Source organism: Plecotus auritus (genome assembly GCF_963455305.1).
Source record: "Plecotus auritus genome assembly, chromosome: 4".
Taxonomy (NCBI): domain Eukaryota; kingdom Metazoa; phylum Chordata; class Mammalia; order Chiroptera; family Vespertilionidae; genus Plecotus; species Plecotus auritus.
The window spans coordinates 55754118-55811734 of NC_137775.1; the positions used below are offsets into that span (position 1 = coordinate 55754118).

Genomic DNA, 57617 nt, shown 5'->3' on the forward strand with positions numbered 1-57617 from the left:
TGGAATCTTAATTCTTTCTTCGGGTTTCTGGAAGCATCCCCTGAGTGGATGGAAATAATGGTTAGGCTAGTTGTTTTAATAAGTTAAAGATAGTAAATAGGACCAACTGCCTATCTTAATTAGTGTAAACATAAGCCACAACACTAATAAACTAGTAGTGATGATGAAAAATACACTTAAGACTTTGCATTCTCTTTTATTCTATTTTTGTACTACTAGTTAATTTCTGAAAATACAGTAAGATTCTAGCCTACTATTTTTCCATTAAAAAATCTTTATTGTTGAAAGTATTACCCATTTTAAATTTACATGATATTGAAGAACTGAGAGTGTCATTGGTTGTTGAATTCCTGAGCTTGAGTTGACCTGAGGTGACTGCTATCACTCTACTAGTAAAACCAGGGACTGTGCTTTCCTCAGGATTTATGACCATAGTTTAAATATAATATACATCCAGTAAATATTGATTGATTACTTGATTGATACCGTGGCTTTGTTATCTCAGCCACACTCCAAGTCAGGGTCTCCCTCCACAGAGTCAATTTAATAATGCCTTTTAGGGAAAAGTAATAAGTATTTCATTGAAGATATAACTTTATTGTGAAAAACCTTTAATTCTGAAAGGTCAAAAAAATGTGTTCACTTGGTTTTTCAAATGTTTTGGGTCATAGACACCTTTGAAAATGTGGCATATACTCTGGAAACTTTTCTTAGTGAAAAACATACATTCACAAGATCTTGCCTGCGATTCCTGAGGACCAGATGCAGACTTCCTCGTGCAGTCTTTGGATCTTATGTTAAGGCCGCTTCTCTACTGCCCCCTACTGGTTAATCCTCGTCGTGGTCGACATGAAAAGATGGATATTTCTTTCTATGTGACATTTCTAAATATTTTTTGTTTTCTTCTCCAGGGCTTATTGACTATAATTTTCATTGCTTCCGGAAGGCCATCCATGAAGTTTTTGAGGTGAGAATGAAAGTGGTGAAATCGAGAAAGGTTCAGAATCAACTGCAGAAGAAAAAAGGAACCACCCCCAATGGGACCCCTAGAGTGCTGCTGTAGGTGAGGTTTCAGGAACATCTTTTGAAATCAGACCTTTCATTGAGGCTGCTGCACTGTGTTGCACTAAAGAAAGAGGAAGAAGGAGATTGGGACACGTAACATAAATTTGCTGTAAAAAAAAAAAATCCCGTGACCCTTTTGATCTTTTCTTTTTTAAATAAAGCAAGCACTTTGAAGCAAAAACTTGTATACTAATAATGAAGTTAAATCCACTGTAATTTCATGACATAAATGTACACTTTTATGGTCTGTAGTCAGAAAAATCCTGTGTGAGAACTGCCAGGAACTGTATATATTTTGCACTTTTTCATTGAACTAAACTTTGATAAAACAACTTTTCTAAGCTTTTTCTGTACTTGGTGTGAAGGACATGCATACTGTAGTTCTTAGCTATGGCAATCAGAAATTAATCAAAAAGTAATGCATTAGCAATGACTTTTTATAAACTTGGGAATCTTTGCTACCAGTTGTTGAGGAAAAAAATCATTTTTCAGTGGAGATGGTACAGATTGGGGCAGCAAGCTGTGGAGCAATAAGAACTGTCCCTTGTTTATAACTAATATAAACAGGAATTTTGATGAATAATATTAGCACCAAATTTATCTAAAACTTTCTATAGCTGTGGCAGTGCTTCCCTACTCAACAGTTTTTACAAAGCTCTTTACCTCAACACACATATCTATAATCATTTTATACAGAGAGGTGGGTTTTTGTTTTTGTTTTTATTTTTTGCTGTATTACTGTTCTTTAGTACCTTTGGGACCAGATTTCCAAAATGGTGCCGATCACTGGAGACAAATAGGAATGTCATTGAATTGCAGGGACTCTGGAGGCTTTTTGTACCTGCCACCCAGGCTAGAGTAACATCAGAGGACACGTGGTTTCCCAAATGTAGGTGATTGACAACTGCAGATATAAAAATAGATATACAATTCTGTATGTTTGGCCCCTGTGAAATGGGCCTGTTATTGTGCAACGTTTTAAATGTTTATTTAGGACCAGCTATTTTTATTGCTCCATGGTCACAGAGAATGTCTCAGATCTCTACCATAGAGTTGACTCCTGTTGGGCACATTGGTCACCTCTGAGTAATGTTCTCATTTGTGACTATACCTTATAGACTCTGCCTTTTCCTATCTTATGGCTGAACTAGAGCTCAGCTTGCCAGCAGTATGCCTGCACTGCTGAAAAGCCCTCAAGATCAGTGGGAAGGGGCTGGCCAGAGGAGACATTACAGTTAGCTATATATTTGTTTCTGTGAAATTCTCTCACTTATGTTTACTTTAGACTAATAGCAAGTTAAGAGGTTCCTAAACCTCCCCCCGCCCCACCCCAAACCATTCCAAGTAGATAATTCTAGGTCCATCCCAAGGGTTGGTGCCTAAGGCATGCTTGTGGGTATTAGAAGATAATATTCTTTTCTTTTAGCAGAGGCTCGTAGGGATATCAAAGCTGCTCCTAACAAAATGTATCAAGTTCCTAGAGCAACTTGTCCTTGAAATTATCCTACTTCTACCTGTGACTTCTTTCTATCCTCTCTCCTTCCTCTCCTCAAGTCCCGTTCCTTTGAGGCTGGTAGCTGCCATTTAAAATGGTAGCTGTTTGGGTTTAAGGTTTGAGCCCTCCCAAGAGGCTGTGCATTTTGGAAGAAAACTTCTAAAAATCATGAAGGAGCGCCAACTCCCTTCCTCATAATTTTTGCTCAGAAACCTGGGTGAATAATATCCCGGGGTTCTAAGGAAGTGTTTTCTCTAATTTCCAGACCTATATCCTGTTGGACCTTTGCCAACAGGCCTGGTATAATGTAGGTGGGTTATTCTTTTTTTTTTTAATATATTTTATTGTGATTTTTTACAGAGAGGAAGGGAGAGGGATAGAGAGTTAGAAACATTGATGAGAGAGAAACATCAATCAGCTGCCTCCTGCACGCCCCCTACTGGGGGTGTGCCCGCAACCAAGGTACATGCCCTTGATCGGAATCGAACCTGGGACCCTTGAGTCCGCAGGCCGACGCTCTATCCACTGAGCCAAACCGGTCAGGGCGGTGGGTTATTCTTATAAATCTAATTCTCTCATATTTTTATAATGTTTCTTTTTTTAGTAAACAACAAAGAAATTTTTTGTGACTTTTCTAATGTGACTTTATCCTCAAGATAGAGACATTTGCCTATCTAATAAACCACACATTACTTAGGTATATATGTATATTATTGTATCCAAGAGGAGCTTCCATTTTTGAGCTGGTTATATGATGGTTTTTAAAAAATAGGTTTTTATTGATTTTTAGGGAGAGAGGAAGGGGAAGGGATAGAGAGATGGAAACATCGATGAGAGAGAAACATCATCCATCAGCTGCCTCCTGCATGCCCCTTACTGTGGATCGAGCCAGCAACCGGACATGTGCCCTGTCTGGGAATTGAACCGGTGACCTCTTGGTTCATGGATTGACATTCAACCACTGAGCCACACTGGTCAAGCTATGATGTTTTTTTTGTTGTTGAAATGTGCCTTAAGAGCCTATTACTTCAAGAGCAAATGATTCTTTGGGGGAAAGGCAAAATTAATGCTATGGCATAAGGACCCAAGTTCATGGTACTAAGTGCACTCTTTGATTCATAACATACTAATATATAGATGACTGCCTCAAACCTGTAAGCATGGCAATGACCTCTTATTTAAAGAGAGATGTAGGAGTTATGTCTAAGCATTCAATTTTTGAAGTCTGTGCTATTGAAATTACAAAATCTCTCAATTCCTTTTGCATTTTTATTGATTTTAGTGAGGAAGGGAGAGGGAAAGAGAGAGAGAAACATCAATGATGAAAGAATTGTTGACCGGCTGCCTCCTGCACGCCCCCTACTGGGGATCAAGCCCGCAATCCATGCATGTGCCCTTGGCCAGAATTGAACCTGGGGCTCTTCAGTCCGCAGGCCGATGCTCTATCCACTGAGCCAAACCGGCTAGGGCTTGCATTTTATTTTTGATATGGGACTTAGCTTACTGTGATGTCTGTGGCCACATTTAGGTCACAAATCCAATGCTATAAATACAAAGCCCAAACACATGGTTTCAGTGACTGCTCTGGAACATTTTTGCTCATTTTCAAAGGTTGACAACTTGACCTATAGGTTTCTAGGGCAGTTAGAACTTCTATGTGGAGGTGAGACTCTGAATTACCTAGCATCTTTGCTTATTTCCAGTTATGCAGATTAGTGTGAATGACCAGGGTAGAGTGTTTTTGAAGGAATATAAATAAAAAACTGTTGACATTCATGGACAGTGTTATTTTGTGAACATAATATATTTTGGACCCTTAAATATAAGATGACTAAAAACACAGCAATATTGTTATATACGGGTTATATGCTGTTTGAAATGTACTCCAGAAAAACAGCCAACTGTCTTGATTATTAAAGTATGGTATGCATTCAACTTATATGGACTGAGTGTAATTTATAATCAAATATAGTATTAAGTTTTACTTTTTTTTTATTTTAATAAATCTTTATTCAGATTATTACAATTGTTTCTCCTTTTTCCCCCCGTAGCTCCCCTCCACCCAGTTCCCACCCCACCTTCTGCCCTTACCTCCCCTCCACTGTCCTCATCCATAGGTGTATGATTTTTGTCCAGTCTCTTCATGAACCCCCCATACCCCTTTCCCCCTGAGAATTATCAGTCCACTCCCTTTCTATGCCCCTGATTCTATTATATTCACCAGATTATTCTGTTCCTCAGGTTTTTAATTCACTTGATTTTTAGGTTCACTTGTTGATAGATATGTATTTGTTGTTCATAATTTTTATCTTTACTTTTTTCTTCTTCCTCTTCTTTAAGAATACCTTTCAGCATTTCATATAATACTGGTTTGGTGGTGATGAACTCCTTTAGCTTTTTCTTATCTGTGAAGCTCTTTATCTGCCCTTCAATTCTGAATGATAGCTTTGCTGGGTAGAGTAATCTTGGTTGTAGGTTCTTGCTATTCATCACATTGAAAATTTCTTGCCACTCCCGTCTGGCCTGCATAGTTTCTGTTGAGAAATCAGCTGACAGTCTTATGGGTGCTCCCTTGTAGGTAACTAACTGTTTTTCTCTTGCTGCTTTTAATATTCTCTCTTTGTCTTTTGCTCTTGGCATTTTAATTATGATATGTCTTGGTGTGGTCCTCTTTGGATTCCTTTTGTTTGGGGTTCTGTGCGCTTCCTGGACTTGTAAGTCTATTTCTTTCACCAGGTGGGGGAAGTTTTCGGTCATTATTTCTTCCAATAGGTTTTCAGTATCTTGCTCTCTCTCTTCTTCTGGCACCCCCATAATTCTGATGTTGGTACGCTTGAAATTGTCCCAGAGTCTTCCTACACTATCTTCAACTTTTTGGATTTTTTTTTTTGCTTTTTGCTTTTTCAGTTGAGTGTTTTTTGCTTCTTCGTATTTCAATTCTTTGACTTGATTCTTGTGTTCCTCTAGTCTGTTTTTGGGTCTCTGTATAATATTTTTTATTTCAGTCAGTGTATGTTTAATTTCTAGTTGGTCCTTTTTCATATCTTCGAGGGTCTCGTTATATTTATCGAGACCTTTTCTAGGATATTCTTAAAAAGTCTTATAACCGTGGTTTTGAATTCTATATCCAGTCGTTTGTTTTCCTCCATTTCTTTCGTTTGTGATCTGATTCTTTGACCCCGCATTTTCACTGATTCCCTGAGTTGGTAAGGTAGATATTTGTGCTAGGTTTCCAATATGGCCCAGTGGGTCTGCTTCCCCAGTTAACCTGAGGTGGACACTCTTGGTGCACCCCTTTGTGGACTGTGTGTACAGCCTTGTTGTAATTAAGTCTTTATTGTTGTTGGTATCACTGGGAAGAATTGACCTCCAGGCCAGTTGGCTGTAAGGATCAGCTGTGTCTATGCTGGGAGAAGTTCGGTGCTGGAGACAGCCTTATAGGATTAGACTTGCCAAATTGCAATAGCCTCTGTGCTCAGCTTGGATGGGATGGAGTCTCAGGGCGGAGCAGACAGTCTTGGCTTCCCGGCAGCCTTGCCCTTGCGCGCACACGCAGACCTCTGCCTTCCCGGCTCCCGAGTCTCCGCCCGAGAGTCCAGACTCCCCCCACAAGAGCGTGGGTCCCCAGGGGCTCGCCTGGAACTGGGGTCCAGTGCAGTCAGAACTGGGGCTCAGTGCAGTCAGGAGCCTCCGACTCCCTTCCACTAGGGAAAGCCTGTGGCAACCTCTGCAGCCTTTGTGCGCACTGGCACGCCGCGCCTTCAGACTTCTGCCTTTCCCAGCTCCCGAGTCTCTGCCCGAGAGTCCAGACTCCCCCCGTAAGAGCGTGGGTCCCCAGGGGCTCGCCCGGAACTGGGGTTCAGTACAGTCAGAACTGGGGTTCAGTGTGGTTGGGGGCTTCCTTCCCCCTTCCACCAGAGAAAGTCAGCCAGGCTCTCAGCCGCCCTTCCTCTCTGCGCGCACAAAGATCCTTTGCCGTACCTCCAATTCTCTGTGAGCTTTTCTCTTTCCTTCTAGTTGTAGAATTTTCACTCAGCCAGCTTTCCTGTGTTTCTGGATGGTGTCCGTTCTGTCTTTTAGTTGTAGTTTTGAAATTGTTGTGCGAGGCAGCAGTTTAGGTGTTTACCTATGCCGCCATCTTGGTTTCTCCCTCTTAAGTTTTACTTTTTTTTTTTTTTTTTTTTAAATACATTTTATTGATATTTTACAGAGAGGAAGGGAGAGGGATAGAGAGCTAGAAACATCGATGAGAGAGAAACATCGATCAGCCGCCTCCTGCACACCTTCCACTGGGGATGTGCCCGCAACCAAGGCACACGCCCTTGACCGGAATCGAACCCAGGATCCTTGAGTCTGCAGGCCGACGCTCTATCCACTGAGCCAAACCGGTTTTGGCTTAAGTTTTACTTTTAAGTGGTAATCATTTATAACCATTGTTAAATCATTGCCTTCACAAACGTTAACTACCAATTTAAAAGTTTGTCATATACTCATGATATGCTAAACTCTCATTTTATTTTAAGCATATTCATAACTAATCTTTCAGGGAGCAGAATGGTCTCTTTGGTAAAAAGGAAGTATGGTCTTTCATATTTATGAAGTTGTTTACCATACATGTATATTACTGCTATATTGGCCTTCTTTGTGGAAATGAGGATAAATCACTCTATGTATATAAAGAGATAAGAGGGTTTAAAATAATAAAAACAAAAGTGCATTGGATTTGCACTTTTGTTTTTATTTTTTTAAACCCTCTTATCTCTTTATATTTTTTTATGGCAATTTGCCTGTTCGGATGATAGAACTATTATTTCAGTAAACTTCAGATATTCATTCTGCTACTCTGGCTTTGATCCCTAGATCTCCGGAAATTCTCTTCCTAACAGTGCACCTTATTGCTCCTTACTTGCTTAGTAAGATTCCACTTTTTATTTTTTTAATTTATTATTTTATTTTATTTTATTATTTTTTAAATAAATCTTTATTGTTCAGATTATTACAGGTGTTCCTCTTTTTTTTTTCCCCCATAGCTCCCCTCCACCTGATTCCCCACCCCACCCCATGCCCTTACCCCCCCGCCACTGTCTTCATCCATAGGTGTAAGATTTTTGTCCAATCTCTTCCCGCACCCCTCACACCCCCTTCCCCCTGAGAACTGTCAGTCCACTCCCTTGCTATGTCCCTGATTCTATTATATTCACCAGTCCATTCTGTTCTTCAGATTTTTTATTCACTTGATTTTTAGATTCACTTGTTGGTAGGTATGTATTTGATGTCATTTTGTTGTACATAATTTTTATCTTTACCTTTTTCTTCTTCTTCCTCTTCTTAAAGAATACCCTTCAGCATTTCATGTAATCCTGGTTTGGTGGTGATGAACTCCTTTAGCTTTTTCTTGTCTGTGAAGCTCTTTATCTGACCTTCAATTCTGAATGATAGCTTTGCTGGGTAGAGTAATCTTACTTGTAGGTTCTTGCTGTTCATCACTTTGAATATTTCTTGCCACTCCCTTCTGGCCTGCATAGTTTCTGCCGAGAAATCAGCTGACAGTCGTATGGGTACTCCCTTGTAGGTAACTAACCGTTTTTCTCTTGCTGCTTTCAAGATTCTCTCTTTGTATTTTGCCCTTGGCATTTTAATTATGATGTGTCTTGGTGTGGTCCTCTTTGGATTCCTCTTGTATGGGGTTCTGTGCGCTTCCTGAACTTGTAAGTCTCTTTCACCAGGTAGGGAAAGTTTTCTGTCATTATTTCTTCTAATAGGTTTTCAATATTTTGCTCTCTCTCTTCTTCTGGCACCCCAAAAATTCGGATGTTGGTATGCTTAAAGTTGTCCCAGAGGCTCCTTACACTATCTTCATATTTTTGGATTCTTTTTTCTTTTTGTTTTTCTGGTTGGGTGCTTTTTGTTTCCTCATATTTCAGATCTTTGGTTTGATTCTTGGGGTACGTTGATCTACAGTTGAGTTTCTGTATATTCTTTATTTCAGACAGTGTATGCTTAATTTCTGACTGGTCCTTTTCCATTTTTTTGGCATTCTCATTAAGATCCTTAAAGGTCTCACTAAGTTCCTCAGCGGTTTTTAGAAGATTCTTGAGTAACCTTATAAATGTGGTTCTGAACTCTATGTCATCCAGTAGTTTGCTTTCCTCCATTTCTTTCATTCGTGACATGTTTCTTTGTCTCTGCATTTTGGCTGCTTCCCTGTGTTGATGGAGTGGCTTTGTGTGATAGGTGACCTATAGGGGCCAGTAGCTCAGCCTCCCCAATCACCTGAGGTGGACACTCTTGGTACACCCCTTTGTGGGCTGAGTGCAAAGTCTTGGTGTAGTTAAGCCTTGATTGCTGTTGGTACACTGGGAGGAATTGACCTCCAGGCCAATTGGCTGTGAGGACCCGCTGTGTCTATAATGGAAGAACTGCTGCGCTGGAGACAGGCTTATGGTGCAGGACTTGTCTCAGTGGGGCTTTGGTGCTCACTGAGTCTGCCTCTTGAATGTGTTACTTATGGATGTGAGGAGTTGAAATCTGGTGTCTCACACTGACCACTAGGTACACTGGCTTCTGGATCTCCAATGGGGTGTAGGTCAGCTACTGTCTGAGTCCACCCAGCAGGAGCTACAGCGAGAACTACAGTTTTCTCCTCTTTGCTTGGGGTTTGGAGGTTTTGGAGCTGTCTGACCCGGGCTGCAAGTTTGCTAGGTTAAGCTGCGATAAGGCAGGTCATTCATATGCTAAAGCCACTGCTTGGAGCTTGGGTGGGTTCGTAGATTGTGCAGGGCGTGGTCTCAGGGTGTCATTAGGCTAGGGCGTGGCAAACAGCGATAGCTGCCAGTAAGCCAGCTGTACATCTCCAACCGTGTCCCCTTGTCCGGTGCCCCAGCGCAGTAAACAATTATTCCTGCGCGCAGCTCTGCAAGCAAGCCACCCTCACTTTCCGACCCGATGGCAGACAGTCCAGCTTCTCCCCATAGGAGTTTGGGTCCCCCGCATCTCCCCAGAAACTGGATTTCAGAATAATCGGGGGCTTGTCTCCCTTCGGGTTGAAAAAAGCAACGCCTGTCGCCAGCCCAGATCACGCGCCTCCATACCTCAGCTTTTCAGCGCTTGTGCACATCTCAATGCTCTTTTCTCTTTCCTTCTAGTTGTAGAACTTCCACTCAGCCAGCTTTCCTGTGGTTCTGGGTGATAGACGTTTTGTCTTTTAGTTGTAGTTTTGAAATTGTTGTGCGAGGCAGCAGATTAGGTGTTTACCTACGCCGCCATCTTGGATCCTCTCCCGATTCCACTTTTTAATGACTTGTACAGATCCCCTAAGAGTTCTTAGAGCTAACATTAGATGTTATATCTTACATATGAAATCCAGTTTCTGATGGAAAACCTGATCTGAAATAATTATTTCCAAGATTTTTAAATCAGTAGTGATGTTGAGTTTAGGAGGAAGAAAACATTGTCCTTAACAGAATTATTTAATAATACTAGATATTGAGTACACACAGTATACCAAATGCTGCTCTTATGTGTGTTTATGTAACTTATTCTCATAAACCCAAGAGGTAGGTATTATTATCACTCCTATTTTACAGATGAGGTAACTGAGTCCAAAGAGATGAAATAATTTGGTCAACATCATATTACTAGTAAGACACAAGTCTGGAGTCAGACTCAAGAGTCCACTCTCTCAGCTATTCCTCTAAGCACCCTTATCAAATGTCCCCTTAAATGCCCTCCTTTCACAAATATGAAAAGGGGCACTTGATGTGTAGGATTTACAGTTTGGGTTTGTGAAGGCTGAGGTGCTGAGATATGTAAAATACCTTTCCTTACAGGAGAATCAATAGGACCAGTCTTCTAAATGTGCTTTACTCAGAGAAGAAAGTCAACAAATACCATGTTAGTTTCCTCCCTAATCCAGTTAGTAACTAGTGCCCAAAATAATATTAACAGAGTATTTAAATATCAGAAGAAAGTTTAAATACATTTTACAGCCATTGGTTTTCTAAGAAAATCAAGAGAGAATAAGCTGTTGATCTCAGCTGTACTCAACCTTTGCTTTGAGTTTTTAATATATGTAACAATAACATAGAAAATAAAATACTTACCTGGATTAAAATTAAAAAAGATACATTTTGATCCTAATCCTTCAGACCTATATTTAAAATTGCTACTAGCATGCTTCTGCTGGACTCTCTGTAAGAGGACCCTCAGATCTAACGTCCAGAATTGAGCTGGCCTCTTTCTTGCTAAATCTGTGAGGCATGACTATCCTCCCCTGAGTCCCTGCTAGAAACGCGTTCCTCTTTCTTGACTTTCCTTCCTGCTCACCTCCACTCCATCACCTACTTCTTTCAGTTCAGCCTTACAAACCTCCATTGAATCGCTTCTCTCCATCTCTTCTGCCACTATCCTGTTTAGACCACCATCACCTCTTATTTGGATCTCAGTAGCCTCTCAACAGTGTCACTGCCTCACCCACCCACCCATCCCATTCTCTAGACAAGATGCAGAATGACCTTTCTAAACCACCACAAGTTTGACCATATCGCTTGCTTACGCCCTTCCTTGCTCCCCATTATAGATATCAGCAAAAGTCCTTAATAAAGTGTGTAAGCCCTTTCTCCCCAGTCCATACCTCCCTATCCAGCCTTGGTTCATCCTCCCTTAACAGAGCAGGACCAGCATGCCCACACAGTGTGGTAAACAAGAGGATCCATTAATTTTGGTTCCTTTGTCAGTCATTTTCTGAGGGAAATCATAATTTTCTTTCATTCAACAGTTATTGGTAGGACAGCTGTTATATGCCAGACATTGTACTTAGTAAAATAGCTGAAAGACAGATACTTGGAGATGGAAGGATTTTAATATGTAAAAATAACAAAATGAACTACTTTAATTTTAGATAGGCCCTTATAGTCTTCACAACAGCTCTATAAGGCTTGCCCTCTCCAGCAAAGACCATGGATAGCTAGAACTAGCATCTGAGAAGTTGAGTTGTTCAACCAGTAGCAGATCAATAGCTATATTTAATATTGTTAATTTACAGTAAGACTAAATACACTATAAGAAGTAAATTGAGGAAGTGAAAATGTTTATTGTAATGCCTTCCCTTATAATTAAGGAAAGAGGTAAATTATGTTAAAAGTGTGGATACACCCACACACACACACACACACACACACACACAGATAGCACGTGGTGCCAATTTCATTTGCAGATCTTATTTTTTTTTTAAATATATTTTATTGATTTTTTACAGAGAGGAAGGGAGAGGCATAGAGAGTTAGAAACATCGATGAGAGAGAAACATTGATCAGCTGCCTCCTGCACACCTCCTACTGGGGATGTGCCCGCAACCAAGGTACATGCCCTTGACTGGAATCGAACCTGGGACCCTTCAGTCCGCAGGCCGACGCTCTATCCACTGAGCCAAACCAGCCAGGGCTCATTTGCAGATCTTATGGTACTCCAACTCAAGCTCACAAGTTACACCTTTGCCACAGCCTTAGCTAGAAAGTGTGAGTTTTAAGTGTTAGTTACTTTATTTTAATCCTCACTCTGTATTTTAAAAAAATATATATATTATTGATTTTTTACAGAGAGGAAGGGAGAGGCATAGAGAGTTAGAAACATCGATGAGAGAGAAACATTGATCAGCTGCCTCCTGAACACCCCCTACTGGTGATGTGCCCGCAACCAAGGTATGTGCCCTTGACTGGAATCAAACTTGGGACCCTTCAGTCCGCAGGCCAACGCTCTATCAACTGAGCCAAACCAGTTAGGGCGAGGATTTTTTAATTTTTTATTGCTTTTTAGAAAGAGTGGAAGGGAGAGGGAGAGACAGAGAGAAACATCGATGTGAGAGAGACACATTGATTGGTTGCCTCCGGCATGCCACTGGGAGCCTGCAACCAAGGTACATGCCTTTGACTGGACTCAAACCCGGGACTCTTCAGTCTGCAGGCCAATATTGAGCAAAACCGGCTAGGACAAAATGTTAGTTATTTTAATGTTCATACTTTGTTAACTTAATACATATAATTTCCAGAATTAGATTTAATTAAAAGTTTATTTTACTGTTACTCCTCTTTTCAGTCTCTTTTGTCCCAGGGAACTATGAGTGCTGCTTAAGGAAAAGGTTTTTGTTCTCTTAATATGTTGACATGAGGCGCCACAGAAGATGTGAGAAGAATCAGATTTCATTACCTTCTATAGCCACTTGGCTTTCTAAGAATATAGAATATAGGGCTAATACAGACCTTCTTTTTAGATCATTTAGAATTTTGAAAGATTGGATGATGTTTTAAAATGTGCCAAATTTGGCCTAGCAAGTCCTCAGGAATATCTTCTTTTATCATAAATTCAAGTAAAGTTCAGGCAGTGATCTTATTTCAGCTGTACCACCAGTATCTTTGAAGATTTTTCTTTGTTTCTTGGTTTGTTTTTAAAATAAAAGTCATGGTAAAGTGAAAATATAGACTTTAATGGTCTCTGTCATAATTTTAAAGATACTTTAAATTCTGTCATGTTATTATAACGAACAATTCAATTACATAAAAACAAACAAGCAAATTTATATAAAAAATTAACAAAATTATTAAAAATAAGTAAATAAATAAAAACGAAATCCAAAATAAGATCCTTAATATTAGCCCAGTAAATACCCATCTTTGTAGAATAGTGTTTTTTTATTTCAATAAATGATTTAGCAATTAAAGCTGAGATGGGGTCTGGTCCTTAGTGTTTAATCTTGAAAATATAAATTATCTTTAAAAAATGACCATGTGGCCGAAACCGGTTTGGCTCAGTGGACAGAGCGTCGGCCTGCGGACTGAAGGGTCCCAGGTTCGATTCCGGTCAAGGGCATGTACCTTGGTTGCGGGCACATCCCCAGTGGTAGGTGTGCAGGAGGCAGCTGATCGATGTTTCTCTCTCATCGATGTTTCTAGCTCTCTATTCCTTTCCCTTCCTCTCTGTAAAATATCAATAAAATATAAAAAAAAAAAAATGACCATGTGAACTTACACTCAGAGCACTGTTTGAATTGTATAACTGCCCTGGGACAGAACTGTAGGAGTTAACCTTTTATGAAATGCATTTTAAACTTTTTGTTGTGAACCATAATAACTACAATTCACATTGCCAGCTATCCCACACTCATATTTGCAAATATTTTCAAAAACCTCATGAAGTACTATCCTTTCTACACGCAATCCACTCTAGGATTCATTCATTCAATCCATTCATTTCTTTTTTAAAGAAGATCTCAGAACTCACTAATGGGTCTTGACCTGCAATTTGTTTTTTTAGATATATTTTATTGATTTTTTACAGAGAGGAAGGGAGAGGCATAGTTAGAAACATCGATGAGAGAGAAACATTGATCAGCTGCCTCCTGAACACCCCCTACTGGGGATGTGCCCACAACCAAAGTACATGCCCTTGACTGGAATCAAACCTGGGACCCTTCAGTCCGCAGGCCAATGCTCTATCCACTGAGCCAAACCAGTCAGGGATTGACCTGCAATTTGTAAAGCACTGCTAGAGTGAGCCCACTGGCCAGATCAGAGATAACCTGAGAATTTTCTTTCTAGCTTAAAATATTTTCCTCTTTTCTCTTAATTTTCAGATCTTAAGAAACATAAGGGAAATACTGATCAAGTTCTTGAATTTTTCTTTCATTTGGTTAGGGCTTTCTACTCTGTTTACCAGAGCAGTCTACTTTTTATTGCCATCCCTTGGATGTTTTGTATGCTGGGTTGTATTACCAACGTGGGGGGCATCCTGTGGGCTATAGTCCTGAGAGGATCATCTATTACTATAGACTCTATCCTTGACTATAATAAATAATTTACTTGGAATTTAGGAACTCATGAGTCCATATTTAACTTGTATGGGATCCTTTGTCAATTCAGATGATATTTGTCTTATAAAATATCAAGAACACATAAGTTTGCTCTTGTGTGCTATTTTGACACTCCCAAGAACCACCTGCACAAGCCCCTTCCCCATGAAAGAGGGCCGATCTTGCCTCTAAATTCAGGGTGGAGGAGTGAAGGGGAGCAATAAAATTCAGGCCTTGACCACCCTGCTTTCTCAATCTGTACCAATAAGCTGCTGAGGCAAGGGGGATTTTTCTTGTCCCCCAGAACGGAAAGCAAAAAACGAAGGCCCTTCCCTGAATAGCCAACTACAGTAGAGCAATTAAGAACTCAGATTCTTCCATGCTAACCCTCACCATCACTATGGAGAATTCCATTCCTACAAGCTGTTTCTGTTTGCTTCTAGCTTCCATTATTGCCTAAGTCCTTCGCTGCTGTCTAATTCTCTCTGCCTCTGGCCTTGCCTTCATCAACTAGATAGTCAATAACCAGGACTCCAGACCTTTCCTAGACCTCTACAAGGTGGTCTTGGTAATCAGGCTTTCACTTCCCCTCCATGTGAAGCCGTCATTAAAGGACTGACTGGGAAGACCAGTCCTGCATGTCTTTCTATCTTGATGGGAGAGGGAGTAACTCAGGTTTATAATGTATAAGAAATGGTACTGTACTTCTGATTCATGTCATAAGGTTTCATTTAATGCCCTAGGCCAGTGTTTTACAAAGTTACCTGATCCTAAGAATCATCTTGGATGCTTAAAAATGCAAATTCCTATCTACCCCCTCCTTCTTGAATCAGAATCTCTGGGCAGAGGTCTGGGAATCTGTATTTAAATAAGCACCCTAGGCCAGTGGTCGGCAAACCGCGGCTCGCGAGCCACGTGCGGCCCTTTGGCCCCTTGAGTGTGGCTCTTCCACAAAAGACCACGGCCTGGGCGAGTCTATTTTGAAGAAGTGGCGTTAGAAGAAGTTTAAGTCTAAAAAATTTGGCTCTCAAAAGAAATTTCAATCGTTGTACTGTTGATATTTGGCTCTGTTGACTAATGAGTTTGCTGAACACTGCCCTAGGCAATTCTTATAATTTGGGAGACATTATTTGGCCTGTAGTTGTTAAAAGGGATGGTAATGGCAGATGGTATGGGACTAGGATTGGAGTCATCCTTCCTCCTCTCCTCCATAAACACACACACCCTCAAGTAATTAGTGTTGCTTTCCAACTTGATTATGTAGCTTTTAACATTGGCATTATCTAATCTACAATTTTATGGATGTAAACTAATAATTAAAAAGTATATTTAAACCACTTATTAATTTATATATTTAAATACTTATTCACATTTAATATCACAAATTATACAAAATGGTATTAATTTAGAAAAGTTGCTTTTTCTGCACTCAAATCATTCAAATTCTTCTCAGGCATCCTGTAGCAGGGTTTTTTAAAATCATCATTGGAACAACATTGTGAGTCATCTAACAGTTCCCCTCTAGTTATTTAATATAGAACATGTTTTAAATTGAGTAAGATGCTGTCGGTGGCGATTTTACTGCGTCTCAAGAACCATTTGTTAAACATTATGACAGATTTCTCCCCTGCATATTAATAATTTCCACAAATAAGTACTTCTTGTATTCCTCTTTTCAGTGACCTTTTAAAAAGCCAACTAATAATAATCTCCAGTGCTTGTTCTCCAAGGTCATACCCTCAGGAATAATTAATAAATGTCTTCACCCATCCCCCGGATCTCATTATGTGACCCGTATAAGACAGAAAACTTCCAGTGCTTGAGGTACCTTCAAAATGTTGTCTTCCTGGGAAGCATTTTGTTCAAACAGCACAAAATAAGGACAAAAATATAAAGCAACTCTTTTTTTTTTCCCCTGAAGAATGATATATTTGGGGAAAGTCTGCTCTCTATTCTGGTATATAAGGTATATATTTCCATTTAAGAACATCTGCACCTAAACCCAACCTCAACTTCCGGGGAAGTCAGACCACCTCAGCTATTTTCTCACAAGATGCTAGAAGGCAGATGGAGTGGCATACATTCACCTTTTGGTTATTTTGTGCTAAAAGAATACATTGTAGGGAAGTCCAGGACTGCTTTTTAGAAGTTGATGAGTTGGTTATTATTTAAAGTTTGCCTGTATTGTAAAGTGGATTTTAAGGGGAAGCAGCAGTAGGGCTGTTTGTTCTAAAGACATTAATAATATTGCCAAAATGCCCTGTGGCTACAGGATTACTCTGAGAAGTTCCATTATTTACGTGTGCCCTGAGCATTCTCTGTACACTGAAGAATGTTTCACATATCTATGAAATATTATTTTTTTGGAAGTTTGTGGATGCTATCATGGTAAATAAAATACAAATGTGTTTTACAAGTATTGAACTCTTAGTAGTTTTTGTCATTTTGCATTTTCCTTTCCAATGGATAGAAACTGAAACTACTTTGAAGGTAGGGAACAGTTCTAAGCTATTCAAGCTAGTTAGTAGGTAACCAAGTTTCATCAATCAGCAAATGGACAAAAAGAGTCCAGAGAATGACAAATTCTCCAGGATATGGAGACACAAAAAAGGCATAAACAGAGTGGCACAGAAGAGCTATTAGAAGAGCACTCAGAGAGAGAAAGAGCAGAAGATAGCAGCTGTGCCCAAGCTATCTGCTGGTACATCACGAAGGACCTGTTCTTTCACCGATGAGCAACCCAGTTTCATCTTAGTTGCAGGTGTTTCCTTCAGGGCTAAATTTAGAAATTGAAATATCTCTTGTCAAACTCATCAGTTCATCAGAACTAAGGAGTAAGAAATATGAGTTGTAAATTTTGTTGCTAATTTGAAAACACCTTTATTATTTAAAAAAAAAAGAGAGAGAGAAAGAAATGTAATCCATGCAAATAAAGCAAAAGCACAATACAAAGTAGGTTTCTTGTTCCTCATCCCTAATACCAAGAGCCGTAATATGAGGGAGAGAGAGGGGATGTCAGATAATTCAAAGCTGTGGTAGCAAATTGGGTCTCCAAGAAAATACATAATTTTTTAGAAAGCCGCAGTAAAAATGATTTTAATAATGTTGCAAACAACCATTTACTACTGCATGTAGAAAATGCTCCTTTGCTTATTAATGGAAAAAAAAAACTTTTAAAATGAGGTATCTGGTGGAAGACACCTACTAAACTAGCATTGTAAGCACTCCACTTGGTTTCAAATAGACTCACTTGATATCTCTCAATAATGTTTTTTCTTTCTTTCTGGAATACAGTTTTAGAAAGGGTTAAAATAGAGCAAGCAGATAAGGCATATCTTAAACATTGAACCTGAAAAGGAAAACATGAAGTCATTTTCTCTACTGGCTCTCTCAGCCAGCCACCACTTGATAAGCAAAAGCATAGCTATTAGACCTGCCATGTTGCAAGGTGGGGCACACTGAACAAAGATTTCCTTCCTGTATGATATTTTTGTTAAGGTAACAAGAGTTTAAACTTGTGTTGCTGATAAGAACCAACATCTCCTAACATTAATACCAACTACAGCCGAAACTGGTTTGGCTCAGTGGATAGAGCGTCAGCCTGCGGACTGAAAGGTCCCAGGTTCGATTCCGGTCAAGGGCACGTACCTTAGTTGCGGGCACGTACCTTAGTTGCGGGCACATCCCCAGTAGGAGGTGTGCAGGAAGCAGCTGATCAATGTTTCTTTCTCATCGATGTTTCTAACTCTCTATCCCTCTCCCTTCCTCTCTGTAAAAAAATCAATAAAATATATTAAAAAAAAAAATACCAACTACATTCCCCTGGGAAAATTAGTCCCATTTTTCTTAACCTACCAAAGGGGAAATCCTGGGGGGGGGGGGGGGGGGAGGAGGAACAAAAGAAAAAAACAGTATTTTTTGTTTTGTTTTTTAATGAAAACAAAAAAACACACACACAAAAACTCTATTACAAATATTCAGAGGAATTAATAAAAGTACATGATAAAGTCCATCTTTCCAAGCTGTTTTCATTTTTAATTATACACTGGGAAGACATTAGTGTAAAATTAGTCAATTCATGCTATCAGTCTAAGTCAGTGGTCGGCAAACTGCGGCTCGCGAGCCGTGGTTTGCTGCTCTGTTGACTAATGAGTTTGCCGACCACTGTCATATACTATCCTTTACCTCTTTGCACACAATATGCCACAATTGCCTAATCCTCACAGCTTCCAACTACACGGTAACATTTAGTCTAGTCCAGTGGTCGGCAAACTCATTAGTCAACAGAGCGGCAAACCGCAGCTCGCAAGCCGCATGTGGCTCGCGAGCCGCGGTTTGCTGACCACTGGTCTAAGTGATAACAGCACTGCTACTTGCAGAACAAGTCCTCCAGTGTGAACAGAGACTGCCAAGGTGGAGCCATTTATGTCAGGGGAAATATATGGAGCCGGAGGCCTTAAAGAAGTTTGTCTTGGTACATGTTCCACCCAGCATGTATCTCCATAAACATTTCCCCCCACTTTTATTTACTTTTCAATGTTTAAATCCTTATAACACGGATACAGCATTACATGGATTTAGCAGGAAGGTTTGGCACGAGCTATACCACTGTTTCCATGAGCACGAGTTACCCTTCCCAGATGACTATGGTTTTGTTTGGTTTGCCTCCAGGAGTCAGTGTGTTATTCTTTGCTTTGCACACATAAACACACCTCTTGCCCAGATCGAATTCAGTTTCATCTCAGGCATAAACACTTTCAATTTTAAAAAGAGCTGTGTGCTCCCTCTGGTTCCGGAGACCCCGCTTACAGCCAGTAAAAATGTCCTTGGACCACAGCCTTCCACACATATTTGTCATTAGAGAAGTCCTGTTCCCAGCAGGCCTCCACCACTCCAAGATGGCAGAAAGAGCTCTCCTAAAACATTTAAACTCAACCATGCCTGGACTTTATCTCTTTCTCACCATCGCAAACAGATCATAGATCATCTACCACATTCTTTACTTTGAAAGGAGCCAACCATTTTGCCAATGGTTTGTGTGTTAAACTCAACCAATCCCAGTTCACCTAACCAGAATCCTTCACTTGTATTAAGAGGGCCAGATTGAGAAGGAGCCTTTATAAGCCCTGCCTTTCTTTGTTTTCTTTTAGTTTAAGCCTCTTTCTTGGTTTACACCAGTTAGCTGATGGCAGATATTTTTAGTATAAAAAAGTATATGCAATGGAATTTTAACTCTGTTCAACTACCTATGCTTTATAAATAAAGGCTCAAGATAAATACACTAAAATGTTCATCATGGCCATTTCTGAGTAGGGGGACTATGGGAGATTTGCATTTTGTTCATATTCTAAATATTGAATACAATCATGTATTATTTTTGTGACCAAGAAAAAAAAATTGAAAAATAAGAAAACTTTTAAGTGATGAAGAATACATATCTTAAAGTATGTGGTCCAAGAATAGCTCTGAGTTTCTAAGAAACATACCCCTGTTTTCAAATGGTGGTGTAAAAAAAAAAAAAAGTTCTTGCATGACACAGACATCCTGATTCATTTTTCCCATAGCGAGAACAATCCAGATTTCAGAGTTGGAAGACCTGTATTTTTTCAGTCAGGATTCTTCTACTTTCTAGATAAATAGCCTTAAATAAGTCAATGAAACCTGGAGGACCTCTGTAAAATAAATTTCAAAGTATTCAAATCAAATCAAGACATAAATGAGAATCTAGGAAAGTTTCCTCAATTTGATAAAATAATATGCTGAAGGATAAGAACTTGTAGTTAAAAAAAACTGAGAATTTAAGTAAATTGCTTGATTTTTCTGAGATGTCAATTGTCTTCATCTATAAAATGGGTATAATTAATGAGGACTTATAAGAACTTTAATACCACAACTTATAGCCCAACATTGGATTTTTGCAGCTTGAACTCTGAAGCTGCTTATGAGGTACAACTTTACCCTTTTCGACTCTGAAACTGCCTGCAGAGCAAGCAGCCCTCCTGTGCTGATTGCACTATTTGGTAATTGTACCTTCTATGTGGTTGATAAGCAACACCTCCTGGAACTGCTTAACCAAAGCCTTTGTTCTATGAGTCTGAACTGAAACTAGGACATTAATAAATGCTTAATTATATGATACCCATTGTTTTTTATCATTGAAAGTTCAGTTACCCCCACCAATCAGAAAATGAATGATGTAAGTTTATAACCTTGTTTTCCTACCAACTCTCTCCTTTTAAAAACCCTCTTCTCTCCCAGCCCCCCAATCCCTGAAGGAATCTTTAGTTCATACCAAGGCCTATGTTCTCTGATTTACAAATCATCCTATATAATAAAAGGCTAGTATGCATATTGTCCCCTGTACCAGGAGTTCAATGGGAGTTGGACCAGGGGGCGGGGCTGGCTGGCCAACCACCCATGGCCCCTCCCCCTGGCTGGCCCAGCCTAATGGCCCCAATCAGGGCAGGTCAGCTGGATCCCACCGAATTCGTGCACCGGGCCTCTAGCACAGTGGTCGGCAAACTCATTAGTCAACAGAGCCAAATATCAACAGTACAATGATTGAAATTTCTTTTGAGAGCCAAATTTTTTAAACTTAAACTTCTTCAAATGCCACTTCTTCAAAATAGACTCACCCAGGCGGTGGTATTTTGTGGAAGAGCCACACTCAAGGGGCCAAAGAGCCGCATGTGGCTCACGAGCCGCAGTTTGCCGACCACTGCTCTAGCATATGAATAAAACTCTTAATTTCTTTTGGAATTTTTGTTAACAATAATCTGTGACACTGCCAAGGCTGTTGTGAAGAATAAGTGAGTTGATGTATGTGTTGGGGAGGATAATTTTCCTCTACCCTCAGGCTTCTTTCAGGTGGTTTAATAATCAAGTAGACATCAGACTGATCAGCAAGAGAAAAATAACCAAATTTAATATATACTGGAACTCTGCATACATGACAGAATCACAGACCCCAAATTCACGAGAGGTTCAGAGATAGAAGGAGAGGATCTAGGTATATAAGACATTCTGAGTTAGGGATGAGGTAATTGGGGGCTTCAAAGTGTCACTGCAGGATAAGAAGAACAGATAGTTAGTAAATAAAAGTTTGGTAGGTCCAACTTTCAGGCTATCACTAATAATCTTTTATTATGGGCAGGAGGACCAAAAGAGAAATTGTTACCTGGAGAGGAGGGACAAGGACAAGCCACATCAGTAGTCATCCCACCAGCATCAGAAGCTGAGGACCACCCTATCCCCACCCTCCTTGCCTATCCTATATTAAAAAAAAGAAAAAAAAGGCTAATATGCAAATTGACCATACCTCCACAACACCCACAAGCTAATCAGGAGAGACTATGCAAATTAACCCAACAAAGATGGCGGGTTAATTTGCATACACAGGCGCAGAGCGGCTGGGGGCGGGGTGGCCGCTTGTGCGGGACAGACATACTCGGGACCCAGGCCACTCTGAACCTGTAGGCCCGCACATAGGCCTGGAGCAGCTGGGGTCCCGGAACGACTCCCGGCCTCTCCGGGCCTATGTGCGCAGGCACGGAGCAGCCGGGGGTGGGGCGGGAACATCTGCTGCATCACCATGGCAATGTGGCGGATGTTTCTGCCCTGCGGCTGCTTAAGTGCTTGCTGGCGCCAAGCGTCCCGTGTCCCGGGGACAGGCATCCTCGGGAGCCAGGCCACTCTGAGCCTGTAGGCCTGCGTGTAGGCCTGGAGCGGCTGGGGTCCCGGAACAACCCCCCAGCCACTCTGGGCCTACATGTGCAGGTGGCCAGGGGCGGGGCGGGAACATCCCCCGCAGCGAGTGAGCAGACAGCAGGGCCCTGCTTTCCCCTGCAGCAGTGAGTCAGAGAGCAGAGCAGCTGGGCCCTGCTTGCCCCTGCCCCCGGCGGCTAAGGGCAAGCAGGCCCCCACAGAGAGCAGACACCAGGGCCTGTGGTGAGCCTCTGGTGGTTACTGAAAATTCTTTGCTCCCACATGCTGCAGTGCCACCCGGTGCTTGCACCTGCTGCTGGCGCCAGAGCCACCGCTCACACCCACTGTCAGTGCCTGGTGCCAGTCCCGATTGCTCGGCGCCTTCAGTGGGTGCGAGCGGCGGCTGTCGGCCCTGATCGCTCCTGAGGGCTTCTCCACCTCCTCTTGCTCCTGAGGGGTGATCGGGCCAGCAGCCACAGCTCACACCTGCTGCTGGCGCCAGCCCCAATCGCTCTGCGCCATCAGCGGGTGCGAGTGGGGTCGTCAGTGCGTGGGATGGCAGCAGCAGGAGTGGGACTGCCAACAGACAGGGGACTGGGGGCCCCTAGTCCTATATTATAAAAGCCTTATATGCAAATCAACTGAATGGTGGAATAACCGGTCACTATGATGCGCACTGACCAGGGGTTAGACCAGGGGTGGGCAAACTTTTTGACTTGAGGGCCACAATGGGTTCTTAAACTGGACGGGAGGGCCGGAACAAAAGCATGGATGGAGTGTTTGTGTGAACTAATATAAATTCAAAGTAAAGGAGCAGAGGGGAGAGCAAGAGAGCCCTCCGCTCTTTCGGCTCCGCGGGCCGGATAGAACAGCCGAACGGGCCGGATCCGGCCCGCGGGCCGTAGTTTGCCCACGGCTGGGTTAGACACTCAACACAGGAGCTGCCCCCAGCCCCACAGAGGGAGGCAACCAGCGGTGGTGGCGGGCGGTGGGGCCAGCAAGTGGGCAGCACCACCGTTCACCCCACCGGTCACCCTACAGATTGGCCCTGATAGCCAGCCAGACCTAGGGACCCTACCTGTGCATGATTTTCGTGCACTGGGCCTCTAGCTCTTAATAAAAAACTTCCACCTAAAAAAAAAATCATAATAACCCTTATGCCAGAGGCATATTTTGAGGTGGCATATTCTGCTACCCCTCAAAAAGAAAGTTTTCTATCTTTGACAATAAAACTTGCCCAACCTGATTAACCCTCTTCACCCCACCTAGAATTCTTCCCTTCCTCCCTCCTGCTCTCCACCATCCCAATCCCTCTCTCCCTCTTGTCTTAAATGCTTGCTCCTCCTTTTAGTCTTCAGAACCCAGTCCTCTTCTCCATCCCATTCTTTCCACAATAAACCATGAAGGGTGTCCTTTGAGGTTAAGCCTTTCTTATTTGTATGCACTCACCCAAATTCAATGTAATTATCATAGTTTTATTTTTTGACAGGTTTTAATTCATTTTTTAAAAGTGTCCGGCACCTAAGCATATTATCTGAAAACAAACTGTTATAAAAATCCTACCCAATTCCCTTATCACTGGAATTCCCTACTGAACTGCTTTCACCCCAAACAGCTACTGGATCTAAAAACGAAGCACTTTGTGGACACCGCGGGGCAGCGCTCGGGTACTGCGGGGCACTTTGCAGCCGGTCCGGGAACCACGCGCGGCGGGTATGGCCTGGCTGCTTCCGGCCGCGCGGCTCCTCGCTGAACCCGCGAGCGCCTGGGGTCCCCGGATGGGCCTGGCGGAAGGTCGGCCTCCGGGGAGCAGAGGCGACAGGAAGACGAGGGCGTCGCCCGCTCTTGCAGACCCCGGAGCGGCCTTCGCGGGGCCGGCTGCGGTGACAGAGTGACCGACGGCCGCGCTGACCGGCCGCCACGAAGCCACTGCCACGTCAGGGCAACTTCACAAACCCGGCGGGGCGGTGGCGCAGGGGTGGTGACGCAGGGGCGGCGCGGCAGGTTGGGCCCGCAGCCAATCCCGGACGCTGACCTCCAGCCCGGCGCCCGCTTCAGGGACGCCCGGCCGGCGCCGGCGCCTGCCCGGCCCACAGGGAGGCGGGGACAGCGGGGAAGGCGGCGCCGTCGCGCAGCCCGCGCTCGCCTCACCCTCACCGCCCCGCCCGCACCCTCAGCACCCCGTCCGCAGGCTGGTGGCGCTGGGCGGTGTCTGCGGAATCCCTGGGCCTGGCCCCGGTGGCCGTGCCGCGCTGAGACCGAGTAGCCGCGCCGCAGAGAGGAGGCCGGAGCTGGACAGCGATTAGTCATGGAGACCCGCTACAACCTGAAGAGTCCGGGTGAGCAGGGCGGGGAGGCGGCGCTGGCGGGGTGGGCCGGAGTGACCATGGACTCCGGGGTCCGGCCCTGCGGTCCCCTCGCGTCCGCCGTCACTCGCGGCTCCACTCGCGGTGTCGCGCTCTACGCGAGTCCGCCGCCCGCCGGGCTGGTGCAGGCCGCGGGGCAGGGAGGCCGGCGGGCATCGGCTGCCAAACCTGGGGACGGGCCCGCGCCACCCAGCACCCCAACTCTCCCTGCCCGCATCTGCGTCGCGGGGAGCTGGGTTATAAGCTCACCCCTAAGAACAGGTGTAAGGATGATGTCCATGGGGAATAGCAGCCCCCTGTCCGACTGCTTCCTGGACACTGTCGTCTCTTCTCTGTCGCTGCCGCCGGACTTTTATTAGCTGCCTGACTCTCGCATTTGAGGATTTAGTTTAAATCAGATGAAGGAAGGCTTGGAATGAATCATAATAAATAGTATTTATTCTAGCTGTACCGTGATACATTTGTCAGGAGGGAGAAACTCCATAGTCCAGCTCTAAATGATAATCTTAATATCAGTAATGGTTTGTTTGACCAACTCTTACTGCTTTCTGTTTTTTTCTCCCCAAAATACCTGAGAATATGCAAAGACTCCAGAAAAGTGTGAGGATAGTGATTGAACAGAGCTTTGGTAACTTGAGTGCTGTCAAGCTAAGAAATGTTCTTAGGTGACCAAATGTGTAGAATGGGCCATAACACGTGGGGGCCGGGCATAGACTCCTTTAAAAATCTGGTGAAGGCTGTGGCTCTCCAATTCAATTTCAGCGTGTTTACAGCTTCCCTTCTCCAACCCACCTCATAAGAATGTCAGGAGGGGGGGCGGGGGAAAGAAGGTCCAAGAGAAAGAGGGAAAGAAGGCTTGATTTTAAGGTTCGATGGTTAAGTTATTTAGATTGTGGCAGATTTATATAAAATGGGGGGAGGGGTAAAAATGTCTGGTGACTCCTTGGTCACATGGTACCAAGTTCCTTAGGGCACCTGAAGTACTTAGTGAAATGTCCAGAGACAACAAACAGTACAGTTTGGAATGGAGATTGTTGTCAGAAGACATTGCTCAATTTTATAGGTCATCATACCTGAGATTATGGTAAGCATTTAATACTCTCCAGAATTTTGTACATTTCCAGAGAATATGACCTATTGCCAACAGGCTGAGTTTCGGCCCAACATGCTTCTAGCTGTGTAATAAATTTGCTTCCTCTTTTTTGTTTCATTTCCTCAAAGGTGATGTTACTGTTCTAGAGAGAATTTTTTAAAAAACATCTTTTTTGTTGTTGTTATTGTGTTGATCATTTAGAGTTCATGGAGAAGGGACTTATTGAAAATGCTAGGAGGCTTAATGAAATTACTTCCTTTGTTTTATTCTCAGTCCTGTGATGTTTTTAGAGTAATGCATATGTGAAAGGAAGTTGTTAAAAACACTGTAAAAGATGTAATCCTTTTTCTCTCACGTGGAGTTAGTTGTCTTAGAAGTATGGATAGGACAATTGAGACAATAAAGATAACTGGTTAAGGGCCAGTGTGCTAGCGTGTGGATAGTAAATTTGTTCATTTCTTTGTGAATGGACTTGTGTGGGGCCACCTCATAAGTCCTCTGACTAGCCTATCAGTAGTTGCCTCTGGATCAAGCTCCCTGATTCTTTTTTGAGTCTGCTCTGGCTGAAGTAGTAGGGTGTCAGAGTACAAAATAGGGAGACCTATGTGTAAAGAACCTCCTGTGGCAGCTTTCTTCAGAAGGGGCTGATGGGCATGTTCAGCAGGTGACTGGTGTATGTATGAGAGACTGGTACAGAGGCACCCACTGCCTCTATCAGAAACCTAGGAGTTATCCTGTCCATGCCCTTGGCATCAACTGCACCTCATGCTAATCATTCTCAAAGCTTTAATGTTCAGTTCAGATCCTTCTCCTAGGCTGCAGATAAATACAACTTAATGGTGATTTAATTTCTTCATCCAAATTTCCCACAGACCAAAAAAATATTTAAAAGTATAAACACCAAACATCAGTTTTCTCACCTCCCCCAAACTTGTACCTCACCTTAATATTCCTTATCCCAGGGATTGATAGCACCCAAGTGTCCATGAGAGTGATCTTTGATCTCTTGGTCTACTTCTTTACTCTACCCCCTACCCTAAAACTCTCTCATACACAGGCATGGGCGCCAATACATGCAAACACACATATCTAACCAGTCACTATTGCCACCAGATCAATTAAAACAAAACAAAATAAAACCTGATTAGATCACTCCTCAAACTGAGAAGTTTTCAGTAGCTTATTGATAGCTGTAGATATAGTTCAAAGTAAATTGTTTTGCTTGGCCTATAGGGCTGCTCATGATTTGATCGTTGCTTTTCTCACCAGCCTGAACTGCTACCACTCCTATGCTCCTTTGCATTTTCACCATCTATCTACAATGAGTGGCCAGATTATTATGATCTCTGAACGCATAATAATCTGGCCACTCAGTGTATATCCTATATAATAAAAGGCTAATATGCAAATTGTCCCCTCGACCACGAGTTCGACCAGCAGGCAGGCCGGCCAACCGCCCATGTCCCCTCCCCCTGGCCAGGCTGGCTGGACCCCACTCATGCACAAATTCATGCACCAGGCCTCTAAAATACATACACGCGCGCACACACACACACACACACACACACACACACACACACACACACTGAGTGGCCAGATTATTATGCGTTCAGAGATCATAATAATCTGGCCACTCAGTGTATTTGCCTGAGTGTCCCCAGATAGAACAGCTCTTCTCACCTCTATGCCTTGGTCCCTGTTGGAAGCTCTGCTTGGAATATCCTCCCTTTAATCTATGTGAAAGTCCTATTAATTGTTTAGGCCTCTTTAAGGTTCAGTCTTGTCCAGCTCCTATAGGCAGTCTAAGGTGGTCCCTATATTTGTATATACTTGGTCAGTGTTTGTAATTGTTTTCATGTCTTTCTCACTGTGAACTTTTTGAAGGCAAGAAGCAAGTCCTGGTCATTCTATTTCCATTGCTCAGATATTCTTTAAATGTTTATTGAATGGATACATTTACAGGGTCTTTCTGGGCAGGAACATTAGTCCTTAAATATTTGCTTATGTGCCTTCATATGGAAACAGCATGAGGCAGTTGGGGAGCATGACATTGGGTTTACATCCTCAATACACCTGCCTCTTTTCCATTTTACCCATGCTTTGGAGATCGATGAGATCAGGATATTTGCTTTCTAAAAGAAATAGATGCATGAGAGACAGTAACCTGTAAAAGATCCCCTTAGCTGGAGCTTTGTCTCCAAACCACAAAATAAACCCAGTGAGCTAGCCTGGGCATGTGCAGAATGCACATGCCTAGGCCTATGGAGCCTAGAGCTTGGATCCAGAGTGATCATGTGGCCTCCATGAAAAGAAAGAACAAGAGCAGCCAAGCAGGTGCTCCCCAACCCTCCTCCCTTTTCTGGAACATCTTATCTCACCATGATAGGAGAATTGAATAATCTTGCAAAGAGATAAGAGAGGAGCTGATGGGGGAAAAGTTTTCTCTGTAGCCAAAAAGTAGCAAGAGATGGAGTATCAGGAGTGGCAGACTATGCTCGAGCCTTAGTTGCCAGTCAGTACTTTGAATCTTGACTATTCTATAGCAGTGATATTTCTCATGCCATGTGGCCAACTACATATGCTCAAGTCCTGATTTTGAAACTGAATTGAGAGGGCCTTCTATTACAATTTATTTCTGACCTTAATAACTTGTAATCTGGGGAAAAGGGATGGGTGAAAAGGAAAGAAGAAATAATGTGAAGAAATTGTTGACTCCCATTTGACAGATGTAAACATTTAAGCAGAATAAGATTGACTTGTCCAATGATTTAGGCCAAAGGAATCAGAGCCAGTATTTTAATCCAGTTCTAATTCCAGAGTCGATGCTCTTTTTCACGAAAGCATTCATAATGAATGCTATTTCAGAAAAAATAGATTATGAAAACACTAGACCAGTGGTCGGCAAACTCATTAGTCAGCAGAGCCAAATATCAACAGTACAACGATTGAAATTTCTCTTGAGAGCCAAATTTTTTAAACTTAAACTTCTTCTAACACCACTTCTTCAAAATAGACTCGCCCAGGCCATGGTATTTTGTGGAAGAGCCATACTCAAGGGGCCAAAGAGCCGCATGTGGCTCGCGAGCCGCAGTTTGCCGACCACTGCACTAGACTAACCTCACTTTCTATTTGACTGTGTGGCTTTAGCTCTCACATGGTATGTGCCTGTGTGGCCTATGAACTAATAAAAGCAACATGTTTAGTTATTAAGTGAATGATTGTTCCTTTAAATGCATTGTTGTAGCATTTCTGATCCTTTCATATATCTCTCATAATATCCAGGTATTTATTATTGGGTGTTTATTATCTTCTCTCCAACTGAAATGACATAAAATCTGACCTTGTCAACTTAACCATTATTCAGCTAGCTGATAAGGAATGAAGGAAAAACAATCTCCTTGGCATTCTGATTGCGTACAGCAGCCAAACTAATTAACTTGATAATAGCTTCCATGATTTTACTTATATATAATAATATTAATTGAAAACAAGGATATTTTTATGTGCTCCAAACCACGTATTCTCAATCCTTGATCCATGGTCCCCTTAGATAGAATAGTTGGCAGTTCCTTCCATGTTGGCGGCTTCAGCCAAAACAGCTCAGTTACCTGTTTTGTTTTTTGTTAATCCTCACCCGAACATATTTTTCCTTTTGATTTTTAGAGAGAGTGGAAAGGGTGGGGGGGAGAGAGAGAAACATCAAAGTGAGAGAGACACATTGACTGGTTGTCTTCTACTAGGGGCAGGGAGGAACCCTTGACTGAGATTTGAACCTAGAACCCTTCAATGCACAGGCTGACACTCTAACCCAGGGGTGGGGAATGTTTTTTCTGCCAAGGGCCATTTGGATATTTATAATATCACTCAAGGGCCATGCAAAATTATCCTAGTACATTTGGTCAAACATTTAATTAATTTAAAATTTAATCAGCTTATAAATTAGCCTGGTATATTTGGTCAAAATTTTAATTAATTTACCCCTAATGCCTTGGCAGAATCAGACCAAATGATTTCTTGGGCCTTATACAGCTCAAGGACTGGATGTTACCCATCCCTACTAACCACTGAACAACACTGGCCAGGGTATCTGTTTTATGTATTGAGATTCTCATTAAGCTTTTCTTTGGACAAAGGATTTTATCTTATTGATAAACTAGTTGCCTGGTGCACAACATTCGTACACGGGAAGTGTGTGTGTGGGGGGGTTCCTCAGCCTGGCCTGCACACTCTCCCAGTCCGGGACTGCCGAGGGGTCCTTACCTCTGCCGCCGAGGCGTGAAAGGCTCCCGCTACCGCCGCTGTGCTTGCCAGCCGTGAGCCTGGCTTCTGGCTGAGCAAAGTTCCCCCTGTGGGAGCACACTGACCACCAGGGGGCAGCTCCTGCATTGAGCGCCTGCCCCTGGTGGTCAGTGCATGTCATAGTGACCTGTCGTTCTGCCATTCAGTCGCTTTCCATATTAGCCTTTTATTATATAGAATAAGTTTGAAAACCATTGCCTTTAATCAGATCCTTTTAGGGGAAGATAGTAAAAGTTAATTCAATATTTGAGTGCTTACTATGTACTAAGTCCTGAGGAGACTGCAGTAGATTGTTTAGCAGGAAAGACAAGTGTTATGTAATTACAAGTGAGATGAACTTTATAAAAGATAAGATACAGAGTGTTATGGAGGCTTATAGTAAGGGCACTCAACCTAGCTTCTAGGGCAGTGGCTCCCAAACCTGACTGAGCATTAGAATAACTTGGAGAGCATTCCTGGTCTCCACGCCCTCCCCAGAACTCCTCAGGGATTTTTATCTGGCCATATGGGTGGACAAGGGAATGTGTCATGGACACCTTCCTGAAGAAGTTACTTAAAGGTTTGTTGGGAACCAGTCTAGATGATGAGGTGGAGGATAGGGGTGGGAGCAGCATTGCAAGTTGAGGAACCAGTATGTAGGAAGGTCTGGAGTAGAGAGAAGTGGAGTGTTTAGAACTTTCCGGAAGAGTGTTTCAATATGTACATGTTTCTAATATAGCATTTATCATGCTGTTTTGTATTTTACCCCCCCCCCCCCAGACTATAAGCTCCTTGATAACAAATTATTTTATTTTGGTTGTAGATATAGCATCTAATATGACCTTAGTAATTTGATGATCAAGTGAACAAAGTTTCCTCCCACAGGGGCCTAGTTCAAAGTAGGGGATGGAAAAGAATGTTAATAATTATAGGCCTAGCCAGTGCTCAGTGGTTAGAGCAGCCGTGGGCAAACTATGGCACGCTGGCCGGATCCGGCCCGTTTGGCTGTTCTGTCCAGCCCGCGGAGCCGAAAGAGCGGAGGGTTCTCTTGCTCTCCCCTCCGCTCCTTTACTTTGAATTTATATTAGTTCACACAAACACTCCATCCATGCTTTTGTTCCGGCCTTCCGGTCCAGTTTAAGAACCCATTGTGGCCCTCGAGTCAAAAAGTTTGCCCACCCCTGGGTTAGAGCATCAACCTTTGGACTGAAGGATGTCAGGTTCATTTCCTTGTCAAGGGCATGTCCCTTGGTTGCACCATCTCCAGGCCCATCTGGGCATGTGAATGTCTCTTCCCCTCCCTTCCACGCTCTCTAAAAAAATTAATGGAAAAATATCCCTGGGTGAGGATTAACAAACAAAAACCAAAAATAAAGACAAAAAATAAGTAATTATTATTATGGAATAAGATAGTGACTTAAGAACTTTGGTTTTTAAAAATATATATATATATATATATATATATATATATATATATATATATTTTTTTTTTACAGAGAGGAAGGGAGAGGGATAGAGAGTTAGAAATATCGATAAGAGAGAAACACCAATCAGCTGCCTCCTGCACACCCCATACTGGGGATGTGCTCGTAACCAAGGTACATACCCTTGACCGGAATCGAACCTGGGACCCTTCAGTCCGCAGGCCAACGCTCTATCCACTGAGCCAAACCAGTTAGGGCAAACTTTGGTGTGTGTTTTTTAATCTTCACCCAAGGACATGTTTTTATTGTTTTCAGAGGGAGAAGAAAGGTGAGGGAGAGAGAGAGAGAGAGAGAGAAACATTGATGTGGAAAACATCAATCAGTTGCCTCCCACATATACCCCAACCAAGGATTGAACCCACAACCTGGGTATCTGCCCTGACTGGGAATCAAACCCTTTGGTGCACAGGATGATGCTCCAACCAAATGAGCCACAAAGGCCAGGGCTAAAATGAAATTTTATGCAAGAGACATGATACAGACTGCATTATAATATTGTGTGGAAGTTGATTCTTAATCTCTCCTGATGACTTTCCATCCAGTGCCTCCACACATTTTACTTTTATTGTTTCTCTGCCTATTCATACCCACCTGCCTAATTCCTATTGTCTTTCTTTCAGATGTTAGTTATAGGTTTTAGTTGAAGTGAAGAATCGTTTCAAAAAGGAAATCAATTAGGGCTATGGAATAAAGTGACCTCTGGAGACAGTCCCATTAAGTTAATACAAGATATTGGGTGGAAAGTCTCAAAAGGTTGAAAAAACGGGGGGGAGGAGGTTACTGTTCATGAGAATGAGTTCCAAAGGGCATGTTTTTTGTTAATACAGACTTTTTAACATGGTAGAGTTATATTGTCTGTGTTGGAATTCCAGCTCTGTCACTTACTAGTTGTGTGACCTTGGATAAGTTTCTTTGTCTAGAAAATAGGGATTTTCTATCTCATAGCAATGTTTTGAGGGTTGTTTGAGTGCTACCACATAGGAAGTATATATAAGTACTTACTAATAAAAAGTGTCTTTATCAGACTTACCTGTATATTTAATATATAACTCTCCTAATGCCTACCTACCATTTCCTCTCCTCCTCCAATGATTACTATTATCCCATAATTAAATCTTTATCATACACTTAGTTGAGCCAATCCTCTCTATACATGTTTTGTTAAAGTAGAAACTTTTTCATTAGGTTGTAAATCTGATTTAATCACTTGGTAAAGTATATTTTAAATGTCTCTATCTTATGAATTTTATTTTAGCTGTTAAACGTTTAATGAAAGAAGCGGCAGAATTGAAAGATCCAACAGATCATTATCATGCACAACCTTTGGAGGTTAGTTTCTTTCTCCATCTTCTACATATGGATTTTAATATTTTAAACAAATTTCTTAAAATTGTTTTTTCATTGCTTTGAGTCATTACAGATGTGTTTGATGTGGTTTATTAGTATATTTTACTCCGAGTATTTCCTGAATGGCTAATTTCCTATTAGCCAATCAGAATCAGACATTTTACAAGAAGCAGATTTCTGGCCTCTATAAAATGGGTCTCAGATGCTGGTCTTGAATATGAGGGAGGGAAAGTGGAAAGAAACCAATACTTTTTACAGTTTGGAAGACCTGGCCTCTTGAGGGATCTCTGCAGTTAGTGTGGGCTTTTTGTATAAACATCTCTAACTCTCTTCGTCTTCTTTTCTGAAAAAAGGAAAGTTTTTAAATATGCTTAGTCTGGCTTCCATGGTAATAGTGAGAATAAAATGTAATAATGTATGCACAAATAGTTTGCAAACTCCAAAGTACATGGTAACTGTAAGATGTTGATAGCATATGTATTAATGTTATTAACTTTTTAAGTAAGTGCTTAGGTATCTTTAAGGGTTAATGTAAAAGATTGTTAAAATAATCCAAATTTTTATTAATTGTTTGATTATACAGTTGACCCTTGAACAATGCAGGGGTTGGAGCCCCAAATCAGTATATAACTTAACTCCCAAAAAACTTAATTACTAATATAGTTGACCAGCAGCATTACTGATAACATTAATAGTCAATTAACACATATTTTGTATCTTATATATATTATAGACTGTATTCTTACAATAAAGTAAGCTAGAGAAAAGAAAATGTTATTAAGAAAGTCATAATGAAGAGAAGATACATTTATAGTGCTGTATGTATTTATTGAAAAAAATCGAGTATAAGTGGACCCATGCAATTCAAACCCATGTTATTCAAGGATTGATTATATAATAATTATCACTGATTAGTATTCAAGAACTAATTTGTAGCTTAATAAAATCTATGGCCTTATTTATGAATATATGACAATACTCAAATATTTTAAAATGCATTTGTTTAAAAAGATTTAGCTCTATGGCACATGAAAACTATAACTTTCTTGAGACATTTTGTGCATTAGAAACTCTTCTAGCAATAATATAAAATACTACTTTTTCTCACACAGTAATCTTTCTAATAGTCATTTAATTAAAATGGTCAAACTTTAATATTACTGATGTCTTGTTGGTTATTGTTTTTGTTCAGGATAATCTTTTTGAATGGCACTTTACAGTTAGAGGGCCCCCAGATTCTGATTTTGATGGAGGAGTTTATCATGGACGAATAGTACTACCACCAGAGTATCCCATGAAACCACCAAGCATTATTCTTCTAACGGTAAGAATTCTTGGCTTTTTGAAATGCTTGTGCTTTTTTTACTCTTCACGGTGGCTGCAAAATATGGTCAACATACTCATTTACATTAAGAAATAAAGTAGAGTCTGGCCAGTATGGCTCTGGTTGGTGGTTGTCCTGTACCCTGAAAGCTTACCAGTTCGATTCCCAGTCAGGGCACATGCCCGGGTTGTGGGCTCTGTCCCTGGTAGGGGGCATGCAGGAGGCAGCTGATAGATGTTTTGCTCTCACATCAATGTTTCTCTTTCTCCCTCTCTCCAAAAAAATTATTAAAAAAATTTTTTTAAAAAAGAAGTGGCTGCTTTTGGGAACCAGGCCTTGGTACTATAATTTCCCCCAAAAATTAATTTATAGAATTTTTTATTTTTATTTTTATTGTTGAGAGAGAGAAGGGGAGAGAAGAGATATTGTTCACTTATTTATGCATTCATTGGTTTATTCTTATATGTGCCCTGATGGGGAATTGAACACTTACCTTAGCATATTGGGATGATGCTGTAACCAACTGAGCTACCGAGCCAGGGTTATAGGAATTATTAATGCTAATGAATGTAGAATTACCATAGTATGGTTGTTAGAATTCAGTGAATTAATGTATGCAAAGTGTTAGGCACAGTGTCTGGCACATGGTAAGTACTCAGTAAAGGGTTGTTAATGTTATTGTACCTCTTAATCACATCATCTCCATTTAACCTCTCACTTTTCATGTGTAGCTTTTAAAATAGAAGTGACAGAGTCCTCAATAAATGATTGCTATATTATTACTTATATCTTAGAATTTCTTTCTACATCCACATATTTTATGTCCATGTGAAGGAAAATGAGTAATTTTTTTCTTCTTTTTCCTGAGACACGTTTCATCAGTCAATTCCTCTCTTAATTGTTAAGCTTTCCTTTCCTCATTTCCTTTTATTTACAAGTGTGTTTGATTACCCCCAACCTTGAAAAAAAGCAAAAACAAAACATAAACACCTTTCTTTATCTCCGCTCACCACTCTATGTTGTTGTTCTGTTTTTTTTTTTTTCTTGATAGCCTTCAAGGCATCTTTACTTTAGTTTGGCTTGCTGCAGTCTGGTTTCCACACATGCTCACAGCACTAATCTCAAAGACCAGTTTGAGAAATCCCACTGTCTCTTCTCAGTCTTTATCCTATTCCGTCTAAGTTAAACCTGACACTCACGGTGTAGCAAATAGTGAAAGAAAAGGTACTAATTAATAAATATCAAATTAATGCTGCTTTTTACCTATATTTGGTGAAGTGAAAAGAGCATTAGTTTAGAGCCAGTAGACCTGGATTCTGACTAGTTCTATTTCTGTTACACCACAGGCAGGTTACATAATCTCTTTGAAATTTAGTTTTCTCATCTGTCAAAAGGGTTGTGTATGGTAAATATAATCACACTTTTTAAAGTTCCTCATATATACAAGTTGCTTAACGAATATTAGATGATATTTAGAATCAGTAATGCTGGCAGTAGGGCTGGAGCAGGGTCTTGGAGGGGCCCCATGTGTTAGGAGTCACTTTTATTTGCTAGATCATGGCAAGAGCCAAGTGGTCTATGGCTGGTACATGAGGAAACTGGTGGGGGTGGGTAGTTGGAGTAGCAGCTTTTCACCAATAGGTATAGAAATACTGAAATATTTTAAGAGTTAACCAACGGTATGGTTCATATTTAGCACAGTGGCTGAGAATCAGTCCTGCCCTCCTGGTTTTTAATATTTGCTTTTTCTGTTCACTTCCTCTCTTTTGAAAATGTTCCTCTCTTTTCTAACCTTCATTCAACAAATAATCATTAAACACGTGTCATTCACTCTGTGGGTGCAACAGAGAATAAGTTAAATTCTCTGACCATATGAAACATATATTCTAATTCATGCCTCTTCTCCCTTCCCCTTTCCCTAAGTATTGATATTCTACAAGTTCAGACTTCAACTGTTTTGTTTTGTTTTGTCTTTCTATGAAATGGCTTTAATAATCACCTCTCTAAAGTCAGGTACCAAAGATGTATATCCTCTTCTGATATCACCATGTCTATAATTCTACCTGCCTGCTGGACATCAATAGCTCTTCTACCAAAAAAATAGATTCATGTCCAAAGCTGAAATCATTATCTCTGATCTTCCTCCTTTGTGTTCCTATTTTATGAATCATCATTCTGAAAATCACTCCTACCTCAGAGCCTTCCTCACCAATATCTGGTTAGATGATATCAAATCCTTAGGTTTTATTCTAGTCTCTGTACATCTTCTATTTTAGATTCTTCACAGAGCCTAGAATACTAGGCACATAGGAGGACATCAGGACATCTTTATCAGTTATTTAGATTTCACTTGTATAATTCAATTTAAAAAAAGTGCTACAACTTCTAAAAACAGTTTGTATTATTCACTTAGAATCCAGCAAATATTTGTGGAGTGTCAACCAGAGGACAAAAATCTATATCCCCTTAGATATTACATTATTTAAAAATTATCTTTAAAATTTATTTATATGTAAAAATATTTATACTGATAAAGTCTAAAACATTAAACACATCTACAATTTTTAAAATTGTTTTTTTTTAAATAAATCTTTATTCAGATTATTACAATTATTTCTCCTTTTCCCCCCCATAGCTCCCCTCCACCCATTTCCCACCCCACCTTCTGCCCTTACCTCCCCCCCACTGTCCTTATCCATAGGTGTATGATTTTTGTCCAGTCTCTTCATGAACCCCCCATACCCCTTTCCCCCTGAGAATTATTAGTCCACTCCCTTTCTATGCCCCTGATTCTATTATATTCACCAGATTATTCTGTTCCTCAGGTTTTTAATTCACTTGATTTTTAGGTTCACTTGTTGATAGATATGTATTTGTTGTTCATAATTTTTATCTTTACTTTTTTCTTCTTCCTCTTCTTTAAGAATACCTTTCAGCATTTCATATAATACTGGTTTGGTGGTGATGAACTCCTTTAGCTTTTTCTTGTCTGTGAAACTCTTTATCTGCCCTTCAATTCTGAATGATAGCTTTTCTGGGTAGAGTAATCTTGGTTGTAGGTTCTTGCTATTCATCACATTGAAAATTTCTTGCCACTCCCGTCTGGCCTGCTTAGTTTCTGTTGAGAAGTCAGCTGACAGTCGTATGGGTGCTCCCTTGTAGGTAACTAACTGTTTTTCTCTTGCTGCTTTTAATATTCTCTCTTTGTCTTTTGCTCTTGGCATTTTAATTATGATGTGTCTTGGTGTGGTCCTCTTTGGATTCCTTTTGTTTGGGGTTCTGTGCGCTTCCTGGACTTGTAAGTCTATTTCTTTCACCAGGTGGGGGAAGTTTTCGGTCATTATTTCTTCCAATAGGTTTTCAGTATCTTGCTCTCTCTCTTCTTCTGGCACCCCCATAATTCTGATGTTGGTACGCTTGAAGTTGTCCCAGAGTCTTCTTACATTATCTTCAACTTTTTGGATTTTTTTTTTGCTTTTTGCTTTTTTGGTTGAGAGTTTTTTGCTTCTTTGTATTTCAATTCTTTGACTTGATTTTTGTGTTCCTCTTGTCTGTTTTTGGGTCTCTGTATAATATTTTTTATTTCAGTCAGTGTATGTTTAATTTCTAGTTGGTCCTTTTTCATATCTTCGAGGGTCTCGTTATATTTATCGGCCTTTTCTAGGATATTCTTAAAAAGCCTTATAACCGTGGTTTTGAATTCTATATCCAGTCGTTTGTTTTCCTCCATTTCTTTCGTTTGTGATCTGATTCTTTGACGCCGCATTTTCATTGCTTCCCTGAGTTGGTAAGGTAGATTTGTGTGCTAGGTTTCCAATATGGCCCAGTGGGTCTGCCTCCCCAGTTAACCTGAGGTGGACACTCTTGGTGCACCCCTTTGTGGACTGTGTGTACAGCCTTGTTGTAATTAAGTCTTTATTGTTGTTGGTATCACTGGGAAGAATTGACCTCCAGGCCAGTTGGCTGTAAGGATCAGCTGCGTCTATGCTGGGAGAAGTTCAGTGCTGGAGACAGCCTTATAGGATTAGACTTGCCAAATTGCAATAGCCTCTGTGCTCAGCTTGGATGGGGTGAAGTCTCAGTCTTGGCTTCCCGTCAGCCTTGCCCTCGCGCGCACATGCGTGCCTTCAGACCTCTGCCTTCCCGGCTCCCGAGTCTCCGCCCGAGAGTCCAGACTCCCCCGACAAGAGCGTGGGTCCCCAGGGGCTCGCCTGGATCTGGGGTTCACTGCAGTCAGAACTGGGGCTCAGTGCAGTCAGGGGCCTCTCACTCCCTTCCACTATGGAAAGCCTGTGGCAACCTCCACAGCCTTTGTGCGCACTGGCACGCGCGCGCTTTCAGTTCTCCGCCTTCCCCGGCTCCCGAGTCTCCGCCCGAGAGTCCAGACTTCCCCCGTAAGAGCGTGGGTCCCCAGGGGCTCGCCCGGAACTGGGGTTCAGTGCATTCAGAACTGGGGTTCAGTGCGGTCGGGGGCTTCCTTCCCCCTTCCGCCAGAGAAAGTCAGCCAGGCTCTCAGCCGCCCTTTCTCTCTGCGCGCACAAAGACCCTTTGCCGTACCTCCAATTCTCTGTGAGCTTTTCTCTTTCCTTCTAGTTGTAGAATTTTCACTCAGCCAGCTTTCCTGTGTTTCTGGATGGTGTCCGTTCTGTCTTTTAGTTGTAGTTTTGAAATTGTTGTGCGAGGCAGCAGTTTAGGTGTTTACCTATGCCGCCATCTTGGTTTCTCCTAAAATTCTTATTTATTCCTAAGGCTAATGGACGATTTGAAGTAGGCAAGAAAATCTGTTTGAGCATCTCAGGCCATCATCCTGAAACTTGGCAGCCTTCATGGAGTAGTGAGTACTAATTTAAAGTGCATATATCTTATATAACTTTAGTCAATTTATAATTATAAAGTATAATACCTTCTTGAGATTGAAGCTGTTTTTGATAAATAATTTTGTTATTGAATAAATAATAAAAATGCTTTTCCTTGTCTATATTTTGGCCATCATTTTACTACAACCCTCCTACCTGTACCTCTTCAGTGAAAGACTGTCTTTTTTTCTCCTTTCAGAGTAAATCTGGTTCCTTTTACAAAGTAATTTAGATTGATGTTTACTTTTTATTTCAGTAAGAACAGCATTGTTAGCCATCATTGGGTTTATGCCAACAAAAGGAGAAGGAGCCATAGGTTCTCTAGATTACACACCTGAGGAAAGAAGAGCACTTGCCAAAAAGTAAGTTTTGCATTTCATTCTTTGTTAAGACCCAAATATTTTTCTGGAAAATGGCTATTAGGAAACAGGCTCTGCCTCTTACTTTGTGAGTTACCTTTGCTACAGGTTCTAGCCTTAGTTTTGCTATTTTAGAAATTCAGTTGTACTAGTTTACTCAGTGTTGACCTGAGTCTAAAGAATTGATTATAGAAAGTAGTTAATATCAATCTACAGTGGGAGATATCTTCTCCTATAAAATAGGACAGGTTATTCATCTCCACCTAGACAGTAATAAAGATGGAAAAGTACTAGAGCCATTATTTTTATGTAGCTTTTCACAAGATTAAAAACTTCTTGAGAGCTGAAGGAAATTCACTTATCCATGCTTGTATCTATAGTATCTGGCTCATAGCAAGTGGCTCAGTAAAGAAAATGAGATTTTATTAAGTTGTCGTTTCCCATTGGTATTGCTTTCTGTTTTTCCCAGGTACATTCTGTCTATATATCCCAGATTAGTTATTAGATTTAGAGTATTCTCTTCTTTGAGTAGTGCTAAGACTAATTCTAGATTTTGATCATTTTCTTGTTTAAAATATATTTTTATTTATTTCAGAGAGGAAGGAAGAGGGAGAGATAGAAACATCAATGATGAGAGAGAATCATTGATCGCTGCCTCCTGCATGCCCACTACTGGGGATCATGCCCGCAACCCGGTCATGTGCCTTGACTGGGAATTGAACTGTAACCTCCTGGTTCAACCACTGAGCCATGCTGGCCAGTCTTGATCATTTTCTTGTTCTGGACTTGGCTGCCTACCACTCTTCAAACGTATTTTATGAATTAAATTATACAGGGGTTAGCAAAAGTAGGTTTACAGTTGTAAGGATGTGGAAGTTTTTGAATTACTATTTATTAATTATTATATTATTTTTCATACAAACAACTATAAACCTACTTTTGCTTACCCCTATAGTATATCTTGCGCTGGTACAGCCCGGAATAGGCCCTCTACACATGTTTGTTAAATCAAAGAGATTTTAGTGTTTGGAAGATTTGGTAGACTCCTTGGTTTCTTTTTAAATCTTATTCTCAAGTTCTGGGCATATACCTTACTTGCAGCTACTATTCACAAATTATAATATGTACTTCGAATACATGACATTTGTTTTATTTGATTTTTTATATTGACTTTCTGTCTTGATACTTTTATCTAGTTCATTTCATGTACAGATAAAAAAAAGAATTAGTTTTTTTGCTCTAGACTTGTCAGTGTATATATTCTAGGTTCTTAGCCTGTAGTAGAGGCTTTTTAAAAACCAGATTTTGTGTTTAACCATGGTAAATTACTATTTTTTGTAGATAGACTAATATGTTTAAAGTATTCTCCTTTAATTTTCATCTGACTTCTCAGTTAAAAGTGGACACAGTTTTTGCCCAGCCGAGGTGGCTCAGTGGTTGACCATCGACCTATAAACCTGGAGGTCATGGTTCGATTCCCGGTCAGGGCACATGCCCGGGTTGTGGGCTCGATCCCCAGTGTGGGGTGTGCAGCAGGCAGCCGATCAATGATTCTCTCTCATCATTGATCTCTCTCTCTCTCTCTCTCGCTCTCTCTCTCTCTCCCCCCCTCTTCCTTTCTCTCTGAAATCAATTAAAAATATATATTTTAAGAAGTGGACACATTTTGCCTGGCTGATGTGGCTCAGTGGTTGAGCATCAACCTGTAAACCAGGAGGTCATGGTTCCATTCCCAGTCAGGGCACATGCCTGGGTTTCAGGTTCGATCTCCAGGAGAAGGCATGCACGAGGCAGCTGATGAGTGATTCTCATCATTGTTGTTTCTTTCTCCTTGTACTTTCCCATCTGAAATAAATTTAAAAATATTTTTTAAAAAGTGGACACATTTTAAGGCAGATATTTGGATATAACTGATTCTCTAAAGCGGGGGTCGCCACTGGTGGTCCGTGAGGTCTGAAAGGTTGGTGACTGCTGCTCTAAAGGATATGGATAGCAGTGCTGCTTCTGGTGAAACAAAAAAAATATTCATCAATAAATACTATATTAATAGTACTTTGACATATATTTTATTTACATGAAGCTGTTTAATAAGTTTAAGTACCATGTTCTTCAAGACCTAAGGATTTTATTACATTGACCTAGATGTACAGTAAAACAGTTTTTTTAAAATATGTTCTTACTGATTTTCAGAGAGAGGAAGGGATAGAAATAGAGAGAAACATCGATGCGAGACAAATATCAATTGGCTGCCTCCTGCATGCCCCCTACTGGGGATCTAGTTCGCATCCTTGGCATGTGCTCTGAGCAGGAATCCAACTGGTGACCTCTTGGTTCCTGGATCGACACTCAACCATTGAGCGACACCAGCCGGGCTATAGTCAAATAGTTTTTAAAAGGAAGTTCAGCAATGTAATAATACATATTTTTATATAATATACATAACATACTTATTTCTGGTCATATAAATCCTCAGCACTCTTGTGAGTTTTAGGCACTTTTTGACTATATCTGGAATACAGAGGAGGAAATGAAAACATAGAAAAACAAAGAAATCTTAGGAAAGTCTAGTTAAAAGATTGAGTATCTACCTAATATAATCAATGATAAATTTCAGTCTGGATTTCCACCAGTTTTTTGCTTTTCAAGTTGTACTGCTATTTAGATTAATAGGATTTGTGAGGTTTTATTTCCCTGGAAATACCTGTAAATTCTATTTTTAAAAAATATATATTTTTATTGATTTCAGAGAGGAAGGGAGAGAGAGATATAAACATCAATGATGAGAGGGAATCATTGATTGGCTGCCTCCTGCACGCCCCCTACTGGGGATTGAGCCCCAGCTGGGAATCGAACAATGACCTCACAGTTCATAGGTCAATGCTCAACTACTGAGCTACACTGGCTGGGCTGTAAATTCTATTTTTAATTGGCTTCTTTATTATATGTTTCTGCTAAAAATAATTTGAGTTTATATAGTGGACTTTTTCACAGGCTTAACATAGGCTTGGTATATGTGATTTTGAGGACAGGTAGTTAAGTAGTTTATATTTTTTGTTATATAAATCTATAGCTTAGTTTTCTTTAGAAAGTATATTAGGAAAATAATGAAATCTAAGCCCAGAGTTTAATGTTAGACTTTTAAAATATTGAGATATACTTGACATGAAATTTTTATACCAACTTAACTTGCGTGTATGTTTCGTAACAATAATTATTGCTATAATTGTCTATTTTGCATGTAGATAAATGTGATATGGAATTGTCCAATGTTCTTTTCTTTTAAATTTAATCACTCATTGTTTTAATGTCTCGAATTAATGTTCACTATTTGATTTGTACTCATCAAAATTATTTCCTACCAGATCACAAGATTTCTGTTGTGAGGCATGTGGCTATACCATGAAGGATGTCCTGCTGCCTTTAAAATCTGGAAGTGATTCAAGCATGGCTGACCAAGAAGCCAAAGAACTGGCTAGACAAATCAGTTTTAAGGTACTCTAAATTGATAAATAAATTTAAATTTTGTAGCCCTTTTATTTACTTTCAGAAATAAAGTAATATAGTTCTAGTGCAATAATGTTTTTACAATTAATTTTATCACAAAACTAATACATTCACAAAGGCATTATATAGCATAGTGGTTAAAAGTTTGGACTCTAGTATACAATGCCAGGGTTCAAATCCCAGCTTTGCTGCTTATTAGTAGTAGGACGTGAGACACATTACTTAGCCACTTCATGCCTTTTACTCACCTGTAAATATTAACAGTATGGTAATTAACCTGAGGGATTCTTATGAGGATTAAGTGAGTTAATACTTTAATGTATTGCATTTAAAACTGTCCCTGGTGCTTAATAAGTGTTAGCTATTATTATAGAAAATATAGATAGGCAGTTAGAAAATAACAATCATATAATCCCAGCCCCAAGAAATAAGTGCTGCTAATTATTTTGGCATATCTCCCTTATAACCTTTTTTTTCGCATGTATTTTACCCAAACATATAAATACATCTATTGCTCCATAAAATAATGTCAACCTGCATTAAGTAACATGTTACCTTGTCCCTCTTTTCTACCTCTCTACATCCTGTCTATCCTTCCAAGGTCCAGTTCTTGGGAGAAATTTTTCTTTCTATTTTATTGTGCCTGAAAGAGGAGGTGCTTAATAAATGTTTGTTATATTCTTCCTTCTGAAGATTCCTATTGTATGTAAAATTACTTCTCTGAAAATCTTAGGGCCAGATGTGTTTTCTACTTCAGAATTTCAGATTTTAGAAAATGTCAAACATATACCATGTATTAACACTCATTGAGACCTGGGGCAGTACCCCATAATCAAATTCATTATTTCTTCAGGGAATATCTACACCAACGTGGAATAAAGACTGTTAATAGCCCTAACCGGTTTGGCTCAGTGGATAGAGCATCAGCCTGCGGACTGAAAGGTCCCAGGTTCGATTCCGGTCAAGGGCATGTACCTTGGTTGCGGGCACATCCCCAGTAGGAGGTGTGCAGGAGGCAGCTGATTGATGTTTCTCTCTCATCGATGTTTCTAAACTCTCTATCCCTCTCCCTTCCTCTCTGTAAAAAAATCAATAAAATATATTTAAAAAAAAAAAAAAAAAAAAAAAAAAAAAAAAAAGACTGTTAATAGCCCCACATCTCAGGCTTTGCCTGAAAATTACAAAAAAACTTCAGTTTTTAGAGATTTTTGAAATTGTGGATTGTGAACCGTGGGTGTTAGTTTTGTCCCTCACCAAGTGACATCTTGAACAGGGAATGTCTGTGGGTCTTTCTGTAATATCTAGCATAGTGTTGGACACATGAGTGCTCAACACTTAACTGATTGATATTGATATTAAAGTACCAATTAAAGTAAATCTAAGAAAGGGAATTTAGGTAGGTTGTGGGTTAGTTTGTATATTCCCTTTTATAATACAGCTCTTGGGTGTTACCTTTTTTATAGGCAGAAGTCAATTCATCTGGAAAGACGATTGCTGAGTCAGACTTAAACCACCCTTTTTCACTAAATGATTTAGAGGACAATATACCTACCACATTCCAGGGTGCTGCGGCCAGTACATCGGTATGGTTCTTCTCTTTTATATATGTATATATATATATACCATTATCATTATTTGCAATAGGAAGAGAAGGTCCCTAGAGGAAATATCTGATTATTTTGGTTTTCCTAACAGTTGGGTACTAGCCCAACTTTCCCTCTAATGAATATTGTTTTCTTGAGCAAGTTATTCTACTTTCTGGGCCTTTGTTTTTTGTTAAATTATTTTGTTAAATAATTTTATGTTCTATTGTCCATCTAGAATTCTATAATTTCTCTGAAAAGTTAGTTTTAATATAGTGCTACAGTAAAAATAAAGCAATATACTTACATTAACCACTTTCTAAATAGGCTGTCTGTCTTTGGAGCAAAACATTTGCCTTAGACCTGCTCTGTCCAATGTAGTTGCTACTAGCCAATGTAGCTATCTAAATTTATATTTGAACTAGAGGCCTGGTGCATGAAATTTGTGCACAGGTAGGGTCCCTAGGCCTGGCCAGTGATTAGGGCCGATCGGGGCCTTCCATATTGGCTGCCGGCTGGGGCCTTCCTTCCTAATGGCTACCATATTGGACAGCACAGATATCAAATATTATCATCATTGCACAAAGTTCTACTGGACAGTGCTGCCTTGTGCATAGTGTCCAATAAATAATTATTGAACAAAATATTGAATGCTATGGCTGTTGTTAGTTGTGCCCTGATCTATGTTCTAAATTTGGGGGGCGGTTAAATCATTAGAGAGACTGATTAAGAAAATATGTGATTGAATTGTTGCTAAATAATTAGGATTATGGGGTCTTTCCATATATAAGAGATGAACCATCTTTGGGGTTTTTGTTTTTGTTTTGTTTTGTTTTTGGTAACAGGTTGTTTGATGGAGTAGCCAAATCTCTATTACCCCTCCAGTTTGCAGAAGTTTTAAAGGTTCAGGAAAATTAGAATAGAAACTGGGCAAATCAGATTTGCTCTTTATCCAGGAATAACTTACTGTGACGTGTGACTAAATAGTGTTGAGTGGCTCTCTGCTATTGAAAGAGTGAGATGGCAAAGAAGTAGATTGGAGAAAGCAGGGGAGAGGCTGCTTGGAAGGAAGTACTACTTAGAGGACTGGAGAAGGAGGTACTACAAGAAAAAAATGTATGTTGCGAGTTAAATTGTTTTTACATGATCTCCATGTGATTATATGAATTGTAGAGGAACATAATGAATTTATTTAGTCAGTGTATGTTTTTTCGTCTTCAAAATTGAAATTGTTTTCTTAATTTCATAGTTTTTTAGTAAAAAAAAGCCCTGGCCAGTGTTCTAAGTGGTTAGAGCATCGGCCCAAGCACCCAAGGGTAGGTGGGTTCCACTCCTGGTCAAGGGCATGTACCTGGGTTGCAAGTTCAATCCCCACCCCTGTCAGGGCAAGTGTGGGAAGCAACCAAAGTATCTCTCTCATATCAGTGTTTTTCTCTCTCTCCCTCCCTCCCTCCCTCCCACCTTCCCTCCCTCCCACTCTCTAAAAATCAATGGAAAAAATATCCTCTGATGAGGATTAACAACAACAAAAAGAAAAAAACAATCCACATCCTATTATACAGAGAGGAAGGTGGTAATCTTTGTTTCACCTGTAAGGACAATCTCCTAATATTTATGATGTGTTTACATTTATCTTTAGTTTTTTTTTAATCTGTGTCAAGTTTCCCTGTTGCATATTCCAGTTATACTTATTCCAATTGTAATTTATTTTATAATTAATTATTGTCTATATTAATTATAAAATAAATTACAATTGGAATATTGTAATTTATTTTGTAATTAATTATATTGTCTATAATTAATTATAAAATAAATTACAATTGGAATAAGTTCCTTGAGGATTAGGATTGTGTCCACAGTGCCTGGCATAGTGCCTTGTATATAGTAGGTGGTAAATATATAGTTGTTGATTAAATAAACAAATTTTAGTTTTAGCACTTTTGGAAATCTAGGAGTACAGGTAAAGAAATCAAGAAGTTTTAAGTAAATTAGCATAAACAATGTTATAATTACAATTGTATTTTTCATTTTTATTTTAAAGTACATAAAACTTAGAATTATTTCATAGATACCAGTTCTGGTTAAAATACTGACAAGCAATAAATTGTCTACAATTTGTGAGTTAAGCTTTTAATTACATTTACATACAAATCTCAGTGTGATTATATGATCTGATTACTATGGAGGTAACTGAAACCTGGTTTTGGCTAAGGTGGCTGCTTTACATGCAAGTGTAATATAATTCACTGAGATGTTACACATCAAATTCCAGATAAGCTGTTTTTTAGCCTTGAGGGGGCGAGAGATTGCCGAAAGTCTAAATACAACAGATAGCATTAGACCATCTGTTGCTTATTCATGCAGATTTTTTAGCCATTTAGAAATAGGAAAAATACTGATGGTAGTTTTATGTTCTTCCAGTCTGTCAAATATTTCCCTTTTCCAAAAGATTGAGTTTCTGAGTAAGCCATTCCATTTTGTATTAAAAAGCAAACACAAAACTCTTCATATGATGATTATTCCAGGTTATTATAGAAAAATTTATGTGACTTATCTCTGACTGTGCTTTTTAAAAAAAATATTTAAATTTAATTTAGTTAAATAAAACACATTTGTCCACTTTTCCAGAAATGGTTGCTTCAGAAGATGGAAACTATTATGACTTGTCTTTATTCTGTGATATACGTTTGAACAAGTTTAGGCAAACAGCAAGGATTTAGAAGTCCTACCACCAATCTTAAAGCATTTTGAAAATGCAAAAGCCCACTTGATTCTCCATCTGGCAGTTCAATATGAACTTCAAAAATTTAGTCCAGCCCTAGCCGGCTTGGCTCAGTGGATAGAGCATCAGCCTGCGGACTGAAGGGTCCCAAGTTTGATTCCAGCCAAGGGCACATGCCTGGGTTTTGGGCTCGATCCCCAGTAGGGGGTGTGCAGGAGGCAGCCAATCAATGATTCTTTCTCATCATTGGTGTTTCTATCTCTCTCTCCTTCTCCCTTCCTCTCTGAAATCAATAAAGAAGTATATTTAAAAAAAATTTAGTCCCAATTAGTTCTTCAACTCTAAATAAACTAGGTTCTCAGCATCAGGTTGCAGTTTTTCCTTGATGTGATTATTTTAAATAGAAGTTTTAGAATTTTATAATACTGCAGCACTAGCTTTTAGTCATTTATTATCTAAAATAACAAAAAATATAGAACCTAATTAAAATAGTATATCTATATAAATATTTCCATTAAGTACATGTACTAAAATATCACCTAAAGTTAATTTTTTAAGGGATTGTTGTTCTAACTATATTAATCATACTTATAAAGGTCCAAACAGCTATTCTAAGTCATGACTTTTTTAAGCTTAAATCTGATATCTCCAAAGGAATGTATTAATAGTAATGATGTTAATAATAACTAGCATTTACTAAGCAATTGTTTATCCTAAGCACTTTATGTCATTATCCTGTTTAATCCTCGCAACTACTGAATTGGATATTAGCATCATTGCACAGATGTGGGAGCTAAGATTAAATGACTTGTTTAGGGTCACATGTTTACAAAGTGGTAGAGCTATCCTAATAATGATAAGGCTTTCTATTTTAGTCAGGTATATGGGCAGGTACAAGGCCCATGTCTATTTTAGTCAGGTACAATGTTTTCCCCTCAAAGTAATGGAAAATAATAACATATATATAAAATATAATAGAGGAATATGCAAATTAGCCAGGACACCGTAAGGTCATGACCGAACAGCAGGGACCTGAGGCTGCATGGCACCTGGCCGGGGCGAGGGACCTCAGGCTGCGCCCCTCACCCCACGGGGCTTGACGGGACCTCAGGCTGCGCCCCTTGCCCGGCGGGGCTTGATGGGGGACCTCAGGCCACGCCCCCCGCCTGGTGGGGCTTGACAGGGTACCTGAGGCTGTGCCCCCCCCCCCCCCCCGCCCCAGTGCCAGCTGGGGGACCTCAGGCTGTGCCCCTGCCCAGGGGGGTTTGACAGGTGACCTCAGGCGCACCCCCACCCCAGTGCTGGGCCAGGGGACATGAGGCTGCACCCCTGCCTGGTGGGGCTTGACGGGGGACCTGAGAGTGTGCCCCCACCTGGCGCTGGGCTGGGGACCTGAGGCTGGGCCCCCTGCCTGGAGGGGCTTGACAGGAGTGGGGCCAGCTGGGTCTGGGTCTCTTGCGTTTTTGAAGCGTGTGCGGGTGGTGGGCGGGGACTTTACTCTAGGTCCTGTTGCGTGCCCCAGACTCTGATAGGAGGGAGATTTTCATATACATTTTACTAATTTTCTTTCATCTCTGACACTTCTATTATAGAGAAAGGGCAAATAGCAATATTAAAATATTTTCTCTAATTCCCTTTTAATGTGCATGAATTTCATGCCCTGGGCCACTAGTATATAAAATAAAAGCTTTAAGCTGAGTCAATCTCTGGTGCTACTTTCTGGATTGATAGGACCTCATGTTTTTTATTTTCCTTAACAACCCATCTTCCTTTATAAGCCTTTAGTACTTTTGCTCTATTAGATGCTTTTATCTTGGCTGAGCAATTGAAAGAATGGCAGATTTCAAATAGAATGTTTTATTGGCTGCTGTAACTCAGTTCAACTCAATGAGTATTATTAAGTCACTACATGACACCTAGGTCAATGTAAGACCTCATAAAATGCTGCAGCTTTGTGTATCTGCTATCTTCAGTGAGCAGATTATGCCTGGGAGTCCTGGAGTCCAAGTTCATGCAGTTTAATTTACTATTAGCACTAACATATTTTTAACTCACACTCAGTAGTTCTTTTCGACTGCTGTATTATGGGTCACTACATTTGAGTGCTTCCAAAGGATAGTTTCAAGAAATACAGATTATTTAAGCCTTTTAATGCTGAGATGAATGTCAGATTTAAAATGTAATTTCTTCCGCAGGTAACTGAGATGAGCAGTTTTTTCCCCTAATGTTTATAGTTGTTGCCAGCACAAAGCCCATCCTTGTACCTTTCTAGAAAGTATTTGAATTACATTATTAAATTCTTTTTTCTTCTAAATATTAAGTTTTTCTCTGATGGAAAGTATCCTATCTAATAAAAGAGTAATATGCAATTGACGGTCACTCCAACACACAAGATGGCTGCCCCCAGGTGGACACAAGATGGCCACCACAAGATGGCCTATAGGAGAGGGCAGTTGTGGGTGATCAGGCCAGCAGGGGAGAGCAGTTGGGAGGGAACAGGCCTGCAGGGGAGGGCAGTTGGGGGGGACCCAGGCCTGAAGGGGAGGGCAGTTGGGGCAACCAGGCCTGCAGGGGAGGGCAGTTGGGGACGACCAGGCCTGCAGGGGAGGGCAATTGGGGGGGGACCAGGCCTGCAGGGGAGGACAGTTGGGGGGAACCAGGCCCGCAGGGGAGGGCAGTTGGGGGGGACCCAGGCCTGAAGGGGAGGGCAGTTGGGGCAACCAGGCCTGCAGGGGAGGGCAGTTGGGGACGACCAGGCCTGCAGGGGAGGGCAATTGGGGGGGGACCAGGCCTGCAGGGGAGGACAGTTGGGGGGAACCAGGCCCGCAGGGGAGGACAGTTGGGGGAGACAAGGCCAGCAGGGGAGGGCAGTTGGGAGGGAACAGGCCTGCAGGGGAGGGCAGTTAGGGGCGACCAGGCTGGCAGGGGAGGACAGTTAGGGGTGACCAGGCCAGCAGGGGGAGGGCAGTTAGGGGCAATTGGGCCGGCAGGGGAGCAGTTAGTTGTTGATTAGGCTGGCAGGGGAGTGGTTAGGGGGTGATCAGGTTGGCAGGCAGAAGCAGTTAGGGGCAATCAGGCAGGCAGGCAGGCAAGCAGTTGGGAGCCAGCAGTCCTGCATTGTGAGAGGGATGTCTGACTGTTCATTTAGGCCAGTGGGATCGGGCCTAAACAGGCAGTTGGACATCCCTCAAAGGGTCCCAGACTGGAGAGGGTGCAGGCTGGGCTGAGGGACATCCCCCCCCCCCCACCCCATGCACAAATTTCGTGCACTGGGCCTCTAGTATTTTATATTTGCTCAGTTTTTAAAGTTATTCTGAATAAAACATGAATTCTTTTTTATTTGAAAAGAATGTGTATTGACACTAATATAATCAGTATATACTTGTTTTCAGTAAGAGAATTACTCTTGATATCACATGAAGTAACACAATTCAAACATGCAGTAAAGGTTTCTTCTAGACATGTGCTCAATTCATTTAACAAGAATTGTGAGAAAGGATAAGTCCGGTTGGAAAACCACACCTAATTTTTACAACAATATTGCTGTGAAGAACATATGTTTTGAAATTATTATCTATGTTCTGTGATTGTTGATGGAAGCATGTTGACATAGTCAGATAATATTTAAAGAGGCACATTGTTGAGAGTTGTCTTTTTTTGCCATTTAGAATGGCAAATTTTCAAGCAGAAAGTGGAAATCAAATTGCTTCTCTCCTTGACTCTCCTGAAGAAGGGAGGTGCCCAGATGCCTAGCAAATTCTGTTGGAGTTACAGCTGAGGGAGTATAGAAAGCTCTCTATGGAGAATATGGGTAAACTCTGTCCTTGTCTTATTTTTTCTAGTAAATTCCTCTTCCATTTGTTGAGTACTTGGAATATGTAATGTTGCTGGCTTACTCAGAAGGGTAATAGTCTCAACAATTAGATAATTCATGGTAGTTTTGCCCTCAGTCGTTTTTAGTGCTCTATGATTCTTTGTACTCTTGAATAGATAATAGGTAATGTATAAATTTTCTTTGCCAATTTCAAATAAAATTTCTTAAAACTTTCTAGTATGCAGTCCAGAACCCCTCAGGAGCATCCCTTCAACAACCTGTCCAACCTGTAGCTAAGAATACCTCCATGAGTCCTCGACAGCGCAGGGCCCAGCAGAGTCAAAGAAGGTCGTCCAGTTCACCAGATGTCATCCAGGGCCAGCAGCCCAGAGACAACCACACTGATCATGGCGGATCTGCTGTACTGATTGTCATCTTGACTTTGGCACTGGCAGCGCTTATATTCCGACGAATATATCTAGCCAATGAGTACATATTTGACTTTGAGTTATAATACTGTTTTATGTCTTAAGAGCTGTGACTCAACTGCTTCATTAAACATTCTTCATTGGGTATAGTCTAAGAATTGTTTACAAAAAAATTATTTTGTATTTACCCTGCATTCCTTTTTTTTATCCTTATAAATTCAGTATAACTATAGCTAGACATTCCGACTGTGTCCTGCTTAGTTTAAGGTACTAGAAGTGAAGTCCCTTGTCTCATTATATAAACTGCTTTACAGGGAAATAATTTGTTATTTCTCATGTTTCAGCTTCTTTTTATGTAAATTTGTGATAGTTTCTGTATAGCCCTTTTAAATTTTTGGGTAAAAGATGGTGTTTTAAGTTCCAGTGAGTATTAGTAGTTACTCAGTATCATTTATTCAGTACTCTGTTTCTACTTATGTAGAATGATAGAGGGATAAGCGTTAAAAAGGCAAAGTAAAACCCCCTCCAATAGCTTACTTCGTGGGAAACATTGGGATTACCCATTCTGTGATATACTTTATGTCCTAAACATTGTCAGTGAAAGTTACTATATCAGTCAAACATTTATGAGTAAATGAGGTTACATCTTGGTTACTGGATTTTACTTGAAGAGGGAATAATGCTTTGTAACCACTTTGATATATTATTATCCCATTCTCTCCAAAGAGCACATAGGATTTAAAAGAAAGAAAGAAAACAATCCTCCATAGATCTTGGAAGGAAGGAAGGAAGGAAAGAAGGAAGGAAGGAAGGAAGGAAGGAAGGAAGGAAGGAAGGAAGGAAGGAAGGAAGGGTGGGTTCAAGTCAGGAAATCACTTAGTTTTATTCTAGAAGTTAAGTGGGAGTATCTTAAGATTTGAATGTTTAATCTGCTTTGAATTGTATATCTTTTGAGATGTATATATGCCTAGCTTTGTAATCCCTATAAATTTAATTATTCTGGAATATGCATAATGTTGTACTATTTCTTGTACCATATTAATAGAAAAGCTCAGGGCCCAAGCAATAGTGATAGAAATTAGAAAAACCTTTACTTGGAATTGTACACCTACACAAAGCCCAAGAAGTAATTTTCAGTGCAAAATCAATATATAACATAGTGCTAGTTAGCTCCACAGACTCTAGTAGACACTTTCAACATCATAGTGCCTGGCGAAAACATAATTACAGAGAAACATTGCCTTCAGCATGTACAGTAGAAGCATTGAAGGCACTCTTGAGAGCATTATTAGTGAAGATTTAACTTTTAAATACAGGCAGTCCCCAGCTTTCAAACAGGTTATGCTCTAAAGGTGCATTTATAAGTTAATTTTTTTTTTACGACTCAATGTTGTAAATGTGTATAGCTTCTAGACCAGTCCACAAGAAAAGTCCATAATGTATCTTGAATAATTTGGGGGATGGTATCCATAAAGTCCTTATGTGGTTTTAACTAACTGAAATTATGGGCACGATAGAAACAATTTGTAAAATGATTTTAAAGGCAAATTTAATTTTTACTTCTGCTATGGGACTTTGGTTCTGTAACTGTCACACAATATCTGTGTCTCATAGCCATTTTTCCTTTAGGTCTGCATTTAAAATAAGAGTATATTATATACTATGGTATAACACATAATTGTATTAAAATTTAATAAATGAGCATTTTAAAAGTGTTTACAGATTGTTTCTGCTATATCTACAACTGAAGGTGGTAAAGTCTAAAAAGCCCAAGGACTTTATGAAGACCTCATATGTTAGGAAAATTATAGGTTACCATTTTAGAACTTTATTGCCATTCTGAAGTCTTAGTTTAGAACATAAGATATTAGAAATATTGGTTCAGTCATCTCTGGTCTCCTAACATGAGGTCACTGACCCTGGAAGGCCAGGTAATGTTATCACCAGAGAAGGAAATCCCTGCACTAACTGAAATTATGTGGAAATGAATCTTATGCTAGAAACAGTCTTCCCTCCATTTCCTCTCAGTCATTCTGAGCCAGCCTCTGGAGCTGTGATCTTATTGCATGTTTCCATGGGATATAGGATGTACCTATACTTTCAAATTGACTAAGCCAAGAAATTTTACATTATGCAGATCCTTTTCTGTCCAATTAGCTTCTCTTCCCTCGTGTCAAATGGCAGACCACCTTCTCTGTGTTAGGATTTATTTGTAACAACTGATACACATATCTAAAAGTGGCATCTTTTATGCTCCTTCCTTTCAGCTTAACTATGTTACTTAAAAATCCTTAAGTTGTCAGTCTGACCTCCATTGTGGAGTTCATGAGCAAAATTGATCTTTGAGGCCATTTTTATTCACACTCCACCTGATGGGCCTCTTCAGCAAACTATTATTTTTAAAGCCCCACTTTAACCCTTTATTTACAGCATAAAGACAAAATCAAACGTACGATCTGGCAGGTAAAGGCTTAGGACTCATTCTTTCCCCAGTCTTCAGATTTACGTAACGCAGTGACTTTTTCTTTGGCCAACATAGCACATGGCTACATACTAAGGTAGTTCAAATTAGCATGCTTGAAGAGATATATAATGTCTGTTTCATCTGTAACTGTTTAAGCAAATGAAACCTTTCAGATTTTATGTATTGTGGGGCTTTTATGTAGCACTTTACATTTTCATGCTGCTGATTGTTTTTATTCTGAAATAAATGAATTTCATCAAAATTCTCAACTATTTTTTTAATCCTTTAAAATTTGTTCATTATTTTGACTATGGAAATATAAAATTTCTATTTCAGGAGGATAAGAAATCTTTTTCTTATTTTAAGCTATGAATAAACTTTCTGGCATTTTGAGACCTCCCATTTTTATAGACTAGAATCAGTAAATAAGCAAATCTCACACATTTAGACTTACTTGAGCAGAAACCTGGGCTGAAGTAATGAAAAGCCTATATTGTTTTATTACTTGCAAATAAGTATATGAAAGGCGAATGCTTTTAGTGAACCTGACTTTTAGCAATAATGTGTACGTTAACATGTACTATGAAAGCCTATGGGTGGCTGTACATTGCTCAAAAACTGTTTGGAACTCTTTAACAGTTAACCTTCAGAACTAGTTTGAGCTGCTCAATAAAACCAGTGACTTTATTCATACCTTGTTTTGACCAAAGGTTGTATTCTTTATGTCATCTGGTCTTCTGTCCATTTTATGTCCTTGAATATTCTCCCATCTTTTCACTTCATGCCTACTGCTTTCCCTAATTAGCCACCATCCCCTCTGAATCAGTGTAGTAACTTCTAACAGGTCTCCACTCTTGCCCCATTCCTGACACTGCAGCCAGTGCACAGACCTGACTCTGTCCCATCTCCGTTGCTCTTACAGGCTTCATGTGTGGGACCCAGGCTGTGTGTGGCCAGAGGCTCACCTCGCTCTGTGGCCTAATCTAACTTAGCAAATGCTACTGGGGCTGTCCCACAGCTCTGAGCCTGAGCCACGGGCCAGCCCTCTGTCCTGAGAGAAATGAACAAACAAAGCTATACAGCCACTGCCTCATACCACACACAAAAATTAACTCAAAATGAATCCTACCTTAATGTCAGAGGAAAAACTAGAAAATTCTTAGACGAAAACAGTCTATCTTTATGACCACGTTAGGCAGTGGTTTCTTAGGAGATTAAAAGCACATACAACCAAAGGAAAAGAGGTAAGTTATATTTTATCAAAACAACTTTTCTGTTTTAAAAATTATTTAGAAAGTGAAAAGACAACACAGAATGGGAGAAAATATTTGTAGATAATATATCTGATAAGGGACTTGTATCTAGAACATCTAAAGAACTCTTATAACTCAATCTGACTTAAAAATTGCAAAATATTTGAATAGACAGTTGTACAAGGAAGATGCACAAATGTCAAAACTACACGAAGAGATGCTCAATAGTCACTAGGGAAATACACATCAAAACCACAGTGAGATAGCACTTCACACTCCCTGTGTGGCTAGAATGAAAAAGGGTGTTGGTGAGGCGGGAGCTCTCACACGTTGCTGATAGGAATGTAAAGTGGTACAGCCACAATTCCCCAAAAAGTTAAACAGAGTTACCATTAACACAGCAATTCTAATATGCAAGAGAAATGAAAACATGTCCTCACAAACTTGTATGTTAATTTTCATAGCAGTATTATTAAGAGCCCCAAACTGGAAACTCAAATGCCCATCAATTGATGAATGGATAAACAGTGTGTTATATCTATACAGTGGAATATTATTTGGTAATAAAAATGAAGTCAAATATATATATATTTGTTACAACATGGGTAAATCTTGAAAACGTTATGCTAAGTGTGTGAAGCCAGCCACAAATGGCTACATATTGTATGATTCCATTTGTATGAAATGTCCAGCATAGGCAAATCCAGAGAGGCAAAGTCGATTGCTGATTGCCAGGACTGAAGGGAAGGTTTCTGAGTGAGGTTTCTTTTGGAGAGATGAAAATGTCCTAAAATTAGATAGTGGTGATAGTTGCACAACAACTTTAGAATATACTAAAAACCACACTTTAAAGAGGCGAATTTATGGTATGTGAATGATATTTTAGTAAAGCTGCTATAAAAAAAAGTTACACCATTTCCAACTGTGGTTTTCTTCCTACTGTAATTACATAATTGAACTAAAATTAGTTTTTAAAAATTTGTAGGATCTAAAGTTGCATCTGGAATGCAGTGAAACAAATATTTCTTGAAAACCAATATCCGGCACAATTCAAGGGTTCCAGCCAGTCCTTTATAGACTTGTGTTCCAAATGGAAGAAAGGAAGAGAGCTCTTTTGAACAAAATCTATGGAAAAGAACTTTAATAGGTCTCTCCCCTTATCCACTAAATCTTTGGCAGGAGTTGGGTTTTTAAACAAATTGCCTGGATAATTCTGGGGAGTGGCTAGGTTTGGGAACTACTGAATTTGTTCCCATACTGAATTACTCCCACTCCCAAATTTCTATTCAACTCGCTGTAATTTGGCTTCCTGCCACATCTCATAACTGAAACTATGGTTAACTGAAGTTAGGCACGATGTTCTTTCTCGGTGTCAGATCCAGCAACCTGTTTTCCACCCTCACTTCACACCACTGACTGTTGATTACCCTCCTTAAAACTCTCCTTCAGTTCTCATACTCAACCTCTTTTGCTAGTTCTATGCTTTTGTTCTGACAGCCCATCCGTCCTTTAAAAGTATAGCTTCTCCAGGGTTCTGTGCTTGGACATGGACCCTGGAAGCTCTCACCCTTTCCTGTGATTAAATTATCACCAGGCACTGATGGCACCAAATCTGTTTCTCCAGGCCAGACCTTTCTCTTGAGCTCCAGGCTCATAGTCCAGCTGCCTACTGGGCATCTGGAGGTCCCATGACACCTCTAACTTCACCAGTCAAAATGTATCTCATCTCCCCACCAAACTTTCCCACCTCTAATGAACATCAAGTAATGGTTGTACCATCACCAGACCTACCTCCAAACCAGAACCTCAATGTCATTGTTGACTTCTCTTACCTCCTACTCCATTCAGTCACCAAATATATTCTACTTCAGTAATAACTTGACTATGTTCTCTCTTCTTCATCCCTCCTTCCTTCTAGGGCAGGACCTCATCCTCTTTTATTATTGTAACTTCCCTGATTCAACTGATTCTAGTTAGAAACTTCTGAAAAAATAAAGCAAATCATTCCACTTTGCTAAGGAATCAAAAGAGTTGCTTTTGATTCTTTTGTCCTTAAGAAAAGCCCAATTTGGTTTCACTTTTGGCTCTTGCTCCCCCTGACCTCCATCCTCATCTCCCTAAGTTTCTACCACACTGGCGTTATCTCCATCCCCAGATGCAGCAGGCAGGGAACAAGTAGTTTGAAAACATTTTATTCTGTCGGTAGGTTAAACATAACCACATGTATCTTTACATTTCTGATGTTCGTATTTCCATATTGTAGGATAGGCATCAACATTATATATTTTAGGATTAAGGACCAAAGTTAACCTAATGCTCATGATAGGAAGAACAGCTTACTATAATAGTATATTATCCTGGAGTCTTTGGTTTATGCTTTCTTTCAAAATGAAAATGTATCTTATCGCCGAAACCGGTTTGGCTCAGTGGATAGAGCGTCGGCCTGCGGACTGAAGGGTCCTGGGTTCGATTCCGGTCGGGGGCATGTGCCTTGATTGCGGGCACATCCTCAGTGGGAGGTGTGCAGGAGGTAGCTGATCGATGTTTCTCTCTCATCGATGTTTCTAGCTCTCTATCCCTCTCCCTTCCTCTCTGTGAAATATCAATAAAATATATTTTAAAAAAAAAGTATCTTA

General features: G+C 40.4%; 2 protein-coding genes across 2 annotated transcripts in view; both read left to right on the forward strand.

Annotated features, from left to right (window-relative positions):
• Positions 1–4497, forward strand: part of RRAGD (Ras related GTP binding D) — a 36401-nt gene extending 31904 nt beyond the window's left edge. Inside the window, exon 7 of the mRNA XM_080663362.1 lies at positions 912–4497. Coding sequence (XP_080519488.1) covers positions 912–1063 — 152 coding nt within the window. The 3' untranslated portion in view covers positions 1064–4497. The remainder of the gene's footprint in view (positions 1–911) is intronic.
• Positions 4498–24179: 19682 nt separating this feature from the next.
• On the forward strand, positions 24180–54421 carry UBE2J1 (ubiquitin conjugating enzyme E2 J1). The gene is made up of 8 exons (XM_080667116.1): positions 24180–24445; positions 32583–32656; positions 33867–33998; positions 38748–38832; positions 39111–39216; positions 42576–42705; positions 44181–44300; positions 51075–54421. Exons 1-8 carry the CDS (start codon positions 24415–24417, stop codon positions 51348–51350), a joined length of 954 nt encoding a protein of 317 aa, XP_080523242.1. The 5' UTR covers positions 24180–24414; the 3' UTR covers positions 51351–54421.
• The last annotated feature ends 3196 nt before the right edge of the window (positions 54422–57617 follow it).

Bases quoted from the DNA above. Each gene is read 5' to 3' on its own strand.
- UBE2J1 (XM_080667116.1), top strand. From the start codon at position 24,415: ATGGAGACCCGCTACAACCTGAAGAGTCCGG. The intron at 32,657-33,866 runs GTTAGTTTCTTT...GTTTTTGTTCAG, and splicing joins ATCATGCACAACCTTTGGAG to GATAATCTTTTTGAATGGCA. The intron at 44,301-51,074 runs GTATGGTTCTTC...AAAACTTTCTAG, and splicing joins GTGCTGCGGCCAGTACATCG to TATGCAGTCCAGAACCCCTC.